This window comes from Oncorhynchus kisutch, unplaced genomic scaffold, assembly GCF_002021735.2.
Source record: "Oncorhynchus kisutch isolate 150728-3 unplaced genomic scaffold, Okis_V2 Okis06b-Okis10b_hom, whole genome shotgun sequence".
Lineage (NCBI taxonomy): Eukaryota > Metazoa > Chordata > Actinopteri > Salmoniformes > Salmonidae > Oncorhynchus > Oncorhynchus kisutch.
This window is the reverse complement of record NW_022261983.1, coordinates 4,153,351-4,225,439: the sequence shown is the minus strand read 5'-3', so window position 1 is coordinate 4,225,439 and position 72,089 is coordinate 4,153,351. Positions and strand designations below refer to the sequence as shown.

The 72,089-nt window shown below is 42.3% G+C and overlaps 3 protein-coding genes across 7 annotated transcripts in view; all 3 read left to right on the top strand.

The window, feature by feature from the left end:
- Positions 1–9,819, top strand: part of LOC109876078 (jupiter microtubule associated homolog 1) — a 10,959-nt gene extending 1,140 nt beyond the window's left edge. Inside the window, exons 2-5 of one of the 2 annotated variants that reach the window (XM_031814246.1) lie at positions 1,434–1,573; positions 4,698–4,825; positions 5,065–5,092; positions 9,299–9,819. In XM_031814246.1, the coding sequence (XP_031670106.1) occupies positions 1,434–1,573; positions 4,698–4,825; positions 5,065–5,092; positions 9,299–9,444 (442 nt within the window). In that variant the 3' untranslated portion in view covers positions 9,445–9,819. The remainder of the gene's footprint in view (positions 1–1,433; positions 1,574–4,697; positions 4,826–5,064; positions 5,093–9,298) is intronic. The other variant, XM_031814247.1, reaches the window with a different exon arrangement.
- Positions 9,820–39,129: 29,310 nt separating this feature from the next.
- LOC109876076 (uncharacterized) lies at positions 39,130–61,224 on the top strand. 3 transcript variants are annotated; one of them, XM_031814242.1, is made up of 7 exons: positions 39,130–39,258; positions 41,650–41,731; positions 41,904–42,284; positions 42,375–42,530; positions 55,348–55,475; positions 55,691–55,718; positions 60,705–61,224. In XM_031814242.1, exons 1-7 carry the CDS (start codon positions 39,256–39,258, stop codon positions 60,845–60,847), a joined length of 921 nt encoding a protein of 306 aa, XP_031670102.1. In that variant the 5' UTR covers positions 39,130–39,255; the 3' UTR covers positions 60,848–61,224. The 3 variants fall into 3 exon arrangements, with proteins under 3 accessions (XP_031670102.1, XP_031670101.1, XP_031670103.1); XM_031814241.1 differs by having other exon boundaries at positions 39,134–39,258; positions 60,702–61,224; XM_031814243.1 differs by having other exon boundaries at positions 39,134–39,258; positions 41,653–41,731; positions 60,702–61,216.
- A 280-nt stretch (positions 61,225–61,504) lies between these two features.
- Positions 61,505–65,161, top strand: LOC116359976 (uncharacterized). 2 transcript variants are annotated; one of them, XM_031814245.1, is made up of 5 exons: positions 61,505–61,765; positions 62,276–62,354; positions 62,527–62,907; positions 63,262–63,417; positions 64,799–65,161. In XM_031814245.1, exons 2-5 carry the CDS (start codon positions 62,291–62,293, stop codon positions 64,864–64,866), a joined length of 669 nt encoding a protein of 222 aa, XP_031670105.1. In that variant the 5' UTR covers positions 61,505–61,765; positions 62,276–62,290; the 3' UTR covers positions 64,867–65,161. The 2 variants fall into 2 exon arrangements, with proteins under 2 accessions (XP_031670105.1, XP_031670104.1); XM_031814244.1 differs by lacking the exon at positions 61,505–61,765 and having other exon boundaries at positions 61,814–62,354.
- Positions 65,162–72,089: the final 6,928 nt, after the last annotated feature.

Here is a 72,089-nt window from a genome sequence, read left to right as displayed (position 1 = left end):
TTGTTAACCCAAAACGTGAGCTGTAACACCGTTTTGGGCTGGATAGTTTTGCTACAAGTAGTCCAACGGTGAAATCATAACCATTCTTTCCGGTAATTGTATTCCAGCTAGCTACGTTGTCGACTAATTGGTGGCTAATGCGGGTTTTACTTGGGTGGGGGGGCTTAGCTAAGCCTGCAAATCTTTGCTCGGTTCATCTTTGCTTTAGCCATCTTGGTCGGCCCTACTGCTGACCAGTCTAGAAATGCAGGCTTTCCCGAAAGCAGCAATCCAACTTTGGCAGCCTTTGGTAATAGCAGATAAGGTCATCAAAGGCTTTCAATATATGTGACAGCATCAGGCTCGCTATCTTTTCAATCAATCTAACGTTACTGTTGAACAACTGTCGAGTTGTCCCACTTTTCTAACCACAGTGCCTCTCACAGGAAATATTTGCCGTTTCATTGTTGGGTGGGGTCTCAAATAGCCTTTTCTCTTTTCAGCCTAGTGGAAAGCATGAGCTCATCTTAGCTATCACACAAGGGTTAACAAGTCTGCTTTGGACATTACATGAACTAATCGTGGCATACATACAGCACCAGCAATAACCAAATCCAGTTCTTTCATCTCGCCACTGTCTTGTTTTTTTTAACCCCATGGTGGGAGGGAAGTTGATTTTTGTATCCCGTCTGCCTTTGGACAGCTGCCTAGTGTCAGCTGGTGCATTCAGCAGTCTGGAGCTGAATAGAGGGGAGGAGGGGTCGGGGAATGGCTCTGCAAACGCATCAATTCCTCCACCCGACTGTCCTTAGTCAAGGGGGAAAAGGGCTTTCCTTCTCATTCTTGTGACCCTTATGTTCGCTAGGAGGAAAGAATGTCGGTTTGGAAGTGGGCTTTGTGGGCTGTGGTTATCCTCTTGCCTTTTTGCTATTCAGATCACATATTAAGTCTATCTGATGTTTTCTTTTACCTTGACATTGTTCCATGTGCTTAAGCACAGGCCATGTCCAGCCATGATCTAGCCTATATTTCTCCAATCAAATGTTGGAACGGCTATGCTGTGTGGAATGATAGCCATCCCATGTGTAACTGCTGCGGAATTTCTGCCGAGCTCAAATCAGTGACTGTCTAGCCTGGCAGATTGCAGGCGCGTGGAGTCAGCTGTAGCCAGGAGAGATTGTGAGTATCCCTCGGTCTGACAGCTGGGGCTTAGGGAGTGGACCCTACTGTGAATGGAGAGAAAGAGGGGACTGGAGCAATGAGGTGTCTGTGTGGCCTCAGAGCAATATGTTTGTAATTGTCGTGTAATGATTTCAGCAGTGCTGCCGCTGATCACTCGTGTGTGACGTGGTCTTTGTGTATTTAGCATGTCCTGGGAGAGGGGGTATCAGTTCAATAGTGTGTGTGGCAGTCAGTCAAATGACAGTCCTGACCCTCCCTTTGTTGTCCTGCAGGGTGCTGCGGCCGCCGGGCGGGGCCTCCAACATATCGTTCGGCACAGACGAAACCCCCCCTGTACGCAAGAACAAAATGGGCTCCAACATTTTCCTAGAGCCCGATGATCCCCACGCCCATCGGAGGAGCAACCCACCCGGTACTTCCTAGCTACTCACATTGGTTCAAAACCAGTGTACGCACACATCCAACAAACATCCACTGGGGCAGGGTACAAAAATGTGGCATGGCAAAAGAATACCCACACACATTGAGTGCTCGAACAATGGGCCCAAAATTGGAATCATGCTGACAAAGACCCTTTGGGGTAAAACTGTGGGCATTCATTCAATCAGTGTCCAGACTCCAGTCAATCACGTTGGATAATGTGCATAGTGTACTGTTTTTCCACCTGACCTACATAGACTGACTTGTAGTACAGCAGGGCCTTGATGGGGGAGCCACCTCTGTCTGTCAGGCTGGATCTGGCTGACCCTCCCTGGCTCTAGTAGTGTACACCTACACATGTAAAAGAAGGGTGTGGTAGGAACTGATCTCACATGACACAGTATCACATGTTTTCACAATCGCATCACCTCTATGTAGTAATCCATTTACTGTTGTAGTGGCGTATCCGTGCCCACGCATGAAGTGTGGAGAATGTGGTGTGCATGTGTGTGTTAACTGTAACCTCTGACCTTCGGAGCCGACAGCTGCATACAGTGTTCACACTCTGACTTCCTGCTATTCCACATTGTCTCAGGCTAGGTTCAAGTTCAGTTCAGACAAATGACCGGTGTCATGGTATGCACATTTCAATGGATACACCTGGATTATTTGGTTAGGTTGGCTTCAGTGCCGTCTCGTCTGGAAGTTGAGTACTTGGTCTAGGCTAGCCTATATTTAATTAAAGTTGCATTAGTCGATATATTTCCATGAATATACATGGATTTTCTGGTGTGTTTAGGTCGGGATATTCTTGGATTGCATGCACTGTTTTCTCTGTTAGTAGGCTATAGGATGTTGTCTTAGGCTGCTGTTTGCCTAATGACATCACAATCTGGAAATGTAGCCAAAGGGATTTCTCTTGGCTCCGTGAATGTAGAAGATAGCCAACAATGTATGGTTGTTTCTTTGGTCTTCAACTTCAAGGATAGTCACGGGAGGTCACTAACCTTGAGGTTAGAATGCATGACCATGCATGAATATATACTTAAAGGAGTAGTTCACTATTTTACAACTTTGTTAGATGGTTCCTCACCCTGAAAGTCTGGGCCAAGACAAAAACATTAATCTGTTGTTCAGTTTTCTTTAAACAGCCACTACAAACTTCAGCAAACCTCAGCCACTACAAAATGTCAAAATCACCTGAATTCAATTCAAATCAACTCCATATTTTCCTATTTTGTTTGTTACCTAAAGGTGATTTGGCCTTTAAGAAAAAATAGAATTCTAGAAACATGCTCTCATGCCCCCATCACTGCCATTGCTTGTGTCTGTCTAAAGAACCATGAATTAGTTTCTCCTGGCTCATAGACTACTTTCAGAGTGAGGAACCATCTAATGTCAAGTTGTAAAATGGTGAACTAGTCCTCAACATGTATGATCATACTTACTTTACACAACCATAATGACATATTTGGTTGTGAAGTTCCACCCACTTGGTGTAGTAGAATATATGCCGCGATGTAGCATTGTGGTATTTAAATTCAGCCATTGGCCTCTGCTTACATTGCTTTTGCCATAGCCTTTTCTGGTGATGCCCGGTTAAACTCACCATGGCCTTGAGATGATCCTTAGTGGGTTTTATTCAAGGGCCAACTCCCAGCCCCACACAAGCCATTCTGCAGTCAGACCAGTACCGTAGGCCATCATTGTAAATAAGAATTTGTTCTTAAATGACTTGCATAGTTAAATAAAAAAGTACTGAGCTTCATAACAAGCCACTGAACCAGTGTGACTTGTCTCTGCCTGTTTATCTTTTAGCCTCAGAAATGGGAACTGTGACGCACATATTGGAATTACACTCCATAAAAAATAATCCAGGTGAAGATTTGGTCATGAAGTACCTCCTACATAATGGCCAAAAATCCAGTTTTCAGCTTAACATTGATATAGACCTACATCTTGATCTTGCAGTACTATCTGAATGTTTAATTTAAATGTAATTGCACTATAGTCAATTAAAGCATCACTTATTGGCCATGTCCACGGTTTATGTCCCATTACCAAGGCTAATGTAAAAGCAGTGATTCAGCAGGGCCTGATAAACAGATGCAGAGCCATAATAAAGGAAACCTTGTTGAGTCACTGTGCCATTACTTCACAATGCTTTCTACTCTCACTTCATTAACAAGCAGTGATATATTGACCAAGAATCATCCCTTTGTCTGGCTTTGTTCCTTCTTGTCATAGATGGCAGGTAGACCAATCTGTTGACTTCCCATTGTTTCTGCTCTACAGTTGTTGCTCAGTAGGAGTTTGTATGGGACTGTAGCCTAGCTTAAATGTTGGCCAAAATGTCCTTTCGCTGAGTGGGGTATGTGGGTTAGCCTATGAGTTTTGGCTCAGCATTTGTCTGGATTAGCCTACATCCACTGGCCGCTTTGTTGCTTGGTCTGTTGGCATCTGTCTGAGACTGATAGGTAGGCCATCGGATTTGTTTGCATTAGTGTTTGCATTGGTGGTTTTCCGCATTTTCTCATGTCATCTTGGCAAATAGTTCCTAGCAGTATTATGCTCAGTAAAAACATTGCCATACTACATGTTAGTCACTCAGTTCCACTAAAACAGGAATGCACCACAAATCAAGATGGTAAAGCAAACTGTTACCAGCCTTCCACACCAGTCTTTAATCCATTTAGACCCATTCAACCAAATTGTAAAATCTGGCCAGTGAATACGTTTGTTTTGATCAATGAAATGTAAAGTGGAAACAAACCGTAAAGAAACTGTCATGTTTTTATTAGCACTTCAAGCATTGACACTCCATTAACTATCATTAGGCCTAACACTAGTCCCTATCACTGACCTAAACCCTTCTCTCAGAGAGCTACTGTGTATGCAGGCTATTACTCCAACCCTGTTGTGTTACTCAACCGAGTCAGTTCAAGGTCCTGGTCAGCAGCTAATTAGTAGAATCAGGTGTGCTGGAAAACCTACAGGAGGTAGCTCTCTCGGAGGAGGTCTGCTTTACAGAACTCTAGTAGTGAGGTCATCTCCTTCTGACTCATTTGTGAAGTCTGAGTCATCACTTATTAACTGGGTGTTGTTTCTCTCCGTAGGCGGGACGGCCAAGGGTACTCTGTGCGGAGAACCATCCGCCCCCCTTAGACGGTGCCAGCAGCCGCTCCTCTTCCCCAAAAACAATGAGACAGACGAGGTCATCACCTCCATCAACGTTCCTTTAGGGGTAAGGGTGAGGGGTCACTGGCATTGACATATGTCGGCCATTGTTTTATTCATAGATGTAATGTGTGTGTTTTCCACTGGTAAGACACTTGACTTGGTTTCTACAAGTCTGCTGTCATGGATGGTTTTCAGTGATTCTCAGTCCTGTGTTTTTGAACTGACTTAAATGCCATTGATGTAGTAAAATGACTCAGCCAAAATAAAGTAAAATGCTGACTGTTATTATTCTCCATCTGACAGGTTGAGGAGTGCCAGCAGGCAAACAATGGTAAGTATCTCCGGTTCCATTTCGAATGTCAGTATTTTAATATATGGTATTTATGTACAGTACCAGTCAAAAGTTTGGACACCTATTCATTCAAGGATTTTCTTTATTTTTACTATTTTCTACATTGTAGAATAATAGGGAACACATCAAAACTGTGAAATAACACATATGGAATCATGTAGTAACCAAAAATGTGTTAAACAAATCCAAATATATTTCATATTTGAGATTCTTCAAAGTAGCCACCCTTTGCCTTGACAGCTTTGCACACTCTTGGCATTCTCTCAACCAGCTTCATGAGGTAGTCACCTGGAATGCATTTCAATTAACAGGTGTGACTTTCTAGAATTTTTTTGGGGGAATTTCTTTCCTTTATGTGTTTGAGACAAGGTAGGGGTGGTATACAGAAGATGGTTTGCTACTTTGAAGTATCTAAAACTCAGCAAAAAAGAATCGTCCTCTCACTGTCAACGCGTTTTATTTTCAGCAAGCTTAACATGTAAATATTTGTATGAACATAAGATTCAACAACTGAGACACAAACTGAACTAGTTCCACAGACATGTGACTAACCTAAATAGAATCATGTGTCCCTGAAATAAAGGGGGCGTCAAAAGTAACTGTCAGTTTCTGGTGTGGCCACCAGCTGCATAAAGTACTGCAGTGCATCTCCTCATGGACTGCATCAAATTTGCCAGTTCTTGCTGTGAGATGTTACCCCACTCTTCCACCAAGGCACCTGCAAGTTCCTGGACATTTCTGGGGGGAATGGCCCTAGCCCTCACCCTCCGATCCAATAGGTCCCAGACGTGCTCAATGGGATTGAGATCCGGGCTATTCGCTGGCCATGGCAGGACACTAACATTCCGGTCTTGCAGGAAATAATGCACAGAATGAGCAGTATGTCTGGTGGCCTTGTCATGCTGGAGGGTCATGTCAGGATGAGCCTGCAGGAAGGGTACCACATGAGGGAGGAGGATGTCTTCCCTGTAACGCACAGCGTTGAGATTGCCTGCAATGACGACAAGCTCAGTCCGATGATGCTGTGACACACTGTCCCAGACCATGACGGACTCTCCACCTCCAAATCGATCCCGCTCCAGAGTACAGGCCTCGGTGTAGTGCTCATTCCTTCGACGATAAACGCAAATCCGACCATCACCCCTGGTGAGACAAAACCGCAGCTCGTCAGTGACGAGCGCTTTTTGCCAGTCCTGTCTGGTCCAGCGACGGTGGGTTTGTGCCCATAGGTGACATTGTTGCCGGTGATGTCTGGTGAGGACCTGCCTTACAACAGGCCTACAAGCTCTCAGTCCAGCTTCTCTCAGCCTATTGCAGACAGTCTGAGCACTGATTGTGCGTTCCTGGTGTAACTTGGGCAGTTGTTGTTGCCATCCTGTACCTGTCCCGCAGGTGTGATGTTAAGATTTACCGATCCTGTGCAGGTGTTGTTACACGTGGTCTGCCACTGCAAGGACGTTCAGCTGTCCGGCCGTCTCCCTGTAGCGCTGTCTTAGGCGTCACAGTATGGACATTGCAATTTATTTCCCTGGCCACATCTGCAGGCCACATGCCTCCTTGCAGCATGCCTACGGCACTATCACGCAGATGAGCAGTGACGCTGGCCATCTTTCTTTTGGTGTTTTTCCAGAATCAGTAGAAAGGCCTCTTTAGTGTCCTAAGCTTTCATAACTGTGACCTTAATTTTCTTCCGTCTGTAAGCTGTTAGTGTTTTAACAGACTTGTTAATGAATTGTTAATGGTTCATTGAACAAGCATGGGAAAGTGTTGTAACCCTTTACAATTAAGATTAACTTATTTAGATTTTTACGAATTATTTTTGAAAGACAGGGTCCTGAAAAATATACTTTTTAACTACATGATTTCATATGCCATTTAATAGTTTGTCTTTACCATTACTATTTACTTTACTATAGTGAAAATAAAGGAACCCTTGAATGAGTCAAACCTTTGACTGCTACTAAAATAATTTAGTTTCCAATGATGAATCTCATTGAAGTCTTTTGAAGAGACAACACTTAGAAGACGTCCCTACCAGACTGGAAGGAAATATTCCACATTCCTCGTTCTCTCAGCTGTCTGTAAACAGCAGTGCATGACTCCCATTAGTTATGAATGGCCACAATGAATAGCATCATGGTCGACCGTGGCAGCTCTGATAATACCACCCTTCCAGCCTTTTTTAAACGTGATCATGTCTCTCCTTTTGTTTTCAACAATGACATTTGTCATACCTGGGAAGTTTGTCCTGACCTTGTTGATCTAACCAGGAGAAACTCTGGTGTCCCAGTTATACAACACATGACTCATAGAGGGCTTTTATTAAGGCTTTTTATTTGTAGGGAACACCTTGTAGTCAACTCAATCAGATTCTCTTTGATCCAGTTGTGCCCTTTCATAATGTCTGTGGTCAGTCATCTGTTCTGTAATTATATAATGCTGTTCCTATGAAGAGCAAGGCTATTTATTAACTTCCAGGTGCTGTAAACATTAGTGATAGTGTGTTCTTGGATAATGGAGGGTTTAGGCTTCACACATCTTGGTGCATTCAAAAATAGATACTACATCCGTTCCACTGTTATGGTCTTGTCTAAGCACTTTAGACGGGGGCTTGAAGTGGTACTGGACTGGCAGTGGACCCTGGGAGGATCTTGTCTGGTCCCTCCAAGTGTTTGACTGACACTGTTGTACAATTCTCAGGTGTAAAATGTAATCCAAGCAGTGTTCTGAAGGAAGAAACACAGCTTTATGTTCCTTGATACCAAAATAGGCTTAGAAACACTGGTTTAACACACTTTGCCTACGTGCTGCTGTAAGCACCTACCGACTCTATACTGTAATGGCCCTCAGGAAATTTGACTGAGATTCTACATCACTAATGAGCAATTGACAGCCTGTTTCTCCAGCAGTGTGATTTCATTCCAGATGACATTTGCCTCATGGAGGACTGTTGAGTTCAATTTATTGCATCTGCTTTGATTTGAGTTATGCTAGTACATTTATGCACATTTTACTGAAAGCAACACATTTTTCTGAAATTATCCCTTGCTATTGGTTATCTGTTGAGCTGTCATTTGGAAAGTGGTAGCAGGACCCATCAGGTTGTCCTTGCTACAACCAAACCTGTTATCAGATATCCTATCAATTCAAGGTTTGGATGATATTTACACTGAACATAAATATAAACGCTGTTTCAACTGTTTGATTCATGACCTGAAATATAAAATCCCAGAAGTGTTCCATATGAAGAAATATCTTACTTCTCTCATTGTGAACAAATTTGTTTACATCCCTTATTGTGAACATTTCTCCTTTGACGAGAACCCATCCACCTGACTGGTGTGGCATATCAAGAAGCTGATTTAAACAGCCTGCTCATTACACAGGTGCACCTTGTGCTGGGGACAGTAAAAGGCCAGTTTTGTCACTATGCCACAGATGTCTCAAGTTGAGGCAGCTTGCAATTGGCATGCTGACTGCAGGAATCTCCACTAGAGCTGAGGCCAAATAATTTAATAGTAATTTCTCTACCATAAGCCACCAATGTTTTGGGAATGTGGCAGTATGTCCAACCGCTGAGCATGTGTATGGTGGGCAAGTGGTTTGCTAAATGTCAATGTTGTGAACAATGTGCCCCATTTGTGGCGGCGAGGATATGTTATAGGCAGATAAGCTAAGGACAACGAACACAATTGTAATGCTTAGATGGCAAGATCCCAAGGCCCATTTCTTTTGAAGGTATATGTGACCAACAGATGCATATCTGTATTCCCAGTTGTGAGATCCATAGATTAGGGCCTAAATAATAGATTTCAATTGACTGATTTTGGGTCATATGAAATGTAACTCAGTATATTCTTTACAATTGTTTCATGCAGCATTTTATATTTTTGTTGAAGATATAAGTGTTTAAGTGCTGTGCCTCTCTCCATTCTAGCATGGCTAGATCATAGGCTGAGTTTACACAGGCAGCCCAATACTGATTTTATTCTTCTTCTTTTTTTATTACCAGAATTGTCCTTTTGGGCAATCAGATCCACTCTCTTGCCAATAATTGGGCCAAAGATCAGTTCAGCTGCCTGTGTAAACGCAACCTGAGTCATATCATATGGATCAGATCTCTGATCAGTGGGTCAGGTAGTGATGACCCTGATAGTGTCGTCTCCTCTGTGTTGTGTGGTAAAGTAGACTGCCCCGAGGAACCTGAAGAGAAGGAGCAGAAGGAGGAGGCACCACAGCCCTCTGCCCCCTCGGGAGTTGCCGCCAACGCAGCCGCCCCCTCCGGCCGAAGAAACCCCCCAGGGGGCATGTCCAGCCTCATCCTGGGTTGAGGTCTGGTTTTGTTGGAACGTTTTTATTTTTGAAAGAATTGCCCCCATTTCCCCCTTCCCCACCTCAGTCCCACTGTTGTTCCCCACTGTCTGATACAATCCACCACGTCCCCTCTGAGCCATGGAATTTGCCCCCTACCTGCCAACCCCCTCATGTTTTTACTTTTTTCTAATTCAAGAGAACCGTTGACAGAAGCACTTTATGTATCTCTTTTTCCCCTCCCCCATTTCAGTCCATTCTGTAGTGTGCCTATATTGCGCCTGATGGAAAAGGCTTGTCTCATTCTCGCCCTGATGTAAATGGTAAAGAAAAGTATTCAAAAAAGATTTGATGCGTGAATTTCTAAATACAATAAAGATTGATATGAATTTGTTCATTTTGCTCCTGGTTTTATTTTTATCGGAGGAAAGATGTATTTTATGTGGCTCTCTCAAATGTTTTTAGTTATGCATGTTATACCACACAGAATTTACTGTAAGCTAACTATTTGAACCCATAAGTGAAAGATCTGAGTAATGATTTGGTCAGCCTGTTTTTTACAGATAAATCCCATTTGATCCCAAATCAAATCCCAAATCCCATGTTAAGACACTTCCAAAGCACATTTAATAATGTCCACATGGTGGGGCTGATACCGTCTGGAACACATTGGGCAAGGGAATGACTTGTCCCTCCCCACTGCTGGGAACAGTCAAACGAGGCTGAACCACAAAGTGAAAGTATTTTTGTTCGCTTGTGAGATTTGCCACTTGGACTACAGGGAGATTGTGAGATTTGCCACTTGGACTACAGGGAGATTGTGAGATTTGCCACTTGGACTACAGGGAGATTGTGAGATTTGCCACTTGGACTACAGGGAGATTGTGAGATTTGCCACTTGGACTACAGGGAGATTGTGAGATTTGCCACTTGGACTACAGGGAGATTGTGAGATTTGCCACTTGGACTACAGGGAGATTGTGAGATTTGCCACTTGGACTACAGGGAGATTGTGAGATTTGCCACTTGGACTACAGGGAGATTGTGAGATTTGCCACTTGGACTACAGGGAGATTGTGAGATTTGCCACTTGGACTACAGGGAGATTGTGAGATTTGCCACTTGGACTACAGGGAGATTGTGAGATTTGCCACTTGGACTACAGGGAGATTGTGAGATTTGCCACTTGGACTACAGGGAGATTGTGAGATTTGCCACTTGGACTACAGGGAGATTGTGAGATTTGCCACTTGGACTACAGGGAGATTGTGAGATTTGCCACTTGGACTACAGGGAGATTGTGAGATTTGCCACTTGGACTACAGGGAGATTGTGAGATTTGCCACTTGGACTACAGGGAGATTGTGAGATTTGCCACTTGGACTACAGGGAGATTGTGAGATTTGCCACTTGGACTACAGGGAGATTGTGAGATTTGCCACTTGGACTACAGGGAGATTGTGAGATTTGCCACTTGGACTACAGGGAGATTGTGAGATTTGCCACTTGGACTACAGGGAGATTGTGAGATTTGCCACTTGGACTACAGGGAGATTGTGAGATTTGCCACTTGGACTACAGGGAGATTGTGAGATTTGCCACTTGGACTACAGGGAGATTGTGAGATTTGCCACTTGGACTACAGGGAGATTGTGAGATTTGCCACTTGGACTACAGGGAGATTGTGAGATTTGCCACTTGGACTACAGGGAGATTGTGAGATTTGCCACTTGGACTACAGGGAGATTGTGAGATTTGCCACTTGGACTACAGGGAGATTGTGAGATTTGCCACTTGGACTACAGGGAGATTGTGAGATTTGCCACTTGGACTACAGGGAGATTGTGAGATTTGCCACTTGGACTACAGGGAGATTGTGAGATTTGCCACTTGGACTACAGGGAGATTGTGAGATTTGCCACTTGGACTACAGGGAGATTGTGAGATTTGCCACTTGGACTACAGGGAGATTGTGAGATTTGCCACTTGGACTACAGGGAGATTGTGAGATTTGCCACTTGGACTACAGGGAGATTGTGAGATTTGCCACTTGGACTACAGGGAGATTGTGAGATTTGCCACTTGGACTACAGGGAGATTGGAATCAAATTGTAAATATTTTGTTTATTGCTGCTGTAACTTTTGGTCGTAACTGAACAGTCTAGAAAAACGCATGACACACCCACATGTTTAGAGGTTTTGATTAACAGTAAAATCACACTATATGCTCCCAGCAATTGAATGGGTCAACCCAAGAACAATCATTTCAGCAATGCAGTGATTATTTACTCACTGTATCCCCTGTCTTAATTTGTTCTCTAATTTTGTTTTCTGCATTGTTGATTAGTGCCTGTAAGTAAGAGTTTCACTGTTAGTCGACAAGTATTTGACAAATTAGATTTTTGTTCAAAACGTTGGTTGTTAGGTTTACTCTTTAAATTGTTGGGAGTGTATATAGTGTGAGACTTCATTTTTTGTACATTGACCATGCTCCCTTAGTAAGCAAAAATAGCATGTTGCGTGAATGCTTGTATTAGTCAATGCATATTATTCAGGCTATCCACAGTTGCTCTCTGATTAATTTGTCTCAAACCACTGATTGTTGTCAAGTGTGAACCCTTTCCTGTGGAGAGACCACTGTTCCTCAGAACCCCTGTTTGTTTTCTACTAAGGAGAAAGGCCCTAACATGGTATTGGTCTTCAGCTTGTCCACTCATGTTTCTCCTCATCACTGGGATGGAGACATCCAAAAGTAAGGCATTCTGTAGGCACAATTTGTAATACTTCTACCAACACCATAACTTCCAAAATGCTCACAACGAATGGTCTAGGAGTTTTGTTTTATCCAAACTACACTTGTCAGATGGAACATTTTCTGTACTACAGTCCTGTTTAATTTGTTTTCTATCTATTGCTTAAACAGGTCTAAGTCAGGGCCCAGAGTTGAAGCAGGTCATCCAGGTGGACTCTGGGAAGGATGCAGTCCTAGAGTGCTCTGTTAACTTCAATGGGAAATTTCCTGGTAATGTAAACCTAAAGGAGGTCTGGTTGTGGAGTCTGGACTAGAATGGTCTTCGCAAAGGTGGACCTGTGTTCAACTACAACCTACCCAATCAACAATCCTCCAATCCCAGGATGCCGCTGAGCCCAAAATATCAGCTTCCCATGCCACCTGCCAATGAGAAAGACAAAGTTGTGTCCCTGTTGGTCAATGAAACCCAGCCTGAAGACGAGGGTCCGTATAGGTGTGTGGTGAACAATGACAGTGGAATCACAAATTGTAACTTCATGCTGAATGTCACAGGTAACCTCACAGATCAGCTCACAGGTAACCTCACAGGTCAGCTCACAGGTAACCTCACAGGTCAGCTCACAGGTAACCTCACAGGTCAGCTCAAAGCTTTTGGACTCCAACGTTTATAGGTAGGGCCCTGAGTATTTCCCAGTCAGGAAAAACTAAGGGCTTTACACATAAAGGGAACACTAAAATAACACATCCTAGATCTGAATGAATGAAATATTCTTATTAAATACTTTTTTCTTTACATAGTGGAATGTGCTAACAACAAAATTATCAATGGAAATCAAATTTATCAACCCATGGAGATCTGGATTTGGAGTCACACTCAAAATTAAAGTGGAAAACCACACTACAGGCTGATCCAACTTTGATGTTATGTCCTTAAAACAAGTCAAAATGAGGCTCAGTAGTGTGTGTGGCCTCCACGTGCCTGTATGACCTCCCTATAACGCCTGGGCATGCTCCTGATGAGGTGGCGGATGGTCTCCTGAGGGATCTCCTCCCAGACCTGGACTAAAGCATCCGCCAACTCCTGGACAGTCTGTGGTGCAACGTGGTGTTGGTGGATGGAGCGAGACATGATGTGCTCAATTGGATTCAGGTCTGGGGAACGGGCGGGCCAGTCCATAGCATCAATGCCTTCCTCTTGCAGGAACTGCTGACACTCCAGCCACATGAGGTCTAGCATTGCCTTGCATTAGGAGGAACCCAGGGCCAACCGCACCAGCATATGGTCTCACAAGGGGTCTGAGGATCTCATCTCGGTACCTAATGGCAGTCAGGCTACCTCTGGCGAGCACATGGAGGGCTGTGCGGCCCCCCACACCATGACTGACCCACCGCCAAACCGGTCATGCTGGAGGATGTTGCAGGCAGCAGAACATTCTCCACGGCGTCTCCAGACTGTCATGTCTGTCACGTGCTCAGTGTGAGCCTGATTTCATCTGTGAAGAGCACAGGGCGTCAGTGGCGAATTTGCCAATCTTGGTGTTCTCTGGCAAATGCCAAACGTCCTGCACGGTGTTGGGCTGTAAGCACAACCCCCACCTGTGGACGTCGGGCCCTCATACCACCCTCATGGAGTCTGTTTCTGACCGTTTGAGCAGACGCATGCACATTTGTGGCCTGCTGGAGGTCATTTTGCAGGGCTCTGGCAGTGCTCCTCCTGCTCCTCCTTGCACAAAGGCGGAGGTAGCGGTCCTGCTGCTGGGTTGTTGCCCTCCTACGGCCTCCTCCACGTCACCTGATGTGTACTGGCCTGTCTCCTGGTAGTGCCTCCATGCTCTGGACACTACGCTGACAGACACAGCAAACCTTCTTGCTACAGCTCGCATTGATGTGTCATCCTGGATGAGCTGCACTACCTGAGCCACTTGTGTGGGTTGTAGACTCTGTCTCATGCTACCACGAGTGAAAGCACCGCCAGCATTCAAAAGTGACCAAAACATCAGCCAGGAAGCATAGGAACTGAGAAGTGGTCTGTGGTCACCACCTGCAGAACCACTCCTTTATTGGGGATGTCTTGCTAATTGCCTAGAATTTCCATCTGTTGTCTATTCCATTTGCACAACAGCATGTGAAATGTATTGTCAATCAGTGTTGCTTCTAAGTGGACAGTTTGATTTCACAGAAGTGTGATTGACTTGGAGTTACATTGTGTTGTTTAAGTGTTCCCTTTATTTTTTGAGCAGTGTAGTTTTGAATTCAAAGTGCCTTCCTCACACCCTAACACTGACCATTTAGTATTCTCCTTTTTGCATCATGATTTCCACTGTGCAGAGGATCCATCAAGAATTATTGCTTTTCTCACATTAACCTCTATTAGTATCCAATATAAATTGACTTACCCTACAAACATGACCTTATTGATTGCATACCTGAATGTGATTCTGATTTTGTGTTTTAGTGTTACAGTACGAGACCAGCACTGAAAAGGAGATTCCAAAGAACAGTTACATGAGTGTGGCTGCTGTATGTGTGGTAGTAGGCTCTCTTGCCATTGGACTGCTGCTTCTCAAGCTGTTTCAAGCCAGAAGACTCAGACAAGGTGAGCACCCAGGGTCATGTCCATTAGGGCACACTGTTGCAAAATGCTTCAAGATGTTATTCAGTTCCTCCCCATTTCAGACTGCTTCTTTCCATTTCATGCCTAGTGAACATGACCCTGCTTTTCAGTCTCCGCAGAGAGGGATGCAGAGTTCTGGGAAGATTAGTAGAGTACTTTCTGTTCTGGCTAAATGCCAGGATGTTGCTGTAGAATAAGTGGAATGGAGAACTAACTCCTCAGACAAGATGACTTAGTTTAGTTTTTATTGTTTTAGTTTCTCTATTGCTCTCCTTCTCCTCCCCAGATGGGAATTCAGGATTTGTTATTCTATTGTCTCTGTAACAAATCACCAACCATGGTAGAGCACACAGTATTCCTGTTGTCCCCCATGGAACCAGAGCCTGAGGATACAGCAGTCCCAGCAGAGCACAACCCCAGCACCAGGACAGGACTGTTTCCGTGGCGTCAGAGTGTTACCAGGAGTGTTACGATTCTGGCACTGTAGTTAAAAGTATTCAATCCCTGTAGATTTCTTCACATTTTGTTACAATGAGGAATTCAAATTTATTTAACTGTTATTTTGGAGATGGGATTTTGTCCTGTGTTTTGGTGGTGGGGAGTGCAGGCAGGGCTGGAGAGAGCTGGCTGGGGTTTTGTTCTGTGTGTCGGTATCATTACATAAAATACTCTGTCAAAGTGGGTAAAAAATTATATTGTTTTCAAAGATTAATGAAAAATGAATCACTAAAATACTGTTACTTATTCTTGGATAAGTCTCATAAGAGCTTTGCACACCTGTTTTGTGCAATATTTGTCCATATTTTCACATTTCTTCAATCTCTGTGACGGTGTTGGGTAATCTTTGCTAGACAGCAATTTAAGTCTTGCCATAGATTTAAGCAGATCTAAGTACAGAACTGTAACTTGGCCACTCAGGAACTTCACTGTCTTCTGGTAAGCAACAACAGTTTATATTTGGCTTTGTGTTTTAGATTATTGTCTGACGGAACAGTGAATTCCTCTACCGGTGTCTGGTGTGAAGCAGGTTTTCCTCTAGGATTTTACCTGTGCTTTGCTCTATCCTGCTTCTTTTTAACCCGAAAAACTCCCCAGTATGTGCTGATGTCAAGCGTACACATACCATGAATCAGCCACCTCTATGCTTGAAAATAAGGAGTCAGTTCCTCTGATGTGTTATAAAAACACCAATGGGCTGATGGTATTTGTATTTAATAAAGATCTCCTTTAGTTCCTGCCAAGGCAGCAGCTGCTCTTCCTGGGGTCCAGGAACCCTAAGGCAGTTATATACAATTTAAAATATTACATTTCATACCACTTTTCACAACACATTAAGTGTGTTCCCTCAGGCCACTTTTATCTACAACACAAAATCCATGTGTACGTGTGTGTCTGTGCCTGTATTCACAGTCCCTACTTTTCCATAATGTGGATTTTTACCTGTTTTTGAAATCTGATTCTACGGCTTGCATCAGTTACCTGATGTAGAATAGAGTTTCATGTAGCCATGGTTCTATGTAGTACTGTGTGCTTCCCATAGTCTATTCTGGATTGTAAAGAGACCTTTGGTGGCATGTCTTGTGGGGTATGCATAGGTGTCCGAGCTGTGTGCCAGTAGTATAAACAGACGCCTTGGTGCATTCAGCATGTCAACACTTCTTACAAAAACAAGTAGTGATGAAGTCGATCTCTCCTCTACTTTGCGCCACGAGAGATTGACATTATTTATGTTAACTCTCCATGTACATTTAAGGGCTTGTCGTGCTGCCCTGTTCTGTGCCAATTGTCATTTTCCAAGGTCCCTCTTTGTGGCACCTGACCACACGACTGAACACTAGTCCAGGTGTGACAACTAGGGCCTGTAGGACCTGCCTTGTTGATAGTGTTAACAAGGCAGAGCTTTATTATGGATAGACTTCTCCCCATCTTAGCTACTATTGTATCAACATGTTTTGACCATGGACAGTTTACAATCCAGGATTACTCCAAACAGATTAGTCACCTCAACTTGCTCAATTTCCACATTTATTACAAGATTTAAATACAATGCTTTTAGTTTTTGAAATATTTAGGACTAACTTATTCCTTGCCACCCGTTCTAAAACTAATTGCAGCTCTTTGTTAAGTGTTGCAGTAATTTCACTCGCTGTAGTAACTGACGTGTTTGTGGTGAGTCATCCGCATACAAAAAAATGGAATTCCTGATTCTACTGGATTATTTCGGAGAGGCTTCCATTAAATAACACCATCTGTGTTCTGTTGTCAGGTAACTCTTTATCCACAATATAGCAGGGGCTGTAAAGCCACAACACATTCGTTTTGCCAGCAAGAACAGACTATGATCGATAATGTCAAAAGCTGCACTGAAGTCTAACAAAACTGCTCCCACATCTTTTTTTCATCATACATTTTTCTCAGCTAATCAAAAGTCATTTGTAAGTGCCGTGTTTGTTGAATGTCCTTTCCTATAAGTGTGCTGAAAGTCTGTTGTCAATATGTTTACAGTAAACTAGCATTGTATTTGGTCAAACACAGTTTGCAAACAATATGGGAAAAAATATAATTGCGTTAATAAAGCCGCATACCAACATGGTATTAGGTCCAAACACTTAACAGACACCCTTATGTCCTTAACAGACACCCTCGCCTTATGTCCTTAACAGACACCCTCGCCTTATGTCCTTAACAGACACCCTCGCCTTATGTCCTTAACAGACACCCTCGCCTTATGTCCTTAACAGACACCCTCGCCTTATGTGCTTAACAGACACCCTTATGTCCTTAACAGACACCCTCGCCTTATGCCCTTAACAGACACCCTTATGTCCTTAACAGACACCCTCGCCTTATGTCCTTAACAGACACCCTCGCCTTATGTGCTTAACAGACACCCTCGCCTTATGCCCTTAACAGACACCCTCGCCTTATGTCCTTAACGGACACCCTCGCCTTATGCCCTTAACGGACACCCTCGCCTTATGCCCTTAACAGACACCCTCGCCTTGTGCCCTTAACGGACACCCTCGCCTTATGCCCTTAACAGACACCCTCGCCTTGTGCCCTTAACAGACACCCTCGCCTTATGCCCCTAACAGACACCCTCGCCTTATGCCCTTAACAGACACCCTCGCCTTATGCCCTTAACAGACACCCTCGCCTTATGCCCTTAACAGACACCCTCGCCTTATGCCCTTAACAGACACCCTCGCCTTATGCCCTTAACAGACACCCTCGCCTTATGCCCTTAACAGACACCCTCGCCTTGTGCCCTTAACAAACAACCTCGCCTTATGCCCTTAACAGACACCCTCGCCTTATGCCCTTAACAGACACCCTCGCCTTATGCCCTTAACAGACACCCTCGCCTTATGCCCTTAACAGACACCCTCGCCTTATGCCCTTAACAGACACCCTCGCCTTATGCCCTTAACAGACACCCTCGCCTTATGCCCTTAACAGACACCCTCGCCTTATGCCCTTAACAGACACCCTCGCCTTATGCCCTTAACAGACACCCTCGCCTTATGCCCTTAACAGACACCCTCGCCTTATGCCCTTAACAGACACCCTCGCATTATGCCCTTAACAGACACCCTCGCCTTATGTGCTTAACAGACACCCTCGCCTTATGCCCTTAACAGACACCCTCGCCTTATGTCCTTAACAGATACCCTCGCCTTATGCCCTTAACAGACACCCTTATGCCCTTAACAGACACCCTCACCTTATGTCCTTAACAGACACCCTCTCCTTATGCTCTTAATGGACACCCTCGCCTTATGCCCTTAACGGACACCCTCGCCTTATGCCCTTAACAGACACCCTCGCCTTGTGCCCTTAACAGACACCCTCGCCTTGTGCCCTTAACAGACACCCTCGCCTTATGCCCTTAACAGACACCCTCGCCTTATGCCCTTAACAGACACCCTCGCCTTATGCCCTTAACAGACACCCTCGCCTTATGTCCTTAACAGACACCCTTGCCTTATGTCCTTAACGGACACCCTTATGCCCTTAACAGACACCCTCGCCTTATGCTCTTAATGGACACCCTTGCCTTATGCCCTTAACGGACACCCTCGCCTTATGCCCTTAACGGACACCCTCGCCTTATGTCCTTAACAGACACCCTCGCCTTATGTCCTTAACGGACACCCTTATGCCCTTAACAGACACCCTCGCCTTATGTCCTTAACAGACACCCTCGCCTTATGCCCTTAACGGACACCCTCGCCTTATGCCCTTAACAGACACCCTCGCCTTATGTCCTTAACAGACACCCTCGCCTTATGTCCTTAACAGACACCCTCGCCTTATGTCCTTAACGGACACCTTTATGCCCTTAACAGACACCCTCGCCTTATGCTCTTAATGGACACCCTTGCCTTATGCCCTTAACGGACACCCTCGCCTTATGCCCTTAACAGACACCCTCGCCTTGTGCTCTTAACAGACACCCTCGCCTTATGCCCTTAACAGACACCCTCGCCTTATGTCCTTAACAGACACCCTCGCCTTATGTCCTTAACGGACACCCTTATGCCCTTAACAGACACCCTCGCCTTATGTCCTTAACAGACACCCTCGCCTTATGCCCTTAACGGACACCCTCGCCTTATGCCCTTAACAGACACCCTCGCCTTGTGCCCTTAACAGACACCCTCGCCTTATGCCCTTAACAGACACCCTCGCCTTATGCCCTTAACAGACACCCTCGCCTTATGCCCCTAACAGACACCCTCGCCTTATGCCCTTAACAGACACCCTCGCCTTATGCCCTTAACAGACACCCTCGCCTTATGCCCTTAACAGACACTCTCGCCTTATGCCCTTAACAGACACCCTCGCCTTGTGCCCTTAACAGACACCCTCGCCTTATGCCCTTAACAGACACCCTCGCCTTATGTCCTTAACAGACACCCTCGCCTTATGCCCTTAACAGACACCCTCGCCTTATGCCCTTAACAGACACCCTCGCCTTATGCCCTTAACAGACACCCTCGCCTTATGCCCTTAACAGACACCCTCGCCTTATGCCCTTAACAGACACCCTCGCCTTATGCCCTTAACGGAATCCCCGTCGCCATCTTGGCGGGCGGTCCAAATGATTAGCCAAGCTAAGAAAGTTTGCAACATAAGCCCCTCAACCCTCGTTTTTAGTCAGCTTTGCGAGTGTACTCCGGGGCCTGAAACTCCCCATAATTCAATTCGCGATGATTGTACATCCGCTAATAAAAGTCAGTCTACAGTCTTCTATAAAGTAGGACAGAGGGCTATACTTTTATTGAAGATATTTAAGAATGATTAGCCTAGATTCAGCCACAATTACATTATCTGAGAACAAACAATCTAATTGCTGTGTTAATACAACTAAAGGTGTGTAGGACATGCTCCAACTACATGTGTGGATTAGCCTTTTTTTGTCATTTGTCTCCGCAATATATTGTAGAAGATATATTGTCATGCTTTTGAATCTAAAGTCAAACAAACATCGTTCTGTGAGCCACATCCATCCACCTTTGTATCAGCAAAGGATCTTGTTTTCTGACTGACATTTCCCCCACATTTGCACTGTCTGTGTCTACTGGGCATTATCTCACCATCACAGTTGCCTCTCTCTCTCTCTCCCGCTGCCCTTGAGCCATGATAATCTGCCTGTCACATGATCTTGTTCCCCTGTCCCCATGCAGCAGGCAGAACAGTTCTAGGTCCTGTTCCATCTTGGCGGGCGGTCCAAATTATTAGCCAAGCAAGGAAAGTTTGCAACATAAGCCCCTCAGCCCTCGTTTTGCGTCAACTTTGCGAGTGTACTCCGGGGCCTGAAACTCCCCATAATTCAATTTGCGACGATTGTACAGCCGCTAATAAAAGTCAGCGAAAACAGAAAACAACATAAATGGAGAAGTTTTACGTACAAGTGTAACGGATGTGAAACGGCTAGCTTAGTTAGCGGTGTGCGCTAAATAGCGTTTCAATCGGTGACGTCACTTGCTCTGAGACCTTGAAGTAGTAGTTCCCCTTGCTCTGCAAGGGCCGCGAGGCTTTTGTGGAGCGATGGGTAACGATGCTTCGAGGGTGACTGTTGATGTGTGCAGAGAGTCCCTGGTTCGCGCCCGGGTATGGGCGAGGGGACGGTTTAAAATTATACTGTTACATTGGTGCCGTGACCCGGATCACTGGTTGCTGCGGAAAAGGAGGAGGTCAAAAGGGGGGTGGGTGTAACGGATGTGAAACGGCTAGCTTAGTTAGCGGTGTGCGCTAAATAGCGTTTCAATCGGTGACGTCACTTGCTCTGAGACCTTGAAGTAGTAGTTCCCCTTGCTCTGCAAGGGCCGTGGCTTTTGTGGAGCGATGGGTAACGATGCTTCGAGGGTGACTGTTGATGTGTGCAGAGAGTCCCTGGTTCGCGCCCGGGTATGGGCGAGGGGACGGTTTAAAATTATACTGTTACACAAGTGTAACTAAAAACGAATGGAAAAAAGCTAGAAATTGTGCTACTAATGCACATGACTGCACAAACACATAGTAAATATGTTTTTGTTGGGTTACCTTTTGGAAATGGTAGAAATAAAACATTTTACTTCTTCAGAATGTCCAGCTAGGCAGGTTAACGTTAGTTAGCTAATTCATTCTCTAGCTAGGCATATATACTGTAGCGGCCCTGGGTTTATAAGCGCGGAGCCGCTAGAGCATGCTTTTGCGGCACAGTCGATAGCGCGCAGGACCTCTGGCTAGAAGGTTGAGGGTTTGAGACCTGCTCCCTGCTGTTTCATTACATTGGTGTCAGAAGTGATTGGACCTTGCATCCACGACAGTACGTGTGCTTGGCCGGTGTCAGAGGCTGCGTCTTTCGAATCCGGTATCAGGAAGAATGAATGTCCGAATCTGTCTTTAATTATCTTTAATTAAATTCAAGCAATAAAGGGCAAATGCAATTTTCGCATATACGGGTTCACTGTAACACCACGCAGGGTAGAACAGAGAACTGACTGGCAAGTATAGAACAATAGTGTTTATACCGTGATAGAAATAGTTCCAACCCCTCCCATTGGCCTATCACAGTAGAGGCTGAGCGTGGTTTAAACTTGCTCAGCCTATCGCAGGCACTCAGGCTGGTCCCAGCCTCTTGGTGCTCCTTGGAGTCCGACATCTGCTGTTGTGTAGATTAACTCTGTGTTGGTACCACACTCTAGTTGTAACAGTTTCTCAGTTCCTGCTATTGTTCAGTATTTTTCCATCTCAGTTAAGCCTCGTGATGACCTATGCCTGATTAACCACAACTTTGTAACATGCAGCAAGTCATACCATGTTGCTCAATATTGTCAAACACACAAACAGGCAAAGCAGATGTAGCAAGCAGTTGTTTAATCTCATGATGATGCTCAAGTGCACAAATGCAGATACCTCACACAGCCAACATCCGATAATATTTAATCATATATATATGGTAATGGCTATAATGTAAAACACAGAATCCCACACCGGTGAGCGAGTTCCTGTAAGACGTAGAGTCGCAAGCTAGTGCGAAGACGAGTTCTTTGAAAGGAGGGAGTAGTGTAATGACCCTGGGTTTATAAGCACGGAAATCGACTTCGCACGGATTCTGGTGGGCGGACTGAAGGGGTTGACGGACGAGGAATCTGGGGCTAAGGATGTAAACAAACATGGCGGCACCCGGTTCCCGGCGGCGTCCGTATCTGTTAAGACCCTGAAGTATTCTGGTAAGGCGGATTGGGAAGCTTTTCATGCTCAGTTTGAACTGTTAGCTCATTTTAGGTGGTGGTTGAATGAAGATAGGGCACTGCAGTTGGCTTTATGCCTCAAGGATGATGCTCTGGCCTGTTTGATATTGATTAGCTCTAGGACAGACGTGGTGCTTTAGTGGGAGCACTGAGCAGGCGCTATGGACAGTGTGTTTAGCCCGGGCTACTGCGCTCTGAACTGAGTAATAGACGCAGGCAGCCTGGAGAGCCTCTACGGGTGCTAGCTAATGACATTGAGAGCCTCTCTCGGTGGGCATATGCTCACATGCCCCCCTCCGTGCAGAGCGAACTAGTACGGGACCAGTTCATACAGGCGCTCTCTCCTACGGAGCTGCGCATACAGACCCAGCTGGCTCATCCTGAGTCATTGCAGATAGCCTTGGAGAGGGAGCTGGGGTGGGCTGGGGGTGCAGGGAGACAGACCCCCTGTGCGAGCTGGGGAGCAGAGCAGCCGGAAAAGCCTGCATGGGTGGCTGAAATGACAGAACTCATTTGCGCTGTGTTGCTACAGGCGGTACGAAACACACGCCCCCCCCCCCCCCCCCCCCCCCCCCCCCAGCCCAGCTACCCCAGATGGGAGAGGAGAGGACACTGTCTGCAGTTAGGGAGATATGGGGGAGGAACTGTGTTGGTCTTGACCCAGAGCAGCAGGAACGGTTGTGGCAGTTGCTGTTTGAATTCAGAGACAGCTTTGCGCTGAGTGAGGAAGAGGTGGGTCAGACTCATCTGGTGCAGCATGAGATCGACACAGGTGATGCTCGGCACATCAAGATGCTTCCCCGCCGTATCCCGCAGGCACGCCAGGAGGCGGCAGACAAGGCTGTGTGGGAGATGCAGCGGGCAGACTTCATCGAGCCCTCAGACAGCCCCTGGGTGGCGCCAGTCATCATGGTTCTGAAGAAGGGGGGCAAGCTGAGGTTCTGTGAATGAGGTAACCAGGAAGGACTCATACCCCATACCACGTATCGATGAGTCACTGGACCTGGTTAGGGGGTCCTCCTGGTTCTCCTCACTAGACCTCCGCAGTGGCTACTGGCAGGTGCCCCTCTCCTGCTAAGCATTCGAAATTTAACAAGTACTTTTGGGTGTGTGGTAGACATTCTATAGGAAGAGAGACTGCAGATTCTTTCAAACAACTATTATAAGATTTGCAAAAATGAAGCAATAATGACAATCACTCAACAGTGAGTAATCAGAAAGCCCAACGAATAGCATTGGCTCTCAGCTTTTATAGAAAATGCAACCTCTATCTTCGTGGCAGTTTAGCAGATGGGTGGAAATGGGCGGAGCATAGTGTCTAAAAGGAGAGAGCCTGAGGTTGATAGCACAAGGGCTCAACCATATAACTGCGTTCGTCACAGTTCACACTATAATGTGCTCCTTCCTGCAACTTCCCATACAGCTGAGTTCCTGCAAAAAAAACCGGGATGTGTCACATGCTGCGGTCGCACCCAAATTGATCTTACGAAATCACCCAGTCTTATGACCAAGTCACACAAAGACAACTTTGTATCAGGTTAGAAAAAATACAAGCATTTAACAATGGACAATCTTTAAGTAAAAAACTGAATTCTATGTCTAATTAAACAGTATAGTCGTGGCCAAACGTTTTGAGAATGACACAAATATTAATTTCCACAAAGTTTGCTGCTTCAGTGTCTTTAGATATTTTTGTCAGATGTTACTATGGAATTATGAAATCTAATTACAAGCATTTCGTAAGTGTCAAAGGCTTTTATTGACAATCACATGAAGTTGATGCAAAGAGTCAATATTTGCAGTGTTGAACCTTCTTTTTCAAGACCTCTGCAATCCGCCCTGGCATGCTGTCAATTAACTTCTGGGCCACATCCTGATGGCAGCCCATTCTTGCATAATCAATGCTTGGAGTTTGTCAGATATATATTTTTTTGGTCCACCCGCCTCTTGAGGATTGACCACAAGTTCTCAATGGGATTAAGGTCTGGGGAGTTTCCTGGCCATGGACCCAAAATATCGATGTTTTGTTCCCCGAGCCACTTAGTTATCACTTCTGCCTTATGGCAAGATGCTCCATCGTGCTGGAAAAGGCATTGTTCGTCACTGTTACGCACACCTCTATGAAGAGGGAACGCCATACCCTGCTACAACTCAACTCCCCATGAAGTGAAAGAGGTATGGGACTGTAGGTGCGAGTAAGGATGACAAAGGCAGAGAGTGGTACCGTTTACAAGAAATGTATTCCGTCACACGGTAATATGGGGAAAAGTGGCTGGATGGAACCAAAGCAAAGAAAGTTAGTTAATCTCAAAGCCTCCTCTTCTATCTTACCTGCCTAAACACTATTTACCTAATATGGCACCACCTGGTGCCCTAACCAAAATACAGGGGGTGGTCCTCCCAGGTCTTACCTAGTGTGCCTAGACAGTGAATATACTACGGGAATATGTATGCCCGTGGGCCTCTTGCCTAAGCACTCCCTAGGTGCCTTCCCCTTCCCCCCTGGAAACAGAATAACACAAACAATTTCAATAATCAAAACACTGCGTCCTATTGACACACAGACATAACCAATCAGCTCTCTCACTCAACCAATACAGGACAGACTAATCATCTCCCTCTGAGAACAACCAACATAGTATATCACCCTCAGCCATCAGCCTCCTCTCTCAGTAATGATCTTTCTGCAATCTATATCTCTGCAATGATCTTCCTTCTGAACAGAACACTGGCTTTTTTATAGCTTCAGAAGGAGTCAGCTGTAACTTGACGAGGGGGCTGGGTCAGCTCCAATTAGCCGTGGAGTCGACCAATAAGCTGCTTGGGGGATTCATCAGAGAAAAGGACCCCAGTCCTCAGCAGTCCAATCCCTGTACCTTTTGCAGAATATCAGTCTGTCCTTGATGTTTTTCCTGGAGAGAAGTGCAGATGCACTCACACCTGCCTGCTGTCATTCCTGCGCAAGCTCTGTAGTGGTGGTGACACGATCCCGCAGCTGAATCAACTTTAGGAGACGGTCCTGGAGCTTGATGTACTTTCTTGTGCGCCCTGAAGCCTTCTTCACAACAATTGAACCGCTCTCCTTAAAGTTCTTGATGATCTGATAAATGGTGGATTTAGGTGCAATCTTTCTGGCAGCAATATCCTTGGCTGTGAAGTCCTTTTTATGCAAAGCAATGATGACGGCACGTGTTTCCTTGCAGGTAACCGTGGTTGACAGAGGAAGAACAATGATTCCAAGCACCACGCTTCTTTTGAAGCTTCAAATCTGTTATACAAACTCAATCAGCATGACAGAGGGATCTCCAGGCTTGTCCTCGTCAACACTCACACCTGTGTTAACGAGAGAATCACTGACATGTCAGCTGGTCCTTTTGTGGCAGAGCTGAAATGCAGTGGAAATGTTTTTGGGGATTTCAGGTCATTTGCATGGAAAAGAGGACTTTGCAGTTAATTGCAATTCATCTGATCACTCTTCATAACATTCTGGAGTATATGCAAATTGACATCATACAAACTGAGGCAGCAGACTTTGTGAAAATTTATATTTGTCATTCTCAAAACTTTTGGCCACGACTGTAGTATGTCATGAATATTAATTTCCTCCACAGGTGTCAGGGAAAATGTATGGAGTAAAACGTACATATTTTGTTTTCGATTGTAGTGAAGTAAAAGTTAGTCAAATAATTGTGTTTTGTTGTTTAACCTAATTTATTCCTAACCTATGATTCTGTCACATACTGACACCCACAATTGCACCTGAAATAAGTTCAGGTCTTGATTCTCTGTATGTTACTTTGTCATTTTATTTTGGTTTATTAGGCCTACCTCATTTGTTCAGAACCTAAGCGTAAAGTAGGCCTACTTCGTGTTCCTATTGGTGGAGAGGTTCTAGAGCAGACACCACTGTGGTATAGACATACTGTATATTTCCTGTTATTTGAAGGCTCAGTTTAGTTGTGATGTGAAGCTCATGTTGTTTTAGCACGATGTCTGCATTCTGTCTGTGTTGTGCAGTCTTCATCTGTCTCCTTTGCAGCACCCTGGCTGAGAAAGGTGAGTGGTGTTTATTTTAGTTTTCTATTGGGAGGTGATGGAAAGTTTTTGATTTAACATTTAATCTAGTCAGTTTTACACTTTAAAATATATTATGTACATTCGACTCTTGATAAGTGCTCTTTGAATAAATGTGAATTCTTTAAGTACAATACAGTTTTCCAGTCACATTTCAATGACATGATTTTCAATAGCTTGCTCCTGATAACTGCATGCTCTTGCATGACAGTCCCAAAACATTGCCTTTTTCAGGAGTCCACTGTAATCTATAGAGTTGCAATATCATAGATGTACAAAAGAGGTTGTTTAAGTAATTTATTTTTCAAGTGCAATATTCAAATAAGGGTAGAGTAGTATATGGTTCCTTGTATTCATAATCCAAAAATAGACCCAGACTTGTGTGAAACTAGTTTTAGGTAGTGAAGATCTCCTTAACTGATAGATGTTGGGATATCTTTAAAGAACAAACATCTGACACATACAGGACCAGTCAAAAGTTTGGACACACCTACTCATTCCAGGGTTTTTCTTTATTTTTTACTATTTTCAACATTGTAGAATAATAGTGAAGATATCAAAACTATGAAATCTCACATATAAAATATATTTGGAATTGTTTAACACTTTTTTGGTTACTATATGATTCCATATGTTTTATTTCATAGTTTTGATGTCTTCAATATTATTGTACAATGTAGAAAATAGTAAAAAATAAAGAAAAACCCTGGAATAAGTAGGTGTGTCAACTTTTGACTGGTTCTGTATGGTGTTTTTTTTTTTCATTCTCCCATCTGCTCATGAAAGGGAGCAAGGGACTGCTGGTCCGAAAGCAGGAGGGAGACACTATGACCATCCACTGCAGCACCTCTCTGCCAGACCAAGAAAACCTGGGTGTGTCCATGCGCCTAACAAAAGAGATTCTAGTCCTCTACTTTCACCAGGAAACAGAAAAATTAACCCTCCACGAGAGGTTCAAACTCAGATTGACGACTAACGGAAGACTCAACAAAATGGACATCACCATCACAAACCTGACCATAGAAGACTCTGGGGCCTTCTGGTGTGTGTACGGTGTTTATAAGAAAAACAAGATTGAGAAGACTGAGGGGGAAGGAGCTGTTTTGCTGGTGGTGAATGGTGAGTGTCTCAGCCAGTCCTGATTCGTTCCCTAACCTTCCATTTGGCACTTACTGCACCCTTCAATGTTCAAGTTTTTTGTGGTCATATGCTCAAGCACAGTGAAATGCAACTTTCATAAATTAGGTGCATTTCCACCACCGACCTTGTTCGTCTTTCAGTCACCCACATGGGATTAACCAATGAGGAAATGGCACATGGGTACCTGCTCATCTCCAATGAGGAGATGGGAGAGGCAGGACTTGCAGTGCAATCTGCATCACAAATAGAACTGACTTCTATTTTAGAGCTTGACAACGCAGACGCTCACGAGCAGTGTGGGTGCAATAATTGAATAATATAGATTTCTAAATTTATTTTCCAACGTGAGCTGTGTAGTCAGGCTGTAAGGCATTGGTATGACGACATGCTAGTTACACGCAGGAGTCTCGCAGGCATTATTAGGCTGTTTTCTAGTGACATTTATTTGGATACATCCATAACAATGAGCTAATGAGGCGAGATTTCGCCTGGGATAGAAAATGTGCTCTCTCGTTAGGGCACTGTTGTGGTGCTCAGAGGAGCTAGCCAACAACACAGTGTTGTCTTTACTATCATTAAATTGAAGACTTAGTTTTTATCAAAGATTCTCTGTAATTAGTATTACGCGATCAAACTGATTAATCATGTAACTGTAATTAACTAGGAAGTCAGGGGGCACCAAGGAAAATATTCAGATTCCAAAGTTACAATTTCCTAATATAACCTTTCAGATATTTTATATCTGATCAATTAGTCTTCGAATTAATTCATTATTTACTTTACCTCACGTTAGTCTCATTCCAAACGTAGTAAATTGTTGGTTATCTGCACGAACCCAGTATTCTCTAAGTCATCCATACATCAATGGTCTTAAATCATTTATTTACTAACTAAGTAATTCACAGAAATGCATAAACACAAGAAATGATAACGGAGTTTCCCTAGTGGGATAAACCGGTATCGCGGCTTGGTGGACAAAAGGGGAAGTGGGGGTCAACTGAGATGAGACACTACAAAGTTGATAATTATAACAATTGAAATGCTAATCCTTTGCACATGAACGCTCACTCATTTGGGAACAATTGCAATCAATATATATATTTACGCTCAGTGTGTCATCGGGATCTTTCTTGAAAAGTTAGTTTCTGTTGGAGAGTTTTCTTCCTCTCCCTCGCTTTCTCTCTCTCTGTCGTGTTTAGAGGGGATAGTTCAGAGCGACATTCATTCATGTTGTCGGTGGTTGTCCTAGCTGCAGACTAGTAATTAATATCAAAGACTTGTTCTTATTCTGTCGGTATCGATAGTCTAAGAGTTTAACCACGTGGTATGGTTAAAAGATTCAGCAATGGTCTGCAACCTTTGTCCCCTCGTAATGGAGAAAAACATGGTCTGGTGAGAATTTCTCATATTTGGGGTTTTATTTGGAATTGCAGAAAAGGGCCTGTCCCAGGATGCCCGACCTTAACTGGCTCATGGGCGGTCCTTTGATTTAGTTCAACTCAAAAGGAAATTGGAGTTTCCTTCATTAAACAGTCCAAAATCACATTACATAATTTTACAAACAGTATCATCCTCACTCATTCATCTTATACAACAATTAGATGTAAACCTCATATCTGAGGCTATTATATAAACAGCGTTATGGTAATGTGGCCGCACCGTCTCCCATGAGCTTCCCCAAGTTGTAACAAACGGACCAGTTCGTAGCTGGATTCTTCACCGATCTTTTATACCTTCTCCGGAACGTAAATGTTGTTCGGACCTCAAGTTCTGTGAGGTGGAAGAAATTCCTTTGTTCTCTATGAAACTCCACTCTATCTCTGTACTGTGTGGCCATGAGGAGATCCTCTCCTCAGGAATTTACGACCTCTCTCTGACCACGGCAGCCTAGTTGTAGGAGGCAGGGAGAGGGGGATGGGGCTTGCTGTACCCAAAGAGGGCAACGTCATGACAACAGCTAACACAATAACTTCAAACTGAAGCTGGAAAGACTGCAAACTAGCTGCACTTCATTTCGTTTGACCTTTTTTCAATTTATTTTTCTTTGTATATATCCCCCAAAATTATGCCAGTTTATTCATGATTTCGACTGGCTGAGAAACACTGCCTGCCTCACTCTCTCGTTTGACTCCTGACCCCTACACGTTCATTAACATGGGACAGCTGGAGAGACAGACATCAAGGTTTATACAAATCTCCGCTGTTGAAAAATAAATGTGAGATAATGTCAGGATGCTTTTTATAGTGGAGATCAAGTTTATGGCTGGGCTGATGAGACAGTGGATTGCGCAGTCAGATGAAACAGAGTAAATAGGCATTGTGGAATAGACACCGGCTGGAATACGCTTTTAACCAATCAACATTCAGGATTAGACCCACCCTTTGTATAATATGCATTCCTCCCTGTTTTGAGAATACCAATGAACATTTGTGCATGCCGAAAGAATGTTAAATGCAAAATGGCTTCTAACGAAAGCTTTCCATTCACAGCTAATAGCTATATAAAATTGCTATATAAAATTGTCTTAATTTCCTCCCTTTTTCCTGACAGTTGGAAATGGAGGATGAAGATACGATCAACGTTTTCCAGCAACAGACAGGAGGCCTCTACTAGCATGTCAAGTACTCCCCCACATCTTCCTCCACCCCCCAGACGGCTGCTTTGCAGCTTGTCCCATTTTCCACCACAGAACCAATACCATGCGGAAGACGTCCTGCTTTTCATTCTTGCCTTTATTTCCTTCCTGTTTTGTACATAAACAACCTCCTCTAAAACAACTCAGATTTGAGTAACATTCATACAAGGTGTGCTGCGAATAAACGCTGCAAGATCCAGCTCTTAAAAAGTCCATTGTTTTGGTGACTTGTTGGTTCACTTATTCAGAGATCAAGAAAAGCTATTTTCCACCGTTCACTGTTTGAGAATAAGACTGGTTTGTTATTCAACTTCATTTTCTGTTGTCGGTTTCAGAAAATTGGTTTTTATATCTTTTTTATATAGTAGTGGTTGTGTAGAATGAAACATGTCTTGAACATAGTTTGACTAGGCCATGCTTGTAATAAGGAAACCCTGAAGAGATGTTTTAGTCCAGGTAAACATCTGTATTGTCTCATAAATGTCTTGTTAAAATAAAGTTATTCTCTCTTTTTAACCAAACTCAATTTATTTAGTCTCTGTTTAGTGTGTGACTGGGTCATTAAAACTGGTGCAAATATTTGTAATCATTCATTGTGCGTGAAATGGCTCATGCTCACCAATCCCCTTTTTCAGTATGAAAACATAATTATGGAGATTTTATCAGTGAAAAACCACCAGTGTTTTAACTGTAAAGCTTGATCTCCACTGACTCTTTAAAATACCACGTAGCAATGTTGGCACTGTCAGTGTAAAGATTTCAGTTTTTTGTGTGTGTGTGCTACCGAGTTACATAATGAAATACGAAAGTAGGTCAGTTGTCAGACAGTTTTTCCTGATTTACCACCCCCATACAGAACCAATCAGTCAATATAATCAACAACTATCATAAAAAAATCACGCAATATGAATCAGACAGTGGGGCGGCGCCTGACCCACTAGTTGGTCAGAATGTTCAAATCAACGTTTCATATCAATTTCCGAATAGGCATAAAGCATCAACCACAGCTGGTATTACACCCTGTATATGTTGGTGGTGATAATTACAATTTTTATTGTGCTTTAATTGAAACTAGAAGATATTCTGTTTTCCATTCAAGGGTACGTAATCAGATTTTTGAAACTGATTTACAAAGCTAATGTATTTGCTTTTATATCGGTGTGTCCCCCGCGGGACGGTTGAGCTAACGTGCGCTAATGTGATTAGCATGACGTTGTAAGTAACAAGATTATTTCCCAGGACATAGACATACCTTATATGGGCAGAAAGCTTAAATTCTTGTTAATCTAACTGCACTGTCCAATTTACAGTAGCAATTACAGTGAAAGAATACCATGCTATTGTTTGAGGAGGGCGCACAGTTATGTACTTAAATGTTTCAATTGACCAATTAGGCACATTTGGGCAGACATTTAACAGTAATGCAGTGGTTAATTGGATCAGTCTGAAACTTTGTACATACACATCTAAATTGCGCCTTGACTCTCAGGCAATATAATGGCCTTTCTCTTGCATTTCAAAGATGATGGGGGGGGGGGAAATAGAAAACACTTTTTTTGTATTATCTTTAACCAGATCTAATGTGTTATATTCTCCTACATTCATTTCACATTTCCAAAAACTTAAAAGTGTTTCCTTTCAAATGGTATCAAGAATATGCATATCCTTGCATCAGGCAGTTAGATTTGGGTATGTCTTTTAAGGCGATCATTTCTAAAAAGGGTCTGATCCTTAAAAGGTTTGGGTCTAATTTCTTTGGCTGTGACTCCTGTCTGTGTCTTAAATCTTAATACTCTTCCCGATGTGTGCACTAGTACACTTTCTCGCATGGATTTAAACTCTCTAGCCAATGCTTACACCATTCATATAACCAGGAAACAATATTCTATGTGGGTACTTAGAAAGACTCATTTAATATGATATGCCTACGTTTAAAATGCATATGAGGGGGCACTGTGGGCAGAGCAAGACGTGATTGGGCCTACAATGACCAAAAAAGGTTGTTCTACAACAACTTTGTGTCTCTTAGTCGGGGCAGTTCATCCCATGAGTCCCGGTGGGCCTACGATGGGAGTGGAGGAGACAAATGACCATGACTTTCACAGTCAGTACAACCGCCTTCTGACTGTTGACGTTTGTGGTTGGCCTTATATCAAAATTGGTAACGAAGACATCTGGCTCCATTACCGTCTTGCAAACTGTATCAGAGCATCAAGTGTAGCAGCACCTTGCCCATAGACAGTTTTATCCCTCCAAGCCATAAGACTGTTGATAAACTGAACTGGCTCTTTTCTGCTATAGCAACTACTGTACTGTACTTAAGTAGTTAAATACTTATTTCATTGTATTGTGCACACTACGCTGTATTCCTACGCAAATGACAATTTTGATTTCATTTGGAGGAACTTATTTAAGAAAGATCCAGTGTAATATATTATAAAAAATAAAGTGAACTGGATGGAATAGGAAAAATTCACCAAATTATTTTTCAATCTTCAACATAGAAATGCTACCAATTTTTTTTAACCGAAAACTGTTACAAATGGAGTCACACATGATTCACCAAAGGATATTTTGAAAGAGGAAGTAAAGTAAGCATATGTTTTAGTTTGTCTCCTCCATCTCCACTAACCGAAGCTAATTGTATGGATTTTTTCCCTATGATTAATAATGCAAAATGAACATCTGTACAGAAAGACTCATGTGATGGCCAAATTACAGAGGAGGAACTCCTTGATGTAATTAAAGCCTTTAAGTCTGGGAAAACTCCAGGGCTGGATGGCATACCAGTGGAAGTATACCAAACTTTTTTATATATACTCAGAGGACCATTATTAGCATGTTTTAACCCCTCCTATATAAATGGAAGATTATCGGGCACTCAACAAGAAGGTCTGATTTCATTATTATTGAAACAGGACCCAAGTGGTGTATATATAAAGATCCAGTCCATTAAAAAATGGAGGCCTCTTACACTTCAGTGCTGTGATGCAAAAATTCTAGCTAAATGCTTAGCGCATAGAATTAAAAAGGTTTTGTCAGATATGATTCATCCTAATCAGACAGTTTTTTTTACATGAACAATACATTGGAGATATATAAGTACTGTAAACAATAGAACACTATGAAATATCTTGGAAACCAGGCCTGGTTTTCAAAGCTGACTTTGAAAAGGCTTTTGATAAAGCGGCTGGAGTTATATATATATATATATATATATATATATATATAGAGAAAATTGAAATATTTTATATATATATATATATATATATAATATTTCAATTTTGGAGAATCTCTTATAAAATTGGTTAAAGCTATGTATAGTAACCCTAGGTGTAAAATAGTAAATAATGGCTACATGTCAGACAGTTTTAAACTGTCAAGAGGAATAAAACAAGGTTGTCCATTATCGGCATATCTGTTTATTATTGCCATCGAAATGTTAGCTATTAAAATTAGATCCAACAATAATATTAAGGGATTTGAAATCCGTGGCTTAAAAACTAAGGTGTCATTGTACGCTGATGATTCATGTTGTCTTTTAAATCGATCATTAGAATCCCTCCACAGCCTCAAAGAGGATCTAGATACTTTTTCTAACCTCTCTGGATTACTATATTACATATTAGATCACGAAAAAATGCTACATTTCCATTTCCGTGTAGTTTACCAATAAATATGATGGGGATGTGGACATACTCTGTTTACCTGTCCCAAAATAAAGAAATGATCTCACTCCAATACATTTTAATAGAAAGTTAGCAAAAATAGATAAGATCTTGCTACTATGGAAAGGAAAATCACACTGATTAACTCTTTAGTTATATCACAGTTTACCTATTTGCTTATGGTTTTGTCTACACCAATCGACCTGCTTTTTAAATTATAGGAGCAAAAACATATATTTTTTTGGAATCGCAAGCCAGACAAAATTAAAAGGGCCTATTTATATAATGAATATGAATTCGGAGGGCAGAAATGATTAAATATTTAAGCATTAGATGTCTCACTAAAGGCATCAGTCATACAAAAGTTATGACTGATACTTAAATCCGAAATGGTTCTCTAGTAAATTAGTAAGTATGTCTCACCCCATGTTCAAGAATGGCCTTTTTTTGCCTTTATTCAGATTACAACCGTTCACTTTCAGTTATTTGAAAATTAAATAATCTTCAAAATATCGTTAGGTCGTAAACAAGCCATAGAAAGTTGGTTGCAATTCCAGTTTAATCCACCTGAAAAGACAGAACAAATAATATAACAAATATTGTGGTTAAACTCAAATATACTAATTGACAAAAAAAGGTATAATCTTTGTAAATGATATCATAAATAGGACTGGTGTAGTTGTCACACATGCAGCTAACACAGACTAATGGAAATGTCTGCTCTATCCAAAATTGCAAGCAACTAATTGCAGCATTAACAAAAAATGGAAGAGGCAAGTGGAAGGGGGAAAAAGTAAGGAACTTGTATGTTGGCCCTGCATTAAAGACCAAAATTGGTTAAAGAAAATATATACCAGGTTCATTTAAGGACCAAAAATTTGACAGCTGTGCCATATAAATTGCAAAATTCTTGGGAAGAGATTTTCGAAGTACCTATTCCATGGCACGTGGTTTATGAATTGACACGCAAAACAACCCTGGATACAAAACTTTGATTTTTTTCAATTTAAATTATTATACAAAATTCTTGCAATCAATAGAATGTTATATATATATATATATATATATATATATATATATATATATATATATATATATATAGTAGATACAAGAGTCTTTAGATCATTTATTTTGGGACTGTCCATATGTACAGTTGAAGTATAAAGTTTACATACACTTAGGTTGGAGTAATTAACCTTTCTGGTGCAGGTGTTCTGCTAGCAACCCACCTTGACAACATCCTGTGAAATTGAAGAGCACCAAATCCAAAATACAGAAATAGTCATAATAAACATTCATAAAAATACAAGTGTTATACATCGGCTTAAAGATGAACTTCTTGTTAATCCAGCCGCTTTGTCAGATTTTAAAAGGGCTTTATGCGATTATCTGACGACAAAACCCCGCTTACAAAAGCATACAAACATTTTCCAACCAAGTAGAGTAGTCACGAAAGTCAAAAATAGCGATAAAATTAATCACTTACCTTTGAAGATCTTCATCTGGTTGCAGTCACAAGAGTCCCAGCTACACAATAAATGTTTGTTTTGTTTGATAAAGTCCCTCTTTATATCCCAAAAACTCACGTTTTGTTGGCGCGTTTTGTTTAAAGGCGGTCATAACATGCAGACGAATACATCCTAATAGTACCGGTAAAGTTCATCAAAACATGTCAAGCGATGTTTATAATTAATACTCAGGTTGTCAATTGTCTAAATAATAGATAATATTTCAACCGGACAATAGCGTATTCAATAGAAAGGAAAAACAATGAAGGGCGCGCACTCGGTCACGCATGTAAACCAGCACTGCATGATTCTAAAGTCCACTGACAGAAAGGTCTCATTCTTCTTCATTTTTCAGAAAACAAGCCTGAAACAATGTCTAAAGACTGTTGACATCTAGTGGAAGCCAGAGGAACGGCGATCTGGGTCTATAGATGGGCCTATAGATACTCTATAGGCACTCAATTGAAAATACCCACATCAAAAAAATCCCACTTCCTGGATGGATTTTCCTCAGGTTTTTGCCTGCCATATCAGTTCAGTTATCCTCACAGACATTATTTGAACAGTTTTGGAAACTTTAGTGTTTTCTATCCAAATCGAATTATATGCATATCCTAGCTTCTGGGCCTGAGTAACAGGCAGTTTACTTTGGGCACGCTTCTCATCCAGATGTCGAAATACTGCCCCCAAGCCATAAGAAGTTTAAATCTAGTTTTTCAACCACTCCACAAATCTCTTCAAAACAAACTATAGTTTTGGCAAGTCGGTTAGGACATCTACTTTGTACATGACACAAGTAAGTTTTCCAACAATTGTTTACAGACAGATTATTTCACTTATTATTCATAGTATCATAATTCCAGTGGGTCAGAAGTTTACATACACTAAGTTGACTGTGCCTTTAAACAGCTTGGAAAATTCCATAAAATGATGTCATTGCTTTAGAAGCTTCTGATAGGATAATTGACATCATTTGAGTCAATTGGAGGTGTACCTGTGGATGTAGTTCAAGGCCTACCTTCAAACTCAGTGCTTCTTTGCTTGACATCATGGGAAAATCAAAAGAAATCAGCCAAAATCAGAAAAAAAATTGTAGACATCCACACGTCCGGTTTATCCTTGGGAGCAATTTCCAAACGCCTGAAAGTACCACGTTCATCTGTACAAACAATAGTACACAAGTATAAACACTATGGGGCCACACAGCCGTCATACCGCTCAGGAAGGAGACGCGTTCTGTCTACTAGAGATTAACGTACTTTGGTGCGGAAAGTGCAAATCAATCCCAGAACAGCAAAGGACCTTGTGAAGATGCTGGAGGAAACAGGTACAAAGTATCTATATCCACAGTAAAACAAGTCCTATATTGACATAACCAAAAAGGCCACTCAGCAAGGAAGAAGCCACTGCTCCAAAACCGCCATGTGGACAACGATTATACTTTTTGGAGAAATGTCCTCTGGTCTGATGAAACAAAAATAGAACTGTTTTGCCATAATGACCATCGTAATGTTTGGAGGAAAAGGGGGAGGCTTCCCAAACGTGAAGCACGGGGGTGGCAGCATTATGTTGTGGGGGTGCTTTGCTGCAGGAGGGACTGGTGCACTTAACAAAATAGATGGCATCATGAGGAAAGAAAATTATGTGGATATATTGAAGCCACATCTCAAGACATCAGTCAGGAAGTTAAAGCTTGGTCTCAAATGGGTCTTCCAAATGGACAATGACCCCAAGCATACTTCCAAAGTTGTGGCAAAATGGCTTAAGGACAACAAAGTCAAGGTATTGGAGTGGCCATCACAAAGCCCTGACCCAAATCGTAATACGCCATCCCATCCCATCTGGTTTGCGCTTATTGGGACTATAATTTGTTTTTCAACAGGACAATGACCCAAAACACACCCCCAAGCTGTGTAAGGACTATTTGACCAAGAAGGAGAGTGATGGAATGCTGCATCAGATGACCTGGCCTCCACAATCACCCAACCTCAACCCAATTGCGACGGTTTGGTATGAGTTGGACCGCAGAGTGAAGGAAAAGCAAGTGCTCAGCATATGTGGGAACTCCTTCAAGACTGTTGGAAAAGCATTCCAGGTGAAGCTGGTTGAGAAAATGCCAAGAGTGTGCAAAGCTGTCAAAGGCAAAGGGTGGCTACTTTGATTTGTTTAACACTTTTTTTGGTTACTACATGATTTCATATGTGCTATTTCATAGTTTTGATGTCTTCAACTATTATTCTACAATGTAGAAAATAAAGAAACCCTTGAATGAGTAGGTGTGTTCAAACCTGACTGCTACTAAAATAATTTAGTTTCCAATGATGAATCTCATTGAAGTCTTTTGAAGAGACAACACTTAGAAGAAGTCCCTACCAGACTGGAAGGAAAGATTCCACATTCCTCGTTCTCTCAGCTGTCTGTAAACAGCAGTGCATGACTCCCATTAGTTATGAATGGCCACAATGAATGGCATCATGATCGACCGTGGCAGCTCCGATAATTCCACCCTTCCAGCCTTTTTTAAAGGGGGTAATTGATCTCCTTTTGTTAATTGATCTCCTTTTGTTTTCTATCATGACATCTGCCATATTTGCCAATATTTGGGCCAAAGATCAGTTAGGCTGCCTGTGTAAACGCACCACAGCCCTCTGCCACCAATATATAAAGATTTATATGAATTTGTTTTCATTTTGCTGCTGATTTGATTTTTATCGGAGGAAAGATGTATTTTGTGTGGATCTCACTAATGCTAAGACCATCCGCAACAGCGCCATCACACAGAGCGACGTCTCTGACCTTGACATAGACTAGAGAACTGTCCTGCACATATACAGAAACATAGACTAAACCCCTACGTACACACAGTCGACAGACTAGAATCCCTATGTACACACACACACACAACAGACTAGAACCCCTATGTGTACGCACACACTTGACATATGGGGTTCTAGTCTATGCACACACACACAGTCGACAGACTAGAACCCCTATGTACACACACACACACAGTCGACAGACTAGAACCCCTATGTGTACGCACACACTTGACATAGGGGGTTCTAGTCTATGTACACACACACACACAGTCGACAGACTAGAGCCCCTATGTACACACACACACACACACACAGTCGACAGGCTAGAACGGCAGTAGGCTAGTGGTTAGAGCGTTGGGCCAGTAACCGAAAGGTTGCTAGATTGAATCCCTGAGCTCTCAAGGTAAAAATCTTGTTCTGCCCCTGAACAATGCAGTTAACCCACTGTTCCTAGGCTGTCATTGTAAATAATAATTTGTTCTTAACTGACTTGCCCAGTTAAATATAGGTTTAAAAACATCTAAATGTTTTTAGATATGCATGGCATACCACAGGATAATTTACTGTAAGCCAACTATTTGAAGCCAAAAGTGAAACATCTGAGGAAAGATTTGGTCAGCCTGTTTTTTACAGTTAGAAAATCCCATTTTACATGTTAAGACACTTCCAAAGCACTTTTATAATAATGTCCACATAATGGGGCTGATACTGTCAGGGAACACATTGAGCATTGGAATGAGTTGCCCCCTCCTTCCCACTGCAGGGAATAGTCAAATGAGGGTGAACCACAAAGTGAAAGTATTTCCCCCAAGTGATAGTATTTTCTTGGCTCAACAGACTTGCTATGAGGACTGGGGCTATAGGGAGTTTGGAATATAATGGTAAGTATGATTTTGTTGATTCATGCAGCCTTAACTTTTGTTCGTGACTTTGAACATGGTATAGTAAAACTCATGACACACCCAAACATTTTTGTAGAGATGCTGACAAACAGAGTAAAACTGTGAAAAGTGAAAAGTAAAGTTGCACAATATATGCTCCCAACAAATGAATGGGTTAACCTAATAACAATCGTTTCGGCAACGCAGGAATTTGTTTTGTTTTTATTCTTGTATAACTTTTATTGCGCGTTTTATTTGAATATGTCTTTCTCTCTGCATTGAGTGGCCATAAGCAAACATTTAACTGTTAGTCGACACTAGATTTTTGACAAAACGTTGGTTGTTAGGTTTACTCTTTACAATTTTGGGTGTGTATATATAGTGCGACTTAATTTTATACATTGACCTTGCTTGCTTACAGGGTTGGCCAGTAATGGATTACATGTAAGGTAAACGCTAACTGTAATCCATTACGATACAAGCAAAAATATTGTGATCAGATTACCGATACTTTCGAAAAACTAGATGATTACTTCAATGATTACTTTTCAATTCAGAAAGGATGTTTGCGAAAAAAAGTCGTTGACACTTCTGTTTTCGCAATGACATTCAAATCAGCGTTGAAAAAAGGCTCAAATATCTAAAAAATTCCGCCTGAGCGAGTCTGACCACAAATCAGAGACCACTATGATGACACACCAAATGTGTTTGATGGATCGCGGAAAAAGAACAGGAATAGGTTTGTGTAGGCTACTGTCCAAGCTATGTCTTCCAATGCTGCGACTTCTGTCGGCATCCAAAGATGATCAAATTTGAATAAACGCTTGGAGGTGAAGATGATCGTAGTGGTGTAGTCTACGGTGATAGGGATATCACTTATTATTTAAATCTACATAACGTTAGCGCATTGATGTGAAACACACGGCAGCTCTCTCATTGAGCTATTTGTGCCTTACGGATTATGGTTGTTGTGGATGGCTGTTCACAAATCTATATGTGTATTTCAACCCAATAATAGTTTAATTCAAGAAGTTTAAGCTGCCAGTCCCCCAAAAAAAATTAAACCAGTGGACGGCCAGTGAACACACCTAATCATTCAAGGGTTTTTCTTTATTTTTACTATTTTCTACATCCTTCAAAATAGCCACCCTTTTCCTTGATGAAAGCTTTGCACACTCTTGGCAAAGCATGCCGTTCCATGAGCGCAGCATTTATTTTTCAACTCGAATCAATGAGCCCAATCAGTCCTTCATGACAACAAAATCATAAACAACAGAGTATGCTCAGGTAAAACAATTTGGCTAATCTATACTTCCCAGAGGTGGGACCAAGTCATTGTTTTTCAAGTCTCAAGTCAAGTCGCAAGTCAAGACAAACAAGTCCGAGTCAAGTTTAAAGTCAAGACCAACAAGTCTCAAATCAAGTCTCAAGTCCTAAACTTTGAGTTTCGAGTCCTAAACAATTCATAATGTGCTCTTCAACAAATGTAATACAGTTCGAGTCAAAAGGCTCAAGTCCAAGTTAAGTCATTGGTGTTAGTCAAAGTTGAGTTGCAAGTAATCATATTTGTGACTGGAGTCTGACTCAAGTCCAAGTCATGTGACTCGAGTCCACACCTCTTGATACATACATATTTCCAAGTCCTATTCTTGAAGATCAAGGGGTATAACATTTATTGGAATGGCTGGAATTCTGATAGATTTAGGTTTTTAATGTAAAGATATAATTTAATCGTATCATTATATGTAGCACAAAGCGATGGGTTAGAAGAATCTGCCCCTCATACCATTGCGATCACCTAATCATCCCCAGTTTACAATAGGCTCATTCATTCCCCCTCCTCTCCCCTGTAACTATTCTCCAGGTCGTTGCTGTAAATGAGGATGTGTTCTCAGTCAACTTATCTTAAAAAATAAAAAAGAAGCCTACATAGCCAACCCATAATGTCAAATTTAACATCCATATATGGCCAGCTATGTAACCTTTAACATTGATGTATCCTGCAATAGATGTTGTTCAATTGGTAACATACATTTGTCTTCTTCTAATGCCTCTTAAGGGGAAAGTAATCTAAAAGTAACGGAATGTAATCAGATTACATTACTGAGTTTGGGTAATCCGAAAGTTACGTTACTGATTACAATTTTGGACAGGTAACTAATAATTGTAACGGATTACATTTAGAAAGTAACCTACCCAACCCTGGTCGCTTAGTAAGCAAGAAGAGCATGTTCATTGAGTGAATGCTTGCATTAGTCAATGCATATTATTCAGGCTATCCACAGTTGCTCTCTGATTAATTTGGCTCAACCACTGATTGTTGTCAAGTGTGAACCTTTTCCTGTGGAGAGACCACTGTTTCTCAGAACCCCTGTTTGTTTTTCTACTAAGGAGAAAGGCCCTAACATGGCATTGGTCTTCAGCTTGTCCACTCTCATGTTTCTCCTCATCACTGGGATGGAGACATCCAAAAGTAAGGCATTCTGTAGGCACAATTTGTAGTACTTCTACCAACACCATAACTTCTAAAATGCCCACAACGAATGGTCTAGGAGTTTTGTTTTATCCAAACTACACTTGTCAGTTGTAACATTTTCTGTACTACAGTCCTGTTTAATTTGGTTTTCTATCTATTGCTTAAACAGGTCTAAGTCAGGGCCCAGAGTTGAAGCATGTCATCCAGGAGGACTTTGGGAAGGATGCAGTCCTACAGTGCTCTGTGAACTTCAATGGGATATCTCCTGGTAATGTAAACATAGAGAAGGTCGTGTGGTGGAGGCTGGACCAGAATGGTCTTCACAAAGGTGGACCTGTGTTCATATACAACCTATCCAATCAGCAATCCTCCAATCCCAGGATGCCACTGAGCCCAAAATATCAGCTTTCCATGCCACCTGCCAATGAGAAAGACAAAGTTGTGTCCCTGTTGGTCAAAGAAACGCAGCCTGAAGACGAGGGTCTGTATAGGTGTGTGGTGAACACTAACAGTGGAAACACAAATTGTAACTTCATGCTGAATGTCACAGGTGAGCTCAAAGCTTTTGGAGTCCAACATTTATAGTGATGTTTATAGTGATGTGATTTTCATTTATAATGATTCTGATTTTGTGTGTTAGTGTTACAGTACGAGACCAGCACTGAAAATGCTGCGAATCAACAGGAGATTCCAAAGAACAGTTACATGAGTGTGGCTGCTGTATGTGTGGTAGTAGGCTCTCTTGCCATTGGACTGCTGCTTCTCAAGCTGTTTCAAGCCAGAAGACTCAGACAAGGTGAGCACCCAGGGTCATGTCCATTAGGGCACACTGTTGCAAAATGCTTCAAGATGTTATTCAGTTCCTCCCCATTTCAGACTGCTTCTTTCCATTTCATGCCTAGTGAACATGACCCTGCTTTTCAGTCTCCGCAGAGAGGAATGCAGAGTACTGGGAAGATTAGTAGAGTACTTTCTGTTCTGGCTAAATGCCAGGATGTTGCTGTAGAATAAGTGGAATGGAGAACTAACTCCTCAGACAAGATGGGTCCTGCTGAAACAAGATTTATATTGCTCTGTTGTTGAATGGACCAAAAGATAAACACATCTTTCCTACTGATGAGTCAACAGGGTCAATAGAAGGTAGGCTCTGAGGGTCAGGTCTTGACACGTTCCTGAATAACAGAGCAACACCTGAGTGTTACAGGGACCTTGTAAAGTGATAAGAATTTCTTATAACTGAGTAAAATACCCTCTGCATTTGCCAGTTGGCTCACCAATAGGATATTACTTCGGAACCAATATTCTAAAAACAAAGAAGTATTTTTATACAATATATCCCGATTATTCCATATATAATATCTGTGTGGAGAAAAATTGTGTTTATAAATTAAGGACCATGACAAGAACCTGCTGATGAAAAGCAGAAAGTTTCACTTTTTTTTGTTGTCAATATTATAATTGCAAAACAACATGAAGTTAAGGCCACCAAAAGTAGAGAAGACATGAGGAATACAATTCCAGATAGAAGTGGGTCTTCTTAGGAATTGTTTTATCCAATTGATCTTAAAAGTATTATTTAAAGTAGTAAAGTCCAGAAAATTCAGTCCACCATTTTCACAAGTGTTAATTACAACAGTTTTCCTAATGTAATGGGTACGGTTTCTCCACAGAAAGTTGAAAAGCATCTGGTCTATCTCCTTGCTTATTTTACTGTCAAGATATAAAGATAGAGTGTCATATGTTAGTCTAGAGATACCTTCAGCCTGGGTTATTAGGACTCTACCTTTTAAAGATAAGTCCCTCTGTAGCCATTGATTTAGCTTCTTCTGGGTTGTTTTAATAAGAGGGTTAAAGTTTAGTAAGCCTCTAGACTTCTGATCCTTTGTAATGGTTATGCCTAAATTTGTGTAAGTTCTTCTTTTACTGCAATACCATAATATGAAGGTGTCACACAATCTTTGACAGCCATGAGTTCACATTTCTTAATGTTAAGATATAGACCAGATGCTTTGGAAAAGGATTGTATCACATTGATCGATATGGGAATTTGGTTAGCGTCTGTCAGAAAAAGTAGTATCATCAGCCAGCTGGCTTATAATCATTTCTTTACCAGCTATGGAAATACCTTGTACAGGACTATTATTTAAAGAATTTGCAAGAAGTTGGGTTAATAAAAACAGTTACGGAGAGATTTACGAGTGACTCATTACCCGGCAAGGGTGGTCATAATACGTCATCAGAAGTGTCCACTTAATTTGATGGCTGAGGGGAAGGGTGTGTCTTGGACTGTAACCATGGTCTCTTAAAAAAAAAAAGGCAGCTCCAAAATGCAGCTGTTTCAGCTTAGCTCAGTGCTTTCAGTGGTGGTGGTGGTGGGGCCAGCCACCAGAAAATACAGAGCGTTGCACTTGATTGGCTCAGTTTTCTGTCACTCATTGGACAGTACGTCATCCCCAATTCCAAGGTTAGAGCTCAAATTTAGCCATAGAGTTATGTTAGAAGTGCCCATTACATCAAATCACTTTACATCTACAGTAGCTTTGATTGGACTGATCATGTCAACATCATACTTTCCAAGCTAGCAGTCATTAGTTGTCGACGATCTACTGGCAAGTCCTTTTTAATCCTTGTCATACGAAGATAAATAATGAAGAGAAATTATAGATAAATTGTATTGGTGCTCATCGGCCATTGTACATAAAGATTGCACAATGTTAAATTCAACAATGAGTTGTTTTTAAGGAATAAGTGGCAAACTGCAAGCGTTGCAAAGAAATCACTAACGTTAGCCTGCTATTCAATGGAGCGGCAGTGTCCCCCCCCCCCCCCCCCCCCCAGTTCCCACCATAAATCCAGAGAATGCCCGACTTTGACAAAATTTGCCCAAAGGACCGCTGCGCCACCTTAACAAGGTGAGTCCAAAAATGTATTGTATGCTGCTGCATAAATGATGTAATATGCCAGGGAGAAATGTATACTGTAGCTAAGAAAGTAATACTAAGTGTATGTTGTGTCGTAAGCTGTTAGTAGCCCATGTGCCTCACCCTAATAATTTGGTCTATTTTCACCAACACAGCATTGTAAAAACATCATAGTTGTGGTGCTTGGCTTGGACGAGCACACACAACATTATAAAATAGAGTTGTGTTATTTGACAGGTCACATTAAAAGCTTATTTAACGCGTCAAATAGTGTTATATGACTTGTCTTTTTTGACACGCAAAGACCCAAACGTCGTTCAAGGTGCCTCACAGGGAGTACACTAAGAACGGCCCATGTTCGGAATTCTGTTGCTGTACATTTCAAAAGTGCTGAACAAATAGTTATATTGACCACGTCTGTTGTCGCTCGCTCATTAATGTCTTAATCGAAATTACGGATCGCTTTTTATCCGCTTGTTGTCCCCTTATGCCATAGTTTGTACATCTAAATGCCATAGTTTGTACATCTCAATTGTCAGTAGAAACCACATTTGTTTAAGCAAGTCTGCCATATCAGCAGTAAATGAGGCTGTAGTAAACTTAATTTTGACAGTAAGTATTCCTCTTGTCCAGATTAGCCGATACCGATTATTGGAGGACCAAAAAAGCCGATACCGATTAATCTGCCGATTAAAAAAAAAAAAAAAAAAAAAAAATATATAGATATAATAATAATAATAATATTTGTAATGATGACAATTACAACAATACTGAATGAACACTTATCTTAACTTAATATAATACATCAATAAAATAAATTTAGCCTCAAATAAATAATGAAACATGTTCAATTTGGTTTAAATAATGCAAAAACAAAGTGTTGGAGAAGAAATAAAAAGTGAGAAAGCTAAACGTTTAAGTTCCTTGCTCAGGACATGAGAACATATGAAAGCTGGTGGTTCCTTTTAAGAAGTTTTAGACTGTAGTTATTATAGGACTATTTCCCTCTATACCATTTGTATTTCATTAACCTTTGACTATTGGATGTTCTTATAGGCACTTTAGTATTGCCAGTGTAACAGTATAGTTTCCATCCCTCTCCTCGCTCCTACCTGGGCTCGAACCAGGAACACATCGACAACAGCCACACTCGAAGCAGCGTTACCTATGCAGAGCAAGGGAAACAATCACAGGCTCAGAGCTAGTGACGTTTGAAACGCTATTAGCGCGCACTAACTAGCTAGCCATTTCACATCGGTTACACCAGCCTCATCTCGGGAGTTGATAGGCATAAACAGCACAATGCTTGACGCACAACGAAGAGCTGCTGGCAAAATGCACGAAAGTGCTGTTTGAATTCATGTTTACACGCCTGCTTCTGCCTACCACCGCTCAGTCAGATACTTAGATACTTGTATGCTCAGTCAGATTATATGCAACGCAGGACACGCTAGATAATATCAAGTAGTATCATCAACCATGTGTAGTTAACTAGTGATTATGATTGATTGTTTTTTATAAGATAAGTTTAATTTGGGGCGGCAGGGTAGCCTAGTGGTTAGAGCGTTGGACTAGTAACCGGAAGGTTGCAAGTTCAAACCCCTGAGCTGACAAGGTACAAATCTGTCATTCTGCCCCTGAACAGGCAGTTAACCCACTGTTCCTAGGCCGTCATTGAAAATAAGAATTTGTTCTTAACTGACTTGCCTAGTTAAATAAAGGTCAAATTTAAAAAAATGATTGCTAGCTAGCAACTTACCTTGGCTTACTGCATTTGCGTAACAGGCAGTCTCCTTGTGTAGTGCAACGAGAGAGAGGCAGGTCGTTATTGCGTTGTTATTGACTTTTTAACTGTAAGGTTGCAAGTTTGGATCCCCCGAGCTGACAAGGTGAAAATCTGTCATTCTTCCCCTGAACGATGCAGTTAACCCACCGTTCCTAGGCCATCATTGAAAATCAGAATGTGTTCTTAACTGACTTGTATAGTTAAATAAAGGTATAAAAAAAAAATTCGGCAAATCGGCGCCCAAAAATACCGATTTCCGATTGTTATGAACACTTGAAATTGGCCATTCCGATTAATCGGTTGACCTCTTGTCCAGATGGGATAGGGCAGTGTGATGGAGATTGCATCGTCTGTGGACCTGTTGGGGCGGTATGCAAACTGAAGTGGGTCTAGGGTGGCAGGTAAGGTGGAGGTGATATGATCCTTGAAGAGTCTCTCAAAGCACTTCATGATGACAGAAGTGAGTGCTACGTGGCAGTAGTCATTTAGTTCAGTTATCTTTGTCTTCTTGGGTACTGGAACAATGGTGGCCATCTTGAAGCAGACTGCAGACTGGGAGCAATTAAATATGTTTGTAAACACACCAGCCAGCTGGTCTGCGCATGCTCTTGCGAAGGGTAACACGTTACTCACGTCGGCCACGGAGAGGGGGAGGGTCTGCATCCTTGTTAGCAGGCCGCGACAGTGGCACTGTATTATCCTCAATGCGGGCAAAGAAGGTGTTTAGTTTGAAAGCGAGACGTCGGTGTCCGTGGCGTGGCTGGTTTTCTTTTTGTAGTCACCCCTGTAGTCACCCCTTTATGTAGTAATCCATTTACTGGTGTAGTGGCGTATCCGTGCCCACGCATGAAGTGTGGAGAATGTGGTGTGCATGTGTGTGTTAACTGTAACCTCTCACTGCCAGAGCCGACAGCTGCATGCAGTGTTCACACTCTGTCCACATTGTCTAAAGCTAGGTTCAAATTATAATGAAACCGGTTAAATTTTGTTTAAATAATGCAAAAAAAGTGTTGGAGAAGAAAGGTAAAGTGCAATATGTGTCATGTAAAAAAGCTAACGTTTAAGTTCCTGGCTCAGAACATATGAAAGCTGGAGGTTCAATATTCCCAGTTCTTCAATATTCCCAGTAAAGAAGTTTTAGGTTGAAGTTATTATAGGAATTATGTTGCGTCGACTATTTCTCTCTCTGCCATTTGTATTTCATATACCTTTGACAATTGGATGTTCTAATTGGCACTTCAGTATTGCCAGCCTAATCTCAGGAGTTGATAGGCTTGAAGTCATAAACAGCGCTGTGCCTCAAGCATTGCTAAGAGCTGCTGGCAAACGCAGTAAAGTTTGAATGAATGCTTACGAGCCTGCTGCTGCCTACCACCGCTCAGTCAGACTGCTCTATCAAATAGTAGACTTAATTATAATATAATAAACACAGAAATATGAGCCTTAGGTCATTAATTTGTTCAAATCCGGAAACGATAATTTAGAAAACAAAATGTTTATTCTTTAAGTGAAATACGGAACCGTTCCGTATTTTATCGAACGGGTGGCAACCCTAAGTCTAAATATTGCTGTTACATTGCACAACCTTCAATGTTATGTCATAATTATGTAAAACTCTGGCAAATTAGTTCGCAACGAGCCAGGCGGCCCAAACTGTTGCATATACTGTACCCTGACTCTGCGTGCTATGAATGCAAGAGAAGTCACACAATTTCCCTAGTAAATATTGCCTGCTAACATTAATTTATTTTAACTAAATATGCATGTTTAAAAATATATACTTCTGTGTATTGACTTTAAGAAAGGCATTGATGTTTATGGTTAGGTACATTTGTGCTTTTTTCGCAAATGCAATTTTGTTAAATCATCCACCATTTGACGAAGTAGGCTGTGATTCAATGATAAATTAACAGGCACTGCATTGATTATGTGCAACGCAGGACAAGCTAGTTAACCTAGTAATATCATCAACCATGTGTAGTTAACTAGTGATTATGTGAAGATTTGATTGCTTTTTATAAGATAAGTTTAATGTTAGCTAGCAACTTACCTTGGCTCCTGTCTGCACTCACGTAACAGGTGATCAGCCTGCCACACAGTGTCCTCGTGGAGTGCAATGTAATCGGTCGACCGATTGTTATGAAAACTTGAAATCGGCCCTAATTAATCGGCCATGTCCAAATTCAATTCAGACGAGCAAATGGTGTAATGGTATGCACAATTCACCGGATACACCTGGATTATTTAATTAGTTTGGCTTCGGTGCCATCTCGTCTGGAAGTTGAGTACTTGGTATAGGCTAGCCTATATTTAATTAAAATTGCATTAGTCTTGATATATTTCTATGAATACACCTGGATTATTTGCCTGTGTTTAGGTCTGGATATTCATGAATTGCTCGTACTGTTTTCTGTGTTAATAGGCTTCAGGATGTTTACTTAGGCTGCTGTTTACCTAATGACATCACAATCTGGAAATTTGGTTGAGAAGTACCTCCTACATAATGGCCAAGAATCCAGTTGTTTTCAGCTTAACATTGATATAGACCTACATCTTGATCTTGCAGTACTATCTGAATGTTTAATTTAAATGTAATTGCACTATAGTTAATTAAAGCATCACTTATTGGCCATGTCCACGGTTTATGTCCCATTACCAAGGCTAATGTAAAAGCAGTGATTCAGCAGGGCCTGATAAACAGGTGCAGAGCCATAATAAAGGAAACCTTGTTGAGTCACTGTGCCATTACTTCACAATGCTTTCTACTCTCACTTCATTAACAAGCAGTGATATATTGACCAAGAATCATCCCTTTGTCTGGCTTTGTTCCTTCTTGTCATAGATGGCAGGTAGACCAATCTGTTGACTTCCCATTGTTTCTGCTCTACAGTTGTTGCTCAGTGGGAGTTTGTGTGGGACTGTAAATCAAATCAAATCAAATGTATTTATATAGCCCTTCGTACATCAGCTGATATCTCAAAGTGCTGTACAGAAACCCAGCCTAAAACCCCAAACAGCAAGCAATGCAGGTGTAGAAGCACGGTGGCTAGGAAAAACTCCCTAGAAAGGCCAAAACCTAGGAAGAAACCTAGAGAGGAACCAGGCTATGTGGGGTGGCCAGTCCTCTTCTGGCTGTGCCGGGTGGAGATTATAACAGAACATGGCCAAGATGTTCAAATGTTCAGAAATGACCAGCATGGTCGTATAATAATAAGGCAGAACAGTTGAAACTGGAGCAGCAGCACGGTCAGGTGGACTGGGGACAGCAAGGAGTCATCATGTCAGGTAGTCCTGGGGCATGGTCCTAGGGCTCAGGTCCTCCGAGAGAGAGAAAGAAAGAGAGAAGGAGAGAATTAGAGAACGCACACTTAGATTCACACAGGACACCGAATAGGACAGGAGAAGTACTCCAGATATAACAAACTGACCCTAGCCCCCCGACACATAAACTACTGCAGCATAAATGCTGGAGGCTGAGACAGGAGGGGTCAGGAGACACTGTGGCCCCATCCGAGGACACCCCCGGACAGGGCCAAACAGGAAGGATATAACCCCACCCACTTTGCCAAAGCACAGCCCCCACACCACTAGAGGGATATCTTCAACCACCAACTTACCATCCTGAGACAAGGCTGAGTATAGCCCACAAAGATCTCCGCCATGGCACAACCCAAGGGGGGGCGCCAACCCAGACAGGATGACCACATCAGTGAATCAACCCACTCAGGTGACGCACCCATTCCAGGGACGGCATGAGAGAGCCCCAGTAAGCCAGTGACTCAGCCCCTGTAATAGGGTTAGAGGCAGAGAATCCCAGTGGAAAGAGGGGAACTGGCCAGGCAGAGACAGCAGGGGCGGTTCGTTGCTCCAGAGCCTTTCCGTTCACCTTCCCACTCCTGGGCCAGACTACACTCAATCATATGACCCACTGAAGAGATGAGTCTTCATTAAAGACTTAAAGGTTGAGACCGAGTTTGCGTCTCTGACATGGGTAGGCAGACCGTTCCATAAAAATGGAGCTCTATAGGAGAAAGCCCTGCCTCCAGCTGTTTGCTTAGAAATTCTAGGGACAATTAGGAGGCCTGCGTCTTGTGACCGTAGCGTACGTGTAGGTATGTACGGCAGGACCAAATCAGAGAGATGGGTAGGAGCAAGCCCATGTAATGCTTTGTAGGTTAGCAGTAAAACCTTGAAATCAGCCCTTGCTTTGACAGGAAGCCAGTGTAGAGAGGCTAGCACTGGAGTAATATGATCAAATTTTTTGGTTCTAGTCAGGATTCTAGCAGCCGTATTTAGCACCAACTGAAGTGTATTTAGTGCTTTATCCGGGTAGCCGGAAAGTAGAGCATTGCAGTAGTCTAACCAAATTTTTCTGCATCATTTTTGGACAGAAAGTTTCTGATTTTTGCAATGTTACGTAGATGGAAAAAAGCTGTCCTTGAAATGGTCTTGATATGTTCTTCAAAAGAGAGATCAGGGTCCAGAGTAACGCCGAGGTCCTTCACAGTTTTATTTGAGACGACTGTACAACCATTAAGATTAATTGTCAGATTCAACAGAAGATCTCTTTGTTTCTTGGGACCTAGAACAAGCATCTCTGAGCGGGTTGACGTCATTTCCGGTCACAACTTACAGACTTGTTTTCGAGTTGCTGTGCGTTTTGTTGCCAACCTATTTTGCTACCTGACAACTTCACGGTTTTTACTTTTTAATTACCGTTTATATTTTTGTTTGTTTTTCCTCAACTTTTTCACTCTGGACGCTTTATCTGGACACGATTCGTCAGGACCTCCAACAGCCGAATCTAAGTAGTAACATTAACATGATGCCTTCTAATTGCAGTCGCTGTACTCGCCTTACGGCGAGGATAGCTGTGCTACAAGCCCAGCTTCAGACGCAATCGTTAGGCAAGGGTAATTTCAGTGTAGGAAAGGATGAAACAGCGTCTGTGCCACCAGAAGTACAGATAGTAGTATAAATCCCCTGGCACAGTCCCCGCAGCCGGACAACTTTCTCACGGTTTCTGGAAGGAAATGCTGTAGGAACGCTCAACCGGTGTCACTCATTCAGCCGACAGAAACTTTCAACCGGTTTTCCCCATTAAGCAGCGGGTCGGAGTCAGAGGCCGAGTCTTCTCTGGTCTCTACTCCTCTCGTTACGGGGTCTGAGATGCCGAAGCTTCCCACCATTAGCTCTGACAAATTGAAAAGCCTAGTCATTGGCGACTCCATTACCCGCAGTATTAGACTTGAAACGAATCATCCAGCGATCATACACTGTTTACCAGGGGGCAGGGCTACCGACGTTAAGGCTAATCTGAAGATGGTGCTGGCTAAAGCTAAAACTGGCGAGTGTAGAGAGTATAGAGATATTGTTATCCACGTCGGCACCAACGATGTTAGGATGAAACAGTCAGAGATCACCAAGCGCAACATAGCTTCTGCGTGTAAATCAGCTAGAAAGATGAGTCTGCATTGAGTAATTGTCTCTGGCCCCCTCTCAGTTAGGGGGAGTGATGAGCTCTACAGCAGAGTCTCACAACTCAATCGCTGGTTGAAAACTGTTTTCTGCCCCTCCCAAAAGATAGAATTTGTAGATAATTGGCCCTCTTTCTGGGACTCACCCACAAACAGGACCAAGCCTGACCTGCTGAGGAGTGACGGACTCCATCCTAGCTGGAGGGGTGCTCTCATCTTATCTACCAATATAGACAGGGCTCTAACTTCTCTAGCTCCACAATGAAATAGGGTGCAGGCCAGGCAGCAGGCTGTTAGCCAGCCTGCCAGCATAGTGGAGTCTGCCACTAGCACAGTCAGTGTAGTCAGCTCAGCTATCACCATTGAGACCGTTTCTGTGCCTTGACCTAGGTTGGGCAAAACTAAACATGGCTGTCTTCGCCTTAGCAATCTCACTAGGATAAAGACCACCTCCATTCCTGTCATTATTGAAAGAGATCATGATACCTCACATCTCAAAATAGGACTACTTAATGTTAGATCCCTTACTTCAAAGGCAATTATAGTCAATGAACTAATCACTGATCATAATCTTGATGTAATTGGCCTGACTGAAACATGGCTTAAGCCTGATGAATTTACTGTGTTAAATGAGGCCTCACCTCCTGGCTACACTAGTGACCATATCCCCCGTGCATCCCGCAAAGGCGGAGGTTTTGCTAACATTTACGATAGCAAATTTCATTTGACAAAAAAAATAATAAGTTTTCGTCTTTTGAGCTTCTAGTCATGAAATCTATGCAGCCTACTCAAACACTTTTTCTAGCTACTGTTTACAGGCCTCCTGGGCCATATACAGCGTTCCTCACTGAGTTCCCTGAATTCCTATCGGACCTTGTAGTCATAGCAGATAATATTCTAATCTTTGGTGACTTTAATATTCACATGGAAAAGTCCACAGACCCACTCCAAAAGGCTTTCGGAGCCATCATCGACTCAGTGGGTTTTGTCCAACATGTCTCTGGACCCACTCACTGTCACAGTCATACGCTGGACCTAGTTTTGTCCCATGGAATAAATGTTGTGGATCTTAATGTTTTTCCTCATAATCCTGGACTATCGGACCACCATTTTATTACGTTTGCAATTGCAACAAATAATCTGCTCAGACCCCAACCAAGGAACATCAAAAGTCGTGCTATAAATCCACAGACAACACAAAGATTCCTTGATGTCCTTCCAGATTCCCTCTGTCTACCCAAGGACGCCAGAGGACAAAAATCAGTTAACCACCTAACTGAGGAACTCAATTTAACCTTGCGCAATACCCTAGATGCAGTTGCACCCCTAAAAACTAAAAACATTTCTCATAAGAAACTAGCTCCCTGGTACACAGAAAATACCCAAGCTCTGAAGCAAGCTTCCAGAAAATTTGAACGGAAATGGCGCCACACCAAACTGGAAGTCTTCCGACTAGCTTGGAAAGACAGTACCGTGCAGTACCGAAGAGCCCTTACTGCTGCTCGATCATCCTATTTTTCTAACTTAATTGAGGAAAATAAGAACAATCCGATATTCCTTTTTGATACTGTCGCAAAGCTAACTAAAAAGCAGCATTCCCCAAGAGAGGATGACTTTCACTTTAGCAGTGATAAATTCATGAACTTCTTTGAGGAAAAGATTATGATTAATAGAAAGCAAATTACGGACTCCTCTTTAAATCTGCGTATTCCTTCAAAGCTCAGTTGTCCTGAGTCTGCACAACTCTCCCAGGACCTAGGATCAAGAGAGACGCTCAAGTGTTTTAGTACTATATCTCTTGACACAATGATGAAAATAATCATGGCCTCTAAAACTTCAAGCTGCATACTGGACCCTATTCCAACTAAACTACTGAAAGAGCTGCTTCCTGTGCTTGGCCCTCCTATGTTGAACATAATAAACGGCTCTCTATCCACCGGATGTGTACCAAACTCACTAAAAGTGGCAGTAATAAAGCCTCTCTTGAAAAAACCAAACCTTGACCCAGAAAATATAAAAAACTATCGGCCCATATCGAATCTTCCATTCCTCTCAAAAATTTTTTTAAAGGTTGTTGCGCAGCAACTTACTGCCTTCCTGAAGACAAACAATGTATACGAAATGCTTCAGTCTGGTTTTAGACCCCATCATAGCACTGAGACGGCACTTGTGAAGGTGGTAAATGTCATTTGAATGGCATCGGACCGAGGCTCTGCATCTGTCCTCGTGCTCCTAGTCCTTAGTGCTGCTTTTGATACCATCGATCACCACATTCTTTTGGAGAGATTGGAAACCCAAATTGGTCTACACGGACAAGTTCTGGCCTGGTTTAGATCTTATCTGTCGGAAAGATATCAGTTTGTCTCTGTGAATGGTTTGTCCTCTGACAAATCAACTGTAAATTTCGGTGTTCCTCAAGGTTCCGTTTTAGGACCACTATTGTTTTCACTATATATTTTACCTCTTGGGGATGTTATTCGAAAACATAATTTTAACTTTCACTGCTATGCGGATGACACACAGCTGTACATTTCAATGAAACATGGTGAAGCCCCAAAATTGCCCTTGCTAGAAGCATGTGTTTCAGACATAAGGAAGTGGATGGCTGCAAACTTTCTACTTTTAAACTCGGACTGTAGCCTAGCTTAAATGTTGGCCAAAATGCCCTTTCGCTGAGTGGGGTATGTGGGTTAGCCTATGAGTTTTGGCTCAGCATTTGTCTGGATTAGCCTACATCCACTGGCTGCTTCGCTGCTTGGTCTGTTGGTATCTGTCTGAGACTGATAGGTAGGCCATCGGATTTGTTTGCATTAGTGTTTGCATTAGTGGTTTTCCGCATTTTCTCATGTCATCTTGGCAAATAGTTCCTAGCAGTATGATGCTCAGTAAAAACATTACCATACTACATGTTAGTCACTCAGTTCCACTAAAACAGGAATGCACCACAAATCAAGAGGGTAAAGCAAACTGTTACCAGCCTTCCACACCAGTCTTTAATCCATTTAGACCCATTCAACCAAATTGTAAAATCCGGCCAGTGAATATGTTTGTTTTGATCAATGAAATGTAAAGTGGAAACAAACCGTAAAGAAACTGTCATGTTTTTATTAGCACTTCTACCATTGACACTCCATTAACTATCATTAGGCCTAACACTAGTCCCTATCACTGACCTAAACCCTTCTCTCAGAGAGCTACTGTGTATGCAGGCTATTACTCCAACCCTGTTGTGTTACTCAACCGAGTCAGTTCATCAAGGTCCTGGTCAGCAGCTAATTAGTAGAATCAGGTGTGCTGGAAAACCTACAGGAGGTAGCTCTCCCGGAGGAGGTCTGCTTTACGGAACTCTAGTAGTGAGGTCATCTCCTTCTGACTCATTTGTGAAGTCTGAGTCATCACTTATTAACTGGGTGTTGTTTCTCTCCGTAGGCGGGACGGCCAAGGGTACTCTGTGCGGAGAACCATCCGCCCCCCTTAGACGGTGCCAGCAGCCGCTCCTCTTCCCCAAAAACAATGAGACAGACGAGGTCATCACCTCCATCAACGTTCCTTTAGGGGTAAGGGTGAGGGGTCACTGACATTGATATATGTCGGCCATTGTTTTATTCATAGATGTAATGTGTGTGTTTTCCACTGGTAAGACACTTGACTTGGTTTCTACAAGTCTGCTGTCATGGATAGTTTTCAGTGATTCTCAGTCCTGTGTTTTTGAACTGACTTAAATGCCATTGATAAAGTAAAATGCTGACTGTTATTATTCTCCATCTGACAGGTTGAGGAGTGCCAGCAGGCAAACAATGGTAAGTATCTCCGGTTCCATTTCGAATGTCAGTATTTTAATATATGGTATTTATGTACAGTACCAGTCAAAAGTTTGGACACACCTATTCATTCAAGGGTTTTTCTTTATTTGTACTATTTTCTACATTGTAGAATAATAGTGAACACATCAAAACTGTGAAATAACACATATGGAATCATGTAGTAACCAAAAATGTGTTAAACAAATCCAAATATATTTAATATTTGAGATTCTTCAAAGTAGCCACCCTTTGCCTTGACAGCTTTGCACACTCTTGGCATTCTCTCAACCAGCTTCATGAGGTAGTCACCTGGAATGCATTTCAATTAACAGGTGTATCTTTCTATAAGTTATTTTGTGGAATTTCTTTCCTTAATGTGTTTGAGCCAATCAGTTGTGTTGTGACAAGGTAGGGGTGGTATACAGAAGATGGCCCTATTTGGTAAAATACCAAGTCCATATTATGACAAGAACTGCTCAAATAAGCAAAGAGAAATGACAGTCCATTACTTTGACTGACCTTCATGTGTTAATCTGGAAAATTAAGAGCTTTTAAAGTTTATTCAAGTGCAGTCGCAAAAACAATGAAGTGCTATGATGAAACTGTCTCATGAGAACCGCCACAGGAAAGGAAGACCCAGAGTTACCTCTGCTGCAGAGGATAAGTTCATAAGAGTTACCAGCCTCAGAAAATGCAGCCGGAATAAATGCTTCAGAGTTCGAGTAACAGACACATCTCAACATCAACTGTTCAGAGGAGACTGCGGGAATAAGGCCTTCATGGTTGAATTGCTGCATAGAAACACCTACCAAATGACACCAATAAGAGACTTGCTTGGGCCAAGAATCAGGAGCAATGGACATTGGACCAGTGGAAGTCTGTCATTTGGTCTGATGAGTCTAGATTTTAGATTTTTGGTTCCAACCACCGTGCCTTTGTGAGACACAGAGTAGGTGAACAGATTATCTCCGCATGTGTGGTTCACAGCATGAAGCGTGGAGGCGCTTTGCTGCTGACACTGTCTGATTTATTTAAAATTCAAGGCACACTTAATTAGCATGGCTACCACAGAATTCTACAGCAATACGCCATCCCATCTGGTTTGTGCTTAGTGGGACTATCATTTGTTTTTCATTATTTGACCAAGAAGGAGAGTGATGGAGTATTGCATCAGATGACCTGGCCTCCACAATCACTTGACCTCAACCCAATTGAGATTGTTTGGGATGAGTTGGACTGAGTGAAGGAAAAGCAGCCTACAAGTGCTGAGCAGATGTGAGAACTCCTTCAAGACTGTTGGGAAAAGCATACCGGGTGAAGCTGGTTGAGAGAATGTCAAGTGTGCAAAGCTGTCATCAAGGCAAAGGGTTGCTACTTTGAAGTATCTAAAACTCAGCAAAAAAAGAATCGTCCTCTCACTGTCAACGCGTTTTATTTTCAGCAAGCTTAACATGTAAATATTTGTATGAACATAAGATTCAACAACTGAGACACAAACTGAACTAGTTCCACAGACATGTGACTAACCTAAATTGAATAATGTGTTCCTGAAATAAAGGGGGTGTCAAAAGGTAACTGTCAGTATCTGGTGTGGCCACCAGCTGCATAAAGTACTGCAGTGCATCTCCTCATGGACTGCATCAGATTTGCCAGTTCTTGCTGTGAGATGTTACCCCACTCTTCCACCAAGGCACCTGCAAGTTCCTGGACATTTCTGGGGGGAATGGCCCTAGCCCTCACCCTCCGATCCAATAGGTCCAAGACGTGCTCAATGGGATTGAGATCCGGGCTCTTCGCTGGCCATGGCAGGACACTAACATTCCGGTCTTGCAGGAAATAACGCACAGAATGAGCAGTATGTCTGGTGGCCTTGTCATGCTGGAGGGTCATGTCAGGATGAGCCTGCAGGAAGGGTACCACGTGAGGGAGGAGGATGTCTTCCCTGTAACGCACAGCGTTGAGATTGCCTGCAATGACGAGCTCAGTCCGATGATGCTGTGACACACTGTCCCAGACCATGACGGACTCTCCACCTCCAAATCGATCCCGCTCCAGAGTACAGGCCTCGGTGTAGTGCTCATTCCTTCGACGATAAACGCAAATCCGACCACCACCCCTGGTGAGACAAAACCGCAGCTCGTCAGTGACAAGCGCTTTTTGCCAGTCCTGTCTGGTCCAGCGACGGTGGGTTTGTGCCCATAGGTGACATTGTTGCCGGTGATGTCTGGTGAGGACCTGCCTTACAACAGGCCTACAAGCGCTCAGTCCAGCCTCTCTCAGCCTATTGCGGACAGTCTGAGCACTGATTGTGCGTTCCTGGTGTAACTCGGGCAGTTGTTGTTGCCATCCTGTACCTGTCCCGCAGGTGTGATGTTCAGATTTACCGATCCTGTGCAGGTGTTGTTACACGTGGTCTGCCACTGCGAGGACGTTCAGCTGTCCGTCCGTCTCCCTGTAGCGCTGTCTTAGGCGTCACAGTATGGACATTGCAATTTATTGCCCTGGCCACATCTGCAGGCCACATGCCTCCTTGCAACATGCCTACGGCACTATCACGCAGATGAGCAGTGACTCTGGCCATCTTTCTTTTGGTGTTTTTCCAGAATCAGTAGAAAGGCCTTTTTAGTGTCCTAAGCTTTCATAACTGTGACCTTAATTTTCTTCCATCTGTAAGCTGTTAGTGTTTTAACGAACGTTCCACAGGTGCATGTTCATGAATTGTTAATGGTTAATTGAACAAGCATGGGAAAGTGTTGTAACCCTTTACAATTAAGATCTGTGAAGTTATTTGGATTTTTACGAATTATTTTTGAAAGACAGGGTCCTGAAAAATATACTTTTTAACTACATGATTTCATATGCCATTTAATAGTTTGTCTTTACCATTACTATTTACTTTACTATAGTGAAAATAAAGGAACCCTTGAATGAGTCAAACCTTTGACTGCTACTAAAATAATTTAGTTTCCAATTTTACTAGGCAAGTCAGTTAAGAACAAATTCTTATTTTCTATGACGGCCTAGGAACATTGGGTTAACTGCCTGTTCAAGGGCAGAATGACAGATTTTGTACCTTTCAGCTTGGGGATTTGAACTTGCAACCTTTCGGTTACTAGTCCAATGCTCTAACCACTAGGCTACACTGCCGCCCCAATGATGAATCTCATTGAAGTCTTTTGAAGAGACAACACTTAGAAGAAGTGGTCAGTCATCTGTTCTGTAATGATGTAATGCTGTTCCTATGAAGAGCAAGGCTATTTATTAACTTCCAGGTTCTGCAAACATTAGTGATAATGTGTTAATGTGTTCTTTGGATAATGGAGGGTTAAGGCTTCACACATCATCTTGGTGCATTTAAAAATAGATACTACATCCGTTCCGCTGTTATGGTCTTGTCTAAGCACTGTAGACGGGGGCTTGAAATGGTACTGGACTGGCAGCGGACCCTGGGAGGATCTTGTCTGGTCCCTCCAAGTGTTTGACTGACACTGTTGTACAATTCTCAGGTGTAAAATGTCATCCAAGCAGTGTTCTGAAGGAAGAAACACAGCTTTATGTTCCTTGATACCAAAATAGGCTTAGAAACACTGGTTTAACACACTTTGCCTACGTGCTGCTGTAAGCACCTACCGACTCTATACTGTAATGGCCCTCAGGAAATTTGACTGAGATTCTACATCACTAATGGGCAATTGACAGCCTGTTTCTCCAGCAGTGTTATTTCATTACAGATGACATTTGCCTCATGGAGGACTGTTGAGTTCAATTTATTGCATCTGCTTTGATTTGAGTTATGCTAGTACATTTATGCACATTTTACTGAAAGTAACACATTTTTCTGAATCTATCCCTTGTTATCTGTTGAGCTGTCATTTGGAAAGTGGTAGCAGGACCCATCAGGTTGTCCTTACTACAACCAAAGTGCTACTGTTATCAGATATCCTATCAATTCAAGGTTTGGATGATATTTACACTGAACATAAATATAAACGCTGTTTCAACTGTTTGATTCATGACCTGAAATATAAAATCCCAGAAGTGTTCCATATGAAGAAATATCTTACTTCTCTCATTGTGAACAAATTTATTTACATCCCTTATTGTGAGCATTTCTCCTTTGACGAGAACCCATCCACCTGACAGGTGTAGCATATCAAGAAGCTGATTTAAACAGCCTGCTCATTACACAGGTGCACCTTGTGCTGGGGACAGTAAAAGGCCAGTTTTGTCACTATGCCACAGATGTCTCAAGTTGAGGCAGCTTGCAATTGGCATGCTGACTGCAGGAATCTCCACTAGAGCTGTAGCCAGATAATTTAATTGTAATTTATCTCCCATAAGCCACCAATGTTTTGGGAATGTGGCAGTATGTCCAACCGCTGTGCATGTGTATGGTGGGCAAGTGGTTTGCTAACTGTCAATGTTGTGAACAGTGTGCCCCATTTGTGGCGGCGAGGTCATGTTATAGGCAGATAAGCTAAGGACAACGAACACAATTGTAATGCTTAGATGGCAAGATCCCAAGGCCCATTTCTTTTGAAGGTATCTGTGACCAACAGATGCATATCTGTATTCCCAGTTGTGAGATCCATAGATTAGGGCCTAAATAATAGATTTCAATTGACTGATTTTGGGTCATATGAAATGTAACTCAGTATATTCTTTACAATTGTTTCATGCAGCATTTTATATTTTTGTTGAAGATATAAGTGTTTAAGTGCTGTGCCTCTCTCCATTCTAGCATGGCTAGATCATAGGCTGAGTTTACACAGGCAGCCCAATACTGATTTTATTCTTCTTCTTTTTTTATTACCACAATTGTCCTTTTGGGCAATCAGATCCACTCTCTTGCCAATAATTGGGCCAAAGATCAGTTTGGTTGCCTGTGTGAATGCAACCTGAGTCATATCAGATCTCTAATCAGTGGGCCAGGTAGTGATGACCCTGATAGTGTCGTCTCCTCTGTGTTGTGTGGTAAAGTAGACTGCCCCGAGGAACCTGAAGAGAAGGAGCAGAAGGAGGAGGCACCACAGCCCTCTGCCCCCTCGGGAGTTGCCGCCAACGCAGCCGCCCCCTCCGGCCGAAGAAACCCCCCAGGGGGCATGTCCAGCCTCATCCTGGGTTGAGGTCTGGTTTTGTTGGAACGTTTTTATTTTTGAAAGAATTGCCCCAATTTCCCCCTTCCCCACCTCAGTCCCACTGTTGTTCCCCACTGTCTGATACAATCCACCACGTCCCCTCTGAGCCATGGAATTTGCCCCCTACCTGCCAACCCCCTCATGTTTTTACTTTTTTCTAATTCAAGAGAACCGTTGACAGAAGCACTTTATGTATCTCTTTTTCCCCTCCCCCATTTCAGTCCATTCTGTAGTGTGTCTATATTGCGCCTAATGGAAAAGGCTTGTCTCATTCTCGCCCTGATGTAAATGGTAAAGAAAAGTATTCAAAAAAGATTTGATGCGTGAATTTCTAAATACAATAAAGATTGATATGAATTTGTTCATTTTGCTCCTGGTTTTATTTTTATCGGAGGAAAGATGTATTTTATGTGGCTCTCACAAATGTTTTTAGTTATGCATGTTATACCACACAGATAATTTACTGTAAGCCAACTATTTGAAGCCAAAACTGAAACATCTGAGGAAAGATTTGGTCAGCCTGTTTTTTACAGATAAATCCCATTTTACATGTTAAGACTCTTCCAAAGCACATTTAATAATGTCCACATGGTGGGGCTGATACCGTCTGGAACACATTGGGCAAGGGAATGACTTGTCCCTCCCCACTGCTGGGAACAGTCAAACGAGGCTGAACCACAAAGTGAAAGTATTTTCTTCGCTTGTGAGATTTGCCACTTGGACTACAGGGAGATTGTGAGATTTGCCACTTGGACTACAGGGAGATTGTGAGATTTGCCACTTGGACTACATGGAGATTGTGAGATTTGCCACTTGGACTACAGGGAGATTGTGAGATTTGCCACTTGGACTACAGGGAGATTGTGAGATTTGCCACTTGGACTACATGGAGATTGGAATCAAATTGTAAGTATTTTGTTTATTGCTGCTGTAGTTTTTGGTCGTAACTGAAAGTAATCTGAAAGTAATTGAATGCGTCAATAATTTCGGCAATGCAGTGATTTAAAAAAAAAAAACTCAGTGTATTGCCTGTCTTAATTTGTTCTCTAATTTCGTTTTCTGCGTTGTTGTTTAGTGCCCGTAAGTAAGCGTTTCACTGTTAGTCGACAAGTATTATTTGACAAATAAAATTAGATTTTTGCCGAAACGTTGGTTGTTAGGTTTACTCTTTAAATTGTTGGGAGTGTATATAGTGAGACTTTATTTTAACTTTTTTTTTTACATTGACCTTGCTCGCTTAATATGCAAAAATAGCATGTTGAGGCAATGCTTGTATTAGTCAATGCATATTATTCAGGGTATCCACGTTGGCTCTCAGATTTTAATTTGGCTCAACCACTGATTGTTGTCAAATGTGAACCCTTTCCTGTGGAGAGACCACTGTTTCTCAGAACCCCTGTTTGTTTTTCTACGAAGGAGAAAGGCCTTAACATGGCGTTGGTCTTCAGCTTGTCCACTCTCATGTTTCTCATCACTGGGATGGAGACATCCAAAAGTAAGGCATTCTGCAGGCACAATTTGTAGTACTTCTACCAACAGCATAACTTCCAAAATGCTCACACTGAATGGTCTAGGAGTTTTGTTTTATCCAAACTACACTTGTCAGTTGTAACATTTTCTGTACTACAGTCCTGTTTAATTTGGTTTTCTATCTATTGCTTAAACAGGTCTAAGTCAGGGCCCAGAGTTGAAGCTGGTCATCCAGGAGGACTCTGGGAAGGATGCAGTCCTACAGTGCTCTGTGAACATCAGTGAGAAATCCCCTGGTAATGTAAACATAGAGAAGGTCGTGTGGTGGAGGCTGGACCAGAATGGTCTTCACAAAGGTGAACCTGTGTTCATATGCAACATATTCAATCAACAATCCTCCAATCCCAGGTTGCAGCTGAACCCAAAATATCAGCTTTCCATGCCACCTGCCAATGAGAAAGACAAAGTTGTGTCCCTGTTGGTCAAAGAAACGCAGCCTGAAGACGAGGGTCCTTATGAGTGTGTGGTGAACACTGACAGTGGAATCACAAATTGTAACTGCATGCTGAAGCTCACAGGTAACCTCACAGGTCAGCTCACAGGTAACCTCACAGGTCAGCTCAAAGCTTTTGGACTCAAACGTTTATTGGTAGGGCCCTGAGTATTTCCCAGTCAGGAAAAACTAAGGGCTTTACACATAGTTTTGAATTCAAAGTGCCTTCCTCACACCCTAACACTGACCATTTAGTATTCTCCTTTTTGCATCATGATTTCCACTGTGCAGAGGATCCATCAAGAATTTGTGCTTTTCTCACATTAACCTCTATTAGTATCCAATATAAATTGACTTACCCTACAAACATGACCTTATTGATTCCATACCTGAATGCGACGTGATTTTCAATTATATTGATTCTGATTTTGTGTTACAGTACGAGACCAGCACCAGGGTCCTGGAAATGTTGCGGATAAACAGGAGATTCCAAAGAACAGTTACATGAGTGTGGCTGCTGTATGTGTGGTAGTAGGCTCTCTTGCCATTGGACTGCTGCTTCTCAAGCTGTTTCAAGCCAGAAGACTCAGACAAGGTGAGCACCCAGGGTCATGTCCATTAGGGCACACTGTTGCAAAAATGCTTCAAGATGTTATTCAGATAGTTCCTCCCCATTTCAGACTGCTTCTTTCCAGTTCATTACCCTGCTTTTCACAGTCTCCGCAGAAAGACTGTGTCTGGGAAGATTAGTTAAGTACTTCCTGTCCTAGCTAAATGCCATGATATTTTTTTCTTTTATTTGACCTTTATTTAACCAGGCAAGTCAGTTAAGAACAAATTCTAATTTTCAATGACGGCCTAGGAACAGTGGGTTAACTGCCTGTTCAGGGACAGAACGACAGATTTGTACCTTGTCAGCTTGGGGATTCAATCTAGCAACCTTTCAGTTATTAGTCCAACACTCTAACCACTAGGCTACCGCCCCCAATAGAATAAGTGGAATGGAGAACTAACTGCTCAGACAAGAGGACTGAACTTAGTTTTTTCATTGTTTTAGTTTCTCTATTGCTGTCCTCCTTCCCAGATAGGAATTCAGGATTTGTTATTGTATTGTCAGTGAGTGATAAATCACAAACCATGGTAGAGCACACAGTATCAACCCTTGTAAAAGGTTGCTTCTGGTTTCTCTTTCCATATGAACCCTTGATACAAGAGGACTCTGTTGTGGCAGAAGGTATGTTTGAGTATGTTATTTGTCTACCTAATGGAAGAGGATTCCTGTCCAAACTATCAAAGTATATCAAATGTCTGTAAAATGCACTTTATAAAATGTCTCACCAACCACCAGGAGGCCCAGCACAAGAACCAGGTAGCCTAGTGGTTAGAGCGTTGGACTAGTAACTGGAAGTTTGCAAGTTCAAAACCCCCGAGCTGACAAGGTACAAATCTGTCGTTCTGCCCCTGAACAGGCAGTTAACCCACTGTTCCTAGGCCGTCATTGAAAATAAGAATTTGTTGACTTGCCTAGTTAAATAAAGGTCAAAAATTACATATATATATATATATATTTTTTTAATTCCGGGCATTCCCGTGGTTGGCAGGCTGCATCACATCCAGCTGTGATTGGTAGTCCCATAGGGCGGCGCACAATTGGCCCAGCGTCGTCCGGGGTAGGCCGTCATTGTAAATACGAATTTGTTCTTAACTGACTTGCCTAGTTAAATTGAAAAAAATAAGTGTTCCTATTGTCCCCTATGGAACCAGAGCCTCAGGATACAGCAGTCCCAGCAGAGCACAACCCCAGAACCAGGACCGTTTCCGTAGCGACAGATGTATTATCAGGGGTGCCATTGGCTCTCTTCTCTGTCAGTGTCATGTCTGCTCTGTCTCTCACGGCACATCGCTAACTGAATGTGAATGCTTTGCCTGGAGGAGGGAGCAATCTGGCTTAACACTATTCTGTTCCCCCTCTGCAGGAGAAATGGAGTGCACGCATTGTCCTGCTATCAAGCTAATTGTTAGCAGCATTGTCTGTAGTTGTTAATCACACCAGACTATTCTTTCATAATTGTTTTATATATTGTAACTAAAACCTGATATGAAACAAATGCACATATTTAGTGGACATTGATTTGATAGTGAAGACACTAGTGTGATACAGTAGCAGTGTGTGAAATTGATCTTGACAGAACACATTTACTTTGTGCATCACAATTTGAATAAGTAATTTATTCAGAAGCCAATATTGTGTTTTAGTTAATTTGAGAGTTGCTTTAGTTGACAAATGCCATGTTTTTTATTGTTACAAAGTGGGATTCAAATGTATTTAATTGTCATTTTTTTGTAAACAATCTACATAAAATACTGTCAAAGTGTAAGAAGAAATAACCCGAACAGCTGTGTTATGTTTTATGCTGTTGGTTGTGTTGTACTTACCAGTACGCAGTGTTCGCGGGGTCCGACATGCCAGTCAATCTGCTATCTGCCAACCACGGGAATGCCTGGAATGTTCTTGTGCCGGGCATCCTGGTGGCTGGTGGAGCATCGCAGGTTTACTTCTGGTCTTTACAAGACATATCTATGCTTATTTATTTTATCTTGTGTCCTTTACCATTTGTACATTGTTAAAACACTGTATATATATAATATGACATTTGTAATGTATTTATTGTTTTGAAACTTCTATGTGTGATGTTTACTGTTAATTTTTATTGTTTATTTCACTTTATATATTCACTTTATATATTGTCCACCTCACTTGCTTTGGCAATGTTAACACATGTTTCCCATGCCAATAAAGCCCTTGAATTGAATTGGTCACGGTTGTTTGTATGGATATCCTTCATTTATTTGGCGTGGGCTATGGCCGAACAGTAGCCTGTGTGGAGTTGGGTTAATAAACTGTGAATTCGTCAACTCAACCCTCTGTCTGGACAATTGTATCTTTATGATCTTGCCAGGTCATTACAATACCTTTAAGTATTCAACCCCCTGAGTCAATACATAGTAGAAACACCAGCTGTGGGTCTTCCTGGGTAAGTAAGAGCTTTCCACACCTGTATTGTGCAATATTTGTCCATTACAATTTTCATAATTCTTCAGGTTTTTGGGATCTTTCCAAACAGCCATTTTCAAGTCTTGCCATAGATTTTCAAGCAGATTTAAGTACAAAACTGTAACTTGGGCAGTCAGGAACGTTCACTGTCTTCTAGGTAAACTACTCCAGTGTAGATTTGGCCTTGTGTTTTAGGTTATTGTCCTGCTGAAAGGTGAATTCCTTGACCAGTGTCTGGTGTAAAGCAGACAGGTGTTCCTCCAGGATTGTACCTGTGCCGAGCTCCATCCCGTTTCTTTTTATCCAGTATTTGCTGACGTCAAGCAGACCCATGAATCAGCCACCTACATGCTTGCTGCTCTTCCTGGGGTCCAGGAACATTAAGACAGTTATATATCATTTAAAAATATTACATGACATTACACTTCATAACACTTTTCACAACACATTAAGTGTGTTCCCTCAGGCCACTACTCTACTATCACATATCTACAATAGAAAATCTATGTGTACGTGTGTGCAGAGTGCGTGTCTTATCATGTGTACAGTATGTGTGTCTGTGCCTGTGTGTCTTCACACTCCACTGTTCCATCAGGTGTATTTTTATCTATTTTTTTAATCTATTCTACTGCTTGCATCAGTTACCGGATGTGGAATAGAGTTCCATGTAGTCATGGCTCCATGAAGTACTGTGCGGCTCCCATAGTCTGTTCTGGATTGTAAAAAGACCCTTGGTGGCATGTCTTGTGGGCTTTGCATGGGTGTTCGAGCTGTGTGTCAGTCCTTTAAACAGACACCTCGGTGCATTCAGCATGTCACGAACCCTGGCTAACAAGTTGAATCAGCAATACAACATTTGGTTTAATTATTTATTTACTAAATACCTAAAAAAATCACACAATTACATATGCACAGGATGAATCATACATTGATTACTAATTATTTCATAAAAGAAAACGTCCCTAGAGGACGAAACCGATATGACGGCTGGTTACACAAAGAAAGGGGGTTGGGTTTCAATGAAAGAGCGGGAAGACTGAGGAACAAAAGGATTGGTTCTCTATCGGACCTTATGAAACTATGCTATCGTAAATACGGAATCTTATGCATTCTAAATAACCACCCATTCGGAAAAGAAAAATGCAAGAAACATTTTTACTCTGAGCTGCGCTTCGATAGATTGGTCGAAGACGGAAGGCTGGGTTGACCAGCAGAGATCTCCCTTGTCCTTTGAAGAATATTTCTGGGCGGATACGTTGTAGTCTGTCGTCGTGTGGTAGAATGGATACGTTGTAGTACCCTGTCGTTCTGAAGAGTTTGTCCGTCCTTTCCTAGGCTACGCACGTTTACAGTTGCTGCTGATAATTCAACGTCTAGGATGTATCACTTCTTTAGTGAATAAGAGTTCAAAGTTCATACCAGGTTGCCATACTCAGCTTGTGCTATTTTCTGGCTGGTGTAGTCAATTCATCTTTCCAACGTGGTGATCGTCACCTTCACGTTGAAATTAGCCCTTTTGAACGTATGGACACCAGTCCTACGTCGTCGGGAACTAAAGTTAATTTTAATAGGTTGTAGTTGATATTAGCCCTTTTAAACGTATGGACATAATTCCTCACATCATCGGGAACCCAAGGTTGACTTTCGTCAACAGGCTTTTGTAGCGGGGGATTGAAGGGTGTTTCATATTTCTCAACCAATGTCTGTTCACTTGGGCGTGGCCACTGAGTGATCATAGTTTACTTTAAGAAAACAATTATTTCATTTAGAAGCTAAAATTATATTTCAAATTTTCACAAATAGTTTCATATTTAAAAATGTAAATTGCACAAGAATTCCATGTGAATCTGATAACTAGAATGTGAAGACTTTCCAAGAGACAATGTATGTCGTCCTATCATCAGATATAATATTCTAGACAACAACTGATCTGACATCATATTCTTTAAGTACCAATGGACACTTTCAACTGGTTGGATTACAGAAAGATAGTTTTTCTCCCCCAACCATTTGATTTTACATTACTGTCTCTATGTTAACAAAGGGCTTTCTAAGAGTCCATTCTGTCGAGTGGAGAGAAAAAGGGGGAAAGGTATTTATGGGGGGGTCATAAACCTCCCCCAACAGGGCAACGTCATGACAAAATTATTCATGTGAGCTCTCCATGTACATTTAACTTATTCCTTGCCAACCGTTCTGAAACTAACTTCAGCTCTTTGTTCTCCTGGCTTTGAAAAAAAATGGATTGCCTTATCTTACCTGGATGGTATTGGAGAGGCTTCCATTAAATAACACTCTCTGTCTACTGTTAGACAGGTAACTCTTTATCCACAATATAGCAAGCCAGCAATTGACTATGATCGATAATGTCAAAAGCCGTACTGAAGTCTAGCAAAACAGCTCCCACAATCTTTTTATCATCAATTTCAGTCAGCCAATCGTCAGTCATTTGTGTAAGTGCCGTGCATGTTGAATGCTCTTCCCTATAAGCATGCTGAAAGTCTTTTGTCAATTTGTTTACTGTAAAACAGCATTGTATCTGGTCAAATACAATTTTTTCTAAAAGTGTATTAAGGGTTGTGTTAGCAGTTGATGTTATTCTTTATTAACACAGACCACAAAGCAAATCAGGGGGAGGAAAATAGGTTTATTCGAAGAGAACAAATCATACGGGGAGGTAGATGGTCATTCTCCCCTGTCCTCAGTGATGCTCTCCCAGTGATTCTCCCCTGTCCTCAGTGATGCTCTCCCAGTGATTCTCCCCTGTCCTCAGTGATGCTCTCCCAGTGATTCTCCCCTGTCCTCAGTGATGCTCTCCCAGTGATTCTCCCCTGTCCTCAGTGATGCTCTTTCAGTGATTCTCCCCTGTCCTCAGTGATGCTCTACCAGTGATTCTCCCCTGTCCTCAGTGATGCTCTCCCAGTGATTCTCCCCTGTCCTCAGTGATGCTCTCCCAGTGATTCTCCCCTGTCCTCAGTGATGCTCTACCAGTGATTCTCCCCTGTCCTCAGTGATGCTCTCCCAGTGATTCTCCCCTGTCCTCAGTGATGCGCTCCCAGTGATTCTCCCCTGTCCTCAGTGATGCTCTCCCAGTGATTCTCTCCTGTGGTTCTCCACAGAACAAAGGGACAGGGTGTAGTTTATAACCCAGCCCTATCCTGTGGTTGACCAATTAGAATTCCTTGCAATAAAACTGTATCCTATTTCAGGTTGGACCAATGGGAACGTGCCACACCATAAGTTCAGGACGGACATTCCTAACAGATGTTGAACTGAAAACCAACTATTTCCATGGATAATTCCCTATTACAGAAAAACCACTATTTCCATTGATCGTTGTTACTCTATTGACTTCTTGTCCTCTGTCTCTGCATTGTGTATTTATCTTCACAATATTCCTCCTTATACTCCCCCTAGACCATTAAAAAAATATATATACTTAAAATATATTTTTAGAAAACAATAATAGACCTTGAAAAAATAGACAGTATACAAAACATTAGCAGTAAGCATAAAATCATTCACATTAAACACCTTGCATTTCTATGATACACAAAGGGCATATTATACTTGCAGTTACAATAAGAAATAGATGATTCTCTCCTGGGAGAGAAAAAAAGTTATAGAAAATAAGTATTAACAGCTGTAATGATGATGTCCCTTACGATTCCTACCACATCCTGTATTAGGAGGAAACTCGCACAAAAAAAGAAACGTCTTCAAGACAATAATATTCAATCATCCTATTAGCAAGGTAACATTCATCAATTCCTTTATAAGTGATCAGCTCTTCCACACTGGTATCAGTCCCACATACAGGAGATAACTATTAGAAAGTGTGTTCTGACAGTCTGCCGGTAGTGAGGAATTCTTCCGTTCCAGTGGTTGCACTTCACCGGTGATCTTGTATCGTTTCAGATACAGTCCTTGAATCGAAGGATATTGCTGCAGCCTCAGACGATAGAGATTCTCATAACCTGTACCGAAGGAAACTAAAACGTGAAAGTAACATGTCCTGGTTTCAAGAGAAATGTATATTTCACATAGATTTCCAATGTTCCAATTTTCAGGAAAGCGTTGGTCATTTCACCCAGACATCCCTAATATGATGACTGCGGTACACAACATAGAAGCTTATCAGGTTCTGATCATCTTACTATGCTTCTTCACCTGAGATTGGCCCCCGATTGATAATCAATCAGTTCTTCATTCTCCAGGCTCTGCTTTGTCATCAGAATGGATCATCTTGAAATGAGTGACATGTGTCCATCGGACTTTTACTGCTGACCTCGTTATGAGCATAACTTGATAAGGACCTTCCCATTTTGGCCCTAAGGTCTCTGTTACATATTTGATTAGCCATCACCCACTGTCCTGGTAATACGTCATGTCCCCCCTCGGGAGTTATTCCCCAGGCCTCTTTTACTTGTCTGTCTGCTTCCCCTACTGCATTAGAGAGTTGTATGCAATAGTTAAGGTTTGTGTCACTCATAAAGTGAATGTCTGCTTTTCTCAAATCTAACGTACTTGGTAGTGACATGGGTCGACCTGTGACGACCTCAAATGGACTCAACCCCGTGATTTTGGTATGTGTTGCCCGCATACTACATAATACCGTAGGCAATGCATCTGGCCATGCTATCCCTTCTTGATGCATCTTTGAAAGTCTCTCTTTCAAAACTTGATTTGTGCATTCTACCTGTCCACTCGATTGAGGATGATAAGGGCAGTGTAGTTGCCAATCTATGTTCAGAAGACAAGCTACCTCCTGACACACTTTTCCTGTGAAATTAGTGCCTTGGTCGGAATCTAATTGTTCCGAATTACCCCATCTGGGAATTATTTCTCAAATCAGAATTTTACCCTACTAAGAAAGTTCCTTTCTTGAAAGTTCCAGTGCATTTGGCGCTACACATCTCAGATTGTATTTCCACGCACCTTCTTGATTGAGTTTGCATCTTGCAGCCATCTATTCCGACACTTCATATTTTGGTGCACTGCTTTGCATGTCTCTAATGTGTTATAATGTATCCAAGGTGTATCTCCTAATCAATTTAGGTGACAGAGGTGTTCTCTTGGCAGCCGCCTTGGCAGCTTTGTCAGCCAAATCATTACCTTTATTCTCGTCTGTAAAGATTTTTCCATATGCTTTTATTTTCAAAACTGCAACTTGTCCAGGTAACTGGAGAGCTTTCAGTAGAGCCATCACCTCTGGTCCATTCTTCACAGGAGAGCATTCAGTAGAGCCATCACCTCTGGTCCATTCTTCACAGGAGAGCATTCAGTAGAGCCATCACCTTTGGTCCATTCTTCACAGGAGAGCATTCAGTAGAGCCATCACCTCTGGTCCATTCTTCTCAGGAGAGCATTCAGTAGAGCCATCACCTCTGGTCCATTCTTCACAGGAGAGCATTCAGTAGAGCCATCACCTCTGGTCCATTCTTCACAGGAGAGCATTCAGTAGAGCCATCACCTCTGGTCCATTCTTCACAGGAGAGCATTCAGTAGAGCCATCACCTCTGGTCCATTCTTCTCAGGAGAGCATTCAGTAGAGCCATCACCTCTGGTCCATTCTTCACAGGAGAGCATTCAGTAGAGCCATCACCTCTGGTCCATTCTTCACAGGAGAGCATTCAGTAGAGCCATCACCTCTGGTCCATTCTTCACAGGAGAGCATTCGGTAGAGCCATCACCTCTGGTCCATTCTTCTCAGGAGACCATTCAGTAGAGCCATCACCTCTGGTCCATTCTTCACAGGAGAGCATTCAGTAGAGCCATCACCTCTGGTCCATTCTTCACAGGAGAGCATTCAGTAGAGCCATCACCTCTGGTCCATTCTTCTCAGGAGCTCCCAGTGATGTCATATATCCTCTGTTTTCCATATTTTTCCAAAATCATGGGTAACACCAAAAGCATACCTTGAGTCTGTGTAGATATGAGCTGTTTTTCCTTCAGCTTGTTTACATGCTTCTTTCAAAGCCACCAATTCCACCACCTGTGCTGATGTTCCTGCAGGTAACATGCCTTTCACTATCACATTGTCCATTGTAGTAACTGCCCAGCTTGCCTTCCTCCCACCACCCCTCCACAATGCCTTGAACTGTCTGTGGAAAAAGATACATTCAGGATTTTCCAACTAATGACTCTATAAAGCCATCAGAGAGCTGATCCAAAACCAACTCACAACAGTTGTGTTCAAGTAATGCGGTATC

What these genes read in the sequence shown, in the direction of transcription:
- LOC109876076 (XM_031814241.1), top strand. An exon ending in AGCCAGAAGACTCAGACAAG is followed by an intron (nt 42,531 to 55,347) that starts GTGAGCACCCAG and finishes TTCTCTCCGTAG; the next exon opens with GCGGGACGGCCAAGGGTACT. An exon ending in CCATCAACGTTCCTTTAGGG is followed by an intron (nt 55,476 to 55,690) that starts GTAAGGGTGAGG and finishes TCCATCTGACAG; the next exon opens with GTTGAGGAGTGCCAGCAGGC.
- LOC116359976 (XM_031814244.1), top strand. Translation starts at nt 62,126, where the DNA reads ATGCTTGTATTAGTCAATGCATATTATTCAGGGTATCCACGTTGGCTC. An exon ending in CTGCATGCTGAAGCTCACAG is followed by an intron (nt 62,908 to 63,261) that starts GTAACCTCACAG and finishes TTTGTGTTACAG; the next exon opens with TACGAGACCAGCACCAGGGT. An exon ending in AGCCAGAAGACTCAGACAAG is followed by an intron (nt 63,418 to 64,798) that starts GTGAGCACCCAG and finishes CCCCCTCTGCAG; the next exon opens with GAGAAATGGAGTGCACGCAT.